This window comes from Oncorhynchus tshawytscha, unplaced genomic scaffold (assembly GCF_018296145.1).
Source record: "Oncorhynchus tshawytscha isolate Ot180627B unplaced genomic scaffold, Otsh_v2.0 Un_scaffold_4246_pilon_pilon, whole genome shotgun sequence".
In the NCBI taxonomy this organism is placed as follows: Eukaryota; Metazoa; Chordata; class Actinopteri; order Salmoniformes; family Salmonidae; genus Oncorhynchus; species Oncorhynchus tshawytscha.
The window spans coordinates 357,348-425,275 of NW_024609831.1; the positions used below are offsets into that span (position 1 = coordinate 357,348).

The 67,928-nt window shown below is 46.8% G+C and overlaps 9 protein-coding genes across 12 annotated transcripts in view; 4 read left to right on the forward strand and 5 right to left on the reverse strand.

Annotated features, from left to right (window-relative positions):
* The window catches only part of zswim2 (zinc finger, SWIM-type containing 2), a 5,879-nt gene extending 1,559 nt beyond the window's left edge, over positions 1-4,320 (forward strand). Inside the window, exons 5-9 of the mRNA XM_042319450.1 lie at positions 1-110; positions 234-318; positions 418-509; positions 938-1,106; positions 3,033-4,320. The exon at positions 1-110 is cut by the window's left edge and continues 148 nt beyond it. Of these exons, the coding sequence (XP_042175384.1) occupies positions 1-110; positions 234-318; positions 418-509; positions 938-1,106; positions 3,033-3,791 (1,215 nt within the window). The 3' untranslated portion in view covers positions 3,792-4,320. The remainder of the gene's footprint in view (positions 111-233; positions 319-417; positions 510-937; positions 1,107-3,032) is intronic.
* On the reverse strand, positions 4,300-8,046 carry LOC112239716. 3 transcript variants are annotated; one of them, XM_024408143.2, is made up of 5 exons: positions 7,917-8,046; positions 6,054-6,762; positions 5,680-5,866; positions 5,377-5,587; positions 4,300-5,259 (listed from the first exon to the last, which is right to left on the reverse strand). In XM_024408143.2, exons 2-5 carry the CDS (start codon positions 6,394-6,396, stop codon positions 4,546-4,548), a joined length of 1,455 nt encoding a protein of 484 aa, XP_024263911.2. In that variant the 5' UTR covers positions 6,397-6,762; positions 7,917-8,046; the 3' UTR covers positions 4,300-4,545. The 3 variants fall into 3 exon arrangements, with proteins under 3 accessions (XP_024263911.2, XP_024263913.2, XP_024263914.2); XM_024408145.2 differs by having other exon boundaries at positions 7,832-8,033; XM_024408146.2 differs by having other exon boundaries at positions 7,991-8,031.
* A 1,075-nt stretch (positions 8,047-9,121) lies between these two features.
* On the forward strand, positions 9,122-19,234 carry dytn (dystrotelin). The gene is made up of 14 exons (XM_042319453.1): positions 9,122-9,893; positions 10,147-10,221; positions 10,318-10,519; positions 10,604-10,689; positions 10,753-10,844; positions 11,824-11,895; positions 15,661-15,824; positions 17,266-17,377; positions 17,470-17,606; positions 17,714-17,870; positions 18,021-18,073; positions 18,161-18,302; positions 18,413-18,875; positions 18,969-19,234. Exons 1-14 carry the CDS (start codon positions 9,875-9,877, stop codon positions 19,121-19,123), a joined length of 1,929 nt encoding a protein of 642 aa, XP_042175387.1. The 5' UTR covers positions 9,122-9,874; the 3' UTR covers positions 19,124-19,234.
* zdbf2 (zinc finger, DBF-type containing 2) lies at positions 19,232-25,265 on the reverse strand. Of its 2 annotated transcripts, none has more exons than XM_024408140.2 (7): positions 24,603-25,265; positions 23,866-23,965; positions 23,704-23,754; positions 23,290-23,341; positions 22,927-23,154; positions 21,567-22,814; positions 19,232-21,451 (listed from the first exon to the last, which is right to left on the reverse strand). In XM_024408140.2, exons 3-7 carry the CDS (start codon positions 23,738-23,740, stop codon positions 20,101-20,103), a joined length of 2,916 nt encoding a protein of 971 aa, XP_024263908.2. In that variant the 5' UTR covers positions 23,741-23,754; positions 23,866-23,965; positions 24,603-25,265; the 3' UTR covers positions 19,232-20,100. The 2 variants fall into 2 exon arrangements, with proteins under 2 accessions (XP_024263908.2, XP_024263907.2); XM_024408139.2 differs by having other exon boundaries at positions 23,866-23,968.
* Positions 25,266-25,550: 285 nt separating this feature from the next.
* Positions 25,551-28,181, reverse strand: eef1b2 (eukaryotic translation elongation factor 1 beta 2). The gene is made up of 6 exons (XM_024408141.2): positions 28,029-28,181; positions 27,300-27,422; positions 26,973-27,090; positions 26,628-26,694; positions 26,222-26,347; positions 25,551-25,853 (listed from the first exon to the last, which is right to left on the reverse strand). Exons 1-6 carry the CDS (start codon positions 28,106-28,108, stop codon positions 25,699-25,701), a joined length of 669 nt encoding a protein of 222 aa, XP_024263909.2. The 5' UTR covers positions 28,109-28,181; the 3' UTR covers positions 25,551-25,698.
* Positions 28,182-28,640: 459 nt separating this feature from the next.
* On the forward strand, positions 28,641-38,639 carry ndufs1 (NADH:ubiquinone oxidoreductase core subunit S1). The gene is made up of 17 exons (XM_042319452.1): positions 28,641-28,832; positions 29,386-29,462; positions 29,586-29,677; positions 29,787-30,053; positions 30,143-30,273; positions 31,697-31,882; positions 32,000-32,134; positions 32,242-32,356; positions 33,984-34,129; positions 35,238-35,366; positions 35,872-36,001; positions 36,301-36,461; positions 36,706-36,860; positions 37,016-37,191; positions 37,848-37,982; positions 38,174-38,246; positions 38,377-38,639. Exons 2-17 carry the CDS (start codon positions 29,390-29,392, stop codon positions 38,466-38,468), a joined length of 2,196 nt encoding a protein of 731 aa, XP_042175386.1. The 5' UTR covers positions 28,641-28,832; positions 29,386-29,389; the 3' UTR covers positions 38,469-38,639.
* Positions 38,640-44,336: 5,697 nt separating this feature from the next.
* arl6ip6 (ADP-ribosylation factor-like 6 interacting protein 6) lies at positions 44,337-46,075 on the reverse strand. The gene is made up of 4 exons (XM_042319459.1): positions 45,620-46,075; positions 45,409-45,462; positions 45,136-45,268; positions 44,337-44,582 (listed from the first exon to the last, which is right to left on the reverse strand). The coding sequence occupies exons 1-4, from the start codon at positions 45,774-45,776 to the stop codon at positions 44,489-44,491; spliced, it is 438 nt and encodes a 145-aa protein (XP_042175393.1). The 5' UTR covers positions 45,777-46,075; the 3' UTR covers positions 44,337-44,488.
* A 1,400-nt stretch (positions 46,076-47,475) lies between these two features.
* Positions 47,476-52,666, reverse strand: LOC112241632 (ropporin-1-like). The gene is made up of 6 exons (XM_024409690.2): positions 52,503-52,666; positions 49,208-49,361; positions 48,786-48,903; positions 48,475-48,636; positions 48,153-48,334; positions 47,476-47,906 (listed from the first exon to the last, which is right to left on the reverse strand). Exons 2-6 carry the CDS (start codon positions 49,321-49,323, stop codon positions 47,840-47,842), a joined length of 645 nt encoding a protein of 214 aa, XP_024265458.2. The 5' UTR covers positions 49,324-49,361; positions 52,503-52,666; the 3' UTR covers positions 47,476-47,839.
* A 10,907-nt stretch (positions 52,667-63,573) lies between these two features.
* The window catches only part of kalrnb (kalirin RhoGEF kinase b), a gene marked incomplete at its 5' end in the record, with an annotated part of 61,778 nt that continues 57,423 nt past the window's right edge, over positions 63,574-67,928 (forward strand). Inside the window, 6 exons of the mRNA XM_042319397.1 lie at positions 63,574-63,652; positions 63,894-64,008; positions 65,771-65,963; positions 66,512-66,735; positions 66,860-67,187; positions 67,607-67,729. Of these exons, the coding sequence (XP_042175331.1) occupies positions 63,574-63,652; positions 63,894-64,008; positions 65,771-65,963; positions 66,512-66,735; positions 66,860-67,187; positions 67,607-67,729 (1,062 nt within the window). The remainder of the gene's footprint in view (positions 63,653-63,893; positions 64,009-65,770; positions 65,964-66,511; positions 66,736-66,859; positions 67,188-67,606; positions 67,730-67,928) is intronic.

The window sequence follows — 67,928 nt, forward strand, 5'->3', positions numbered from 1 at the left end:
AGGAATGTGGCTAAGCTCCACACAGCTGCTGAGAGAGAGAGGCCCGACAGACACCTCGGGGTGCTCTGCAACAACTGCAGGGTCTGCCCCATCACTGGCAAGTGCTTCAAGTAAGTCTTGTTGCCATAACGCCCAGTTCCAATAGACCTTGAGCTCGAATTTACGTACTTTTCCACCATCCACTTACCTATACTGTTGTGGATCAACTATTCATGTCTATGACTTCCCTTTAGGTGCACAGTCTGCCGGTACTATCACCTTTGCGAGGACTGTATAAGAAGGTGCTGTCACCCTCAGCATGCGTTTGCCATACGTACAGTAAGCAGTCTTCAGTTAGACTCTGTGAGCATTTCTGCATATATTTGCATCAGGAAGTAGACATGATAAACTTATGACATCAGCTATTATGTCCAGCAGAAAAGGACTGCGAAGTGGCTTTCCTTGGGTCAGTGTGTGTTCAACACACTGGGTGAACCACATGAGATGACCACTCAGTCAGTGGGTGACAGGTGAGCACTGGAATCTCTGTGAGAACCCTGTATAAATAGATTATTATGCTCAGTGTCTGAACACCCTGAATGACATTTAGACAGTGCAAAATGTTGTCACACATACAGGCTGTTACACTTTACAACCTGCTGCAATAAGCATTGTGATTCATATTTAAGTGCAGTTAATTACATTTTTCTTTTTAATATATGTTTTCTTGACACATACACCAGATAGAAACAGTGAAAAGTGTTGTTTTACAGGGTCAGCCATAGTAGTACAGCACCCCTTGGAGTAAATTAGGGTTAAGAGCCTTGCTCAAGGGCAGAGATTTTTTCACTGGTATTCGAACCAGCGACCTTTCAGTTACAAGCCCAACATTCTAACCACTAAGCTTCCTGTCGTTAAAATATAGCCCATGAGTCTCTGGTTTCCTTTCCCCCTTCAGCATGATTCCTGTTGAGAGTGACCCACTGCCAGAGCACCTGGTCAGGAGCCTCCTTTTGGTCAGGGTGAGGAGAGGCTGCCCCCTGCTGGACCCTGGGCAGCAGTGTAGGATCTGCCTGAAGAGCTTCCAGCAAGGGCAGCAGGCCAGACACTTGCCCTGCCATCACAAGGTAAAGACTTAACTCAAATTATCCTGTCACCGCCAAGTAAAGAGTTAGGTAAACGGACCCTGACATGTTCTGCCACCACAAGGTTAAGAGTTAGATAAACTGCCCTGACCTGGGCCTCCCAAGTGGCGCGGTGGTCTAAGGCACTGCATCACCCTTCTTTGGACACTGTGTTAACTAACCTCCAGACGAGCTTCAATGCCGTACAACTCTCCTTCCTTGGCCTCCAACTGCTCTTAAATGCAAGTAAAAACTAAATGCATGCTTTTCAACCGATGCTGCCCACACCTGCCCAACTGTCCAGCATCACCACTCTGGAAGGTTCTGACTTGTGGACAATCTGATATGTGTACAACTACAAAAACCTAGGTGTCTGATTAGACTGTAAACTCTCCTTCCAGACTCACATTAAGCATCTCCAATCCAAAATTAAATCTAGAATCGGCTTCCTATTTCGCAACAAAGCATCCTTCACTCATGCTGCCAAACATTCCCTCGTAAAACTGACTATCCTACCGATCCTTGACTTTGGTGATGTCATTTACAAAATAACCTCCAACACTCTACACAGCAAATTGGATGCAGTCTATCACAGCGCCATCCGTTTTGTCACCAAAGCCCCATATACTACCCACCACTGCGACCAGTATGCTCTCGTTGGCTGGCCCTCGCTTCATATTCGTTGACAAAACCCACTGGCTCCAGGTCATCTATAAGTCTTTGCTAGGTAAAGCCCCGCCTTATCTCAGCTCACTGGTCACCATAGCAGCACCCACTCATAGCACGCGCTCCGGCAAGTATATCTCACTGGTCACCCCCAAAGCCAATTCCTCCTTTGGCCGCCTTTCCTTCTAGTTCTCTGCTGCCAATGACTGGAACGAACTGCAAAATTCACTGAAGCTAGAGACTCATATCTCCCTCACTGACTTTAAGCACCAGCTGTCAGAGCAGCTCACAGATCACTGCACCTGTACATAGCACATCTGTAAATAGCACATCCAACTACCTCATCCCCATACTGTTATTATATATATATTTTTTTATTGCCTTACCTCCCTTATCCTACCCCATCTGCACACTGTATATATACCTTATCTATTGTATTATTGACTGCATGTTTGTTTATTCCATGTGTAACTCTGTGTTGTTGTTTGTGTCGCACGGCTTTGCTTTATCTTGGCCAGGTCACAGTTGTAAATTACAACTTGTTCTCCACTAGTCTAGCTGGTTAAATAAAGGTGAAATAATAAAACATTTAAAAATAGCTGTGCCACTAGAGATTCTGGGTTCGAGTCCAGGCTCTGTCGCAGCCGGCCGCGACCGTGAGACCCATGGGGCGGCGCACAATTGGCCCAAGGTCATCCGGGTTAGGGGAGGTTTTGGCCGGCAAGGTTGTCCTTGTCCCATCTCGCACTAGCGACTCCTGTGGTGGGCCGGGCGCAGTGCACGCTGACACAGTCGCCAGGTGTACGGTGTTTCCTCTTACACATTGGTGCGGCTGGCTTCCGGGTTAAGTGGGCATTATGTCAAGAAGCAGTGCGGCTTGGTTGGGTTGTGTTTCGGAGGACGCACGACTCTCGACCTTCGCCTCTCCCGAGTTCGTACGGGAGTTACAGCGATGAGGCAAGACTGTAACTACCAATTGGATACCACGAAATTGGGGAGAAAAAAAATGGGGTAAAAGAAAAATAATTAACATTTTTAAAAACTGCCTCTCCTGCTCTGCCACCACAAGGTAAACAGAGTAGGTATAAAGTGGGTGATGCCCCGTCTTTAACCCTAAGGCCCCCAAAACCAAAATAGTTAAATTCCTGTTGACACTTTTAAATTCTGGACTAGTTTGAGTACGTTCTGAATGGATGTACTGTGTCCTGATATGGACGGCGAGAGCAGTAACTGAATTTGATCCATCTTTGTCCCCTACTACAGTTCCACACAGACTGTGTCGACCCGTTGCTTCGGAGGTCCAACTCCTGTCCTCTGGACGGATACGTCATCTACAACCCCCTAACATGGAGCAGCAGTGGGGGGAAGGGAACACCCAAGCTGGCCTCCTCCCTTGACCATCCAAAGCTCACAGAGCAGCACAGACTGGAGCTGTTTGTCCCAGGAGTAGCTCTGCTGGACAGAGCAGCCAGAGTGGTTCCCTCCCTGAGTATGTTCAGCTCCGAGGGCTCAGCTGATGCCCTAGTACCTCTCCCTCAGGACACTATGGTTGTCGGCTTACAAGGTCTACGCATCAATACAGTGAACATTGAGAGCATGGAGGGTGGAAAAAGCAGGACAGAGAAAGATGGAACTCCAGTCAAATCAGTCATTCTCAACAAGAGCCTTTCCTCCCAGCATCTAAGGACAGACGTGTCTAGAGTGAGGTTGGGACGCACCAAGTCAAGCTCCTCGACCAAGAGTTTGGCCCAAAACAATGCTACCTCAACTAACAGGCTGGGTGGGGTCTATGGAGGAACGGGAAGGGCCCAGCCGAGTCTGTTTGTGGGTGTAAACAGGTCAGACAGGGATATGACTGCTGCTGCTCAGACCAGAGCTGTCATCACCCTGTGGAGAGCCAGGCCCCAGTGGAAGCTGAGACCCAGGGTACCCAGACCCAGTACAGGAGACAGCCAGCAAGCCACAGGCCTGAGGATGACAGGGGTACTGATCAATGCTCCACACCAGGGAGAAAAGGAGTGAGAGTTGGATTTTAGAACATATTTTGTTGTGAACAGACTACTGCTTTTAACTATATAGGTATTGAGCGTATGGTACAGTCGTACTACTTAAGAGTAGTTTTTTATACAGTGCATTCAGAAAGCATTCAGACCCCTTGATTTTTTTCAACATTTTGTTATGTTACAGCCTTATTCTAAAATTGCTGAAATAGTTTTTTTCTCAGTTGTACTAGTTAGTTAGTTATTTCTACATAAAGGAAATGGATGACAGCTTTGTTTTATATTTGCTTCTTGGTTAGATATCTACACTGCACAGCCACGTGTTCACTTCACCCAAGTCTGTTTGGCTTTCATTTCCCTGTGTTTTTACAAGTGCTATTTTCATTGACAGTTTTTCAATCTCCATTTTATTCGCTTAACAGAGCTCGTTTTAAACAAATGTCAAAATGAAATACAAAATGAGCTTTTACCTGGACATATAAAAGTATCACAGACATACTGACACATAATAAAAAGAAATGTTTTAAAAGTTATTTTTTATTATCAATCTATTTACATTTTCAGCTTGCCGTTTTTCATCTAAGACATATTGAAGCAGTGGCCCAGGTGATATCAAAATGACTAAAGGAACCACGCCCCTATGTCTTTATTTTAATCCCCTGTCCCCCAGGAGGCCTTTTGCCTTCTGGTAGGCCATCATTGTAAATAAGAATTTGTTCTTAACTGACTTGCCTAGTTAGATAAAGTTTACATCAAAATAAAACCATCAGTCCAGACTAAACGCGCTGTTGCGCAGTAATATTCCTCTTCTCATCCTGTGTGGTGACATCCTGACTCTGAGTTGTAACAGTTGACACATGACCATTGAGAACAGTAACTGTCACTGGTGGCAGTTGGACCAGCGCGTCCTCAATGTCCTTCAGAGACTCTCTCCCCTCCCACCTTCCTCGCAGAACATTTCTGATGACATGGTCCTCTACAGTGAACACCCGGCTGACCAGATCATCAGATTGTATGGAGAGCTTCCCTCTAGTTATCCTTCCCATCAGGGATAGTATGTACGACATAGGGCAATGCTTACAAGTCACCATCTTTTCAGTGGTGTCCACCCTCTCCAGGTGGTGCGCTTCTGGGCAAGTGTACTCTTGGGACAACCAGTATCCAATGATTTTCCCCTCAAACTTCTCAGGCTGTACCATGTTGTGTGGGAGATCGCATTTCCTACCACTGGCCACGTTGACCAGAGTAGATTCTGGTGTTGTGTTCAGCACGGTTTTACCCCCATACTTGGCAACAGAAACATTGGTGACCCGGTACCATTTCCCCTCTTCGACCGTGTTTTCACGACCCCACACGGTCAGGTTTGTGAGTGTTGTTGAATCATCTACAATATGACCGACTAGGTATTCCACCATGGGCATGCTTTTGTTAAATCTCGTTTTACAATGGCCCTCTTTCAGTTTCTGAATCACCTCCACTGTAACGTTCACCTACAATGCAAGAAAAACACCAAAAGGAGAAATACATTACAGGGCACTGAACTAGACCAGGTTAGAGTTTAAACATACAGTACTTCATTGATAGTGAATTATTATTATTATAGCTACCTTCTGTTTTACAGCATTGTCTGTGTTTTCTTTGTCCTCTTGAAGGTCAGCTAGAGCCACATCCTTGACCCTCCCGTCAAGGTCGCTGTTGAATTTGAAGGGTAAATCTTCGAGGATGGAAAAAGTGGATGTGTATGTAAACATTATCTGCATCTTGTTGTTTCTCCTTATGGATGGCTGGAGCACCACTTTCACCAACTTTACTGGAGTTCTGCAAAAACATGCATTATAAAAGATGAATAACAGATATTCCTAATCACATAGCACTCAAAGCCTTTGCAGAGCCCTTCATACCCAACTTACCTGCGACTCTCTGCTGTGGCAAAGCGGTCTCGCAGCTGCAGCTGAAAAACGATCAGATTCCTGCTCTCATCTTCTTGCTGTAAAACGGCATTGAAATATCCTGTCTTCTTCCCTCTCTTCACTGCTGAGACATTGTGGATGTAACCGCAGGCCTTGATTACTTCCTGCAAATTCCCCATTATGGAGCCTATTGGAGGGACAAAATGCAGCATTTGAAAGGAAATACATCTAGGCTATAGACATGCATAACCTAGATATTCAGAGTCAGGGAGACTCCGTTTGAGATTAGGAATTTTAATAGGCGCCATGTTGGCACAATAAGCTTCACAACAGTCAGCAACATTCTAGACTAGATTAGATGGGCAGGGCTGTACCTGCTCTGATGCTTGGTGGGACTGGGGGTGGGTCTGGGGCACTAGAGTCTTTGAAGGTGGTCCAGTCCAGCTCTTTGAGTCTGGGGAAGTTTGCGATGATCTCTTGCTTATGCAGGAGGGCCACAAAACCATGGCAGTACTGCTCTCCTCTCTCTCTCAGCATGTCCAGTAGCTTGATGACTGTAGTCTCTGGAGGCTGACTGGATTGCAGGTGGGAGAGGATGTTGTATCCACGCTGCTCCACTAGTTTCTTTGAATGGGCGTACTGGAGAATATTGTCGGGTTCCGCTGACAGAATCTCTGTTAGGAGCGGCTTATTCTCCAGCAGAAACTCCTTCGCCATTCCTCTCTGGGGTGGTTGGCTGTTGTTGGCCTAAGTTGCTTTCCTCCTGGAGACTCAAGTTAAGGCTGTGTTCAGCAGGACACAACGGCGTGCAACTTTTGATTGCACGCCGCAGCAGAAACTGTGCTGTTCTCAACGGCCGGGCAACACACCGCCACAACCACCAAACAGAAGCAAAGACCCCTCAAAGAACAGTTGGGGAGAAGCGTGTCGTTCAGGCACGTAGTAAAACGTTTAATGAACTGAACACAGCCCTGCTTCATTGGCTGGCAGAATCTACTTCCTATTAGCCAGAGAGGTATGGCTTGTTGTCATGGGAGGGTCTATGGGTGCTGGCCAGGTGGTCAGGTGAAATCAAACTAGCACCTGGAGAACGAGATGGAACAACAGGTTAATTACTGTGTCAAGTCAAAATATACAGTGAGTGACAGCTGTGTTTAAGAGTGGTATCAGGCAAAAGACTATGATGCATGGTTAGTACACTACTACTGGGTTATAAGCTAGGATATTAGCCTACATGATATTGATATGATTATATTGATCTCTTGTCTTGCCTCTTTAAGGTATCAAAAGGTCAAAGTAATATCGCTCACTGGAAAGCCACCTTGACATACAAGGCGTTGTAATTAACAAAGGTAGCTGAAGTAGTCGGGTATGCCTTCCCCAATCTATAATTAATACACGGTTATTTGAGCCACAACAGACAGCCGGTGCACAAGAGCAAAGTCAAGAGTATTGACCCACACAGAACTAGCAGAAGGATGGTCTCTTTAACAAGCTGATAATACCGGTTCGTTCCAACGTTTCTTTCAACAAAGTAAGTCATGATATTTTGTGTATTATTAGTTATGTCACTTTTAACCCAAACTATAAGATGGTTTTGCTGAAATGTTTGTAAACAATCTATCTATAGCTTCAAAATATGTTTCAAACTATGATATTGATGTCATATAATTACCATATTGATGTCAACTAAATATAATATTGATGTCATATGACTTTCATACTGATGTCAGTCCGTGCATCCAAAACTACATGTTCATTTTAGAGTTTCAGCTACAGAATATTCATCCGGACACATTCCTCAACTTTATAGTAAAAGTGACAACTTTATAGTTGGAGGGGTGTCGCCCGTTTGGCAGAAAAACGAATTGTGCCGCGCTGCGCACAGCACCGCACAATTCAAAATATACGACCTGGAACCGCGCAGGAGCGAAGGCGCTAAAATGCTTCATCTTGCAGGAGAGACACTTTAACCATTTTACCTGGACCAGAGGAGTCATTTTTCTAAAGCATTATCCTGGACCACATACCCATTATTTTAAAACCAAACAGTTTCACAATATCTAATAAGTAATGCTAGCTAGCTAAAAGTCCTGGTAAATAACGGTAAGGAAATTGATCGTGCTATCAGGAATCCTTGGGACGTTCCTACCTCAAGTTGAAAATGGTTCAGGTAGGGTTATTATAGTTGGTTAGGGTAGGAGTTAAGGTTTAACCGTAAGGAAATAGTTATGTACCGCTTCTTGTCTTCTGCTTTTTCCCGCGCTCTCACTGAACAAAGAAAAAGAAGGTTACTCTTTAGTGTTATTACCGGCTTCAACATTTCCCGGACTGTGGGCGGGTGCAGATCGTGTTCTTCTTCTTTGGTATCATGTCGTTCGCACATTTTATTTGGTGCATGCCGCCACCTACTGTGCGCTAGTGTGTGTTATATCACGTTACATTTGTGATACAAAAATAAAAAGGGGGAACATTTTTCTAAAAATCACCACCAACCATCCCTTCGCCTATATACCAATATTTCATACAATTAAAATCTCAAAACATCTTATAACTCTTCTGCAGTAAAATCTCGTACACCCAGGTACTTCTCGGCAGCAACCACCTACACTCATTAAAAACCCACTACCCTATTCCACTACTTTGACCCTACCTGCTCCTGCACCATGCCTACTGCCTGGGAGGACTGGACACCATCACTCAACACGCCCTGTAACTCTTCTGAAGTCAAATCTCATAAACCCAAATACTTCTCTGCAGCTGCCACCACAACACCTATTTTCTGTGATTTACATTGCATTTCTGCAATACAGTTGATAACTATGCTATGAAAGCTAAGAAGCCAACCTTACTGAAGCATGAATCACTCGTTGGCCTATCCCTGGATGCTGGCACAAATCTACTACTCACTGGGATCCTCTCAGGATCCCTCACCCTTGACCCATCTCCCTCTACTTTCTTCACTGCCTCAGCATATGACTCCTTCTGCACTACTCTGACTCTAGCCACCTCAACCTACCTCTTTCGCACCGGACACTTCCGATCCCCAGGAACATGGGCACCCCTACAATTGACACACAACTTTATCCACCAAAACTTCACAGTCCTCTGTCCCATGCCCTGCTTAGCACACTACCCATGTCCTCATGCCCTCCTGCACACTACCCATGTCTTGGAATCTCCCTACTACACTCTGCTGTGACATGACCGCAAGCGTGGCACCTGAAACACTGCAGTGGATTTGGCACAAAAGCTCTAACAGGATGAATGATGTATCCTAACATGACTTTGACGGGGAAAGACACTGACTCAACTCAGAAGGACTGACAGTGATTCCTCTGTTTCACCACGCTCCCCACCAGGCCTGCGTCACACCAAACGGTTCGCATCACAAACACTAGGAATCTTCAACTTCAATTGCTCCACCTCCACACTTAATGCTAAGCCAAAAATTCCTACTTTCAATGGTGCCCCGTTCCTAAGAGCAAACAAGAAACAGGCCTTGGCCCAAATAGCGTTCCTGCTTCAGTGGGGTAAATGTGTGTGTGATCATCAGTAGCAAATGAGTACTATCCCCTGTCCAAAATAATGATTTATGACCTATGACTTAATGTGTACTTCACTGATTCAACTGCACCCAACTCCTTTCTCACTCACCCTGAAACCACAAATGGATCCGCCAAAAGACAAAGGTCCACTTTCTCACTCCTACTTAACCAGGTTCTTCTTTACCATGACCAACGATGCCAAGCTCAGGTTCCAAGCTTTTCACCACACCTTCCATCTCACTTAACTCGCCCTCATTCACTTCCATTTCCCCTCCAGAACTCATTCAAATCCAACCTCTGCTTTCCTCATTCTCTTCAACATCTTCTTCCTCTCTTTCCACCTCAATTCCTCCTCAGAAATCCAAGTGTCTTTGTCCCTGTCCTAATATTCCTGTTCTTGTTCCATGATTCCTCCTACGACCTCCTGCATACATGTCTCTCGCGCCTTCTTTCCTCTCCGATCAATTCATTCGGTTGGCAAACAACAAATCTAGTCCCAGATATTCTAATCTGACACCTTATTTGTCCAATCATGTGTCAGTCTGTATTTTAAATGTTCTTTTAGAGATAAGGCTTAGACCTTGTAATGTTATGTGAGTGTAAATGACCTTCATCACTCTTTACTCAGGCACAAGTGTGATACCCTCATGGATATGGATAGCATTGGTGAGTACATTCTATGTTAGAGCTCAGAGGGTCACGTTCAGTAAAGGGCTCTATTCTATTCTGTTTAATCTCTTGTTGTGCATTGTGCCCTAGCCCTAGTCATGTATTACGATATCTACATATATGTTCTAGTTCTGTGGTCCATGCTCTATGTTCTAATGTTCTAGTGTTCTATTTCTATATTATGTGTTCTTCCTCATTATTCTGTGTGTTACCTGTGTTCCAAACCTCATTTTGTGTGTCTTCTTTCCAGAGGGGTTGAATGAAGTGCGTCCTGCTGTGTACCGCACTGCAATGAAGCTCCGCTCCTTACAGAAACTCTGCCATAGTGAGTGTGTGTGTGTGTGTGTTTAAATGAAATGCTTTTTAGGTGTGTGTAATCTGTTACAGTGTATGTTTGTAATGCTCTGAATGTGTGTTACAGTGCATGTTGTGACACTGCGGGAGCTCATCCCAGCCCTGTGCTCTCTGGGCGGAGCCCGGGACACTGGGGCGGGGCTTAGTGAACAGGAAGTGAGACAGTGCATAAACAGGATGTTCCAAAGCGTGTCACAGGAAGTACCTGGGCAGGTGTCGGCAGAGGCGCCAGAACAGACTTGCAGACTGCTGTACAGACTGTTTGACCGGTGAGGACACACAACTGTTCAAACACACACTACTGTTCAAACACACACTTCGTCTGTAAACTAAAGGGTGTATGTCTTTCCCAGGGGACAGACTGGCGCTGTCTGTCGCAGGTCAGTTGAATCCGCTCTCATCTCTCTCTCAGCAGACACACTCTCAGCCAAACATAAAGGTAAGTAACACACACACACACACATGATATACACTCTGTGTTCATTCCCTGTGTGTGTTGCAGCTCTGGTTCATCTGGCAGAGAGGTGCAGTGGGAGAGAGAGCGGCACGGTGAGCAGGAGTGGTCTCAGAGTCGTACTGCAAGACCTCAGCCAGGTTAGACACACACACACACACACACACACACACACACACACACAGACACACACACACACACACACACACACACACAGACACACGACAGACACACACACACACACACACACACACACACACACACACACACACACACACACACACACACACACACACACACACACACACACACACACACACACACACACACACACACACACACACACACACACACACACACACACAGACACACACACACAGACACACACACACACACAGACACACACACACACACACACACACACACACAGACACACACACACACACACACACACACACACAGACACACACACACACACACACACACACACACACACACACACACACACACACACACACACACACACACACACACACACACACACACACACACACAGACACACACACACACACACACACACACACACACACACACACACACACACACACACACACACACACACACACACACACACACACACACACACACACACACACACACACACACACACACACACACACACACACACACACACACACACACACACACACACACACAGACACACACACACACACACACCTGAGTACTACCTCACCTGATTATCAAATCAAATTGTACTCGTTACATGCGGCGAATACCACAAACCTTACAGTGAAATGCTTTACTTACGAGCTCCTTACCAACAATGCAGTTTCCAAAAAATACAGATAAGAATGAGTAATTAAAGAGCAGCAGTAAAATAACAATAGCGAGACTATATACAGGGGGGTACCGATACAGAGTCAATGTGCCGGGGCACCCGTTAGTTGAGGTAGTATGTACATGTAGGTAGAGTTATTAAAGTGACTATGCATAGATGACAACAGAGAGTAGCAGTGGTGTAAAGAAGAGGGGGGTACTGACAATATTCTGGGTAGCCATTTGACCAGATGTCTAGCCTATGTGTGTGTGTGTCTGTAGGTGCCGGCTGTAGTGCAGGAGAACCATGTGTTTGGCTCAGCTGAGACAGCTGTTCGTTCCTGCTTCAGTGGGGTAAGTGTGTGTGTGATCGTCAGTAGCAAATGAGTACTATCCCCTGTCCAAAAGAATGATTTATGACTTAATGTGTACTGATAAGAAACTTAGGGCGGGGTTAGGGGGGTTGGTCATGGGGTTTGGAGGAGTTGGTTATGGGGTTGGGGGGGTTGGTCATACGGTTAGGGGGGAGTTGGTTATGGCCATGGGTTTAAGTCCGTCAAGATCCCTAGATCTGTAACTAAATGACTTAATAAATGACAGAAGACATTCTTTAGAGGTCACTACAGGTGTTAGTAGAACAATGTCAGGGTCAAGAGAACAGGGTTAGGAGAACAGGGTTAGGAGAACAGGGTCAGGAGAACAGGGTCAGGGTCAGGAGAACAGGGTCAGGAGAACAGGGTCAGGAGAACAGAGTCAGGGTCAGGAGAACAGGGACAGGAGAATAGGGTCAGGAGAACAGGGTCAGGAGAACAGGGTCAGGGTTAGGAGAACAGGGTCAGGAGAACAGGGTCAGGAGAACAGGGTCAGGGTTAGGAGAACAGGGTCAGGAGAACAGGGTCAGGAGAACAGGAGAACAGGGTCAGGAGAACAGGAACAGGAGAACAGGGTCAGGAGAACAGGGTCAGGAGAACAGAGTCAGGGTCAGGAGAACAGGGACAGGAGAATAGGGTCAGGAGAACAGGGTCAGGAGAACAGGGTCAGGGTTAGGAGAACAGGGTCAGGAGAACAGGGTCAGGAGAACAGGAGAACAGGGTCAGGAGAACAGGAACAGGAGAACAGAGACAGGAGAACAGGGTCAGGAGAACAGGGTTAGGATTAGGAGAACAGGGTTAGGATTAGGAGAACAGAGTTAGGGCTAGGAGAACATGGTCAGGAGAACAGGGACAGGAGAACAGGGTTAGGGTTAGGAGAACAGGGACAGGAGAACAGTGTCCAGAGAATAGGGTTAAGAGAACAGGGTTAGGGCTAGGATAACATGGTCAGGAGAACAGGGTTAGGGCTAGGATAACATGGTCAGGAGAACAGGGTTAGGGCTAGGATAACATGGTCAGGAGAACAGGGTTAGGGCTAGGATAACATGGTCAGGAGAACAGGGTTAGGGCTAGGATAATATGGTCAGGAGAACATGGTCAGGAGAACAGGGTTCAGAGAACAGGGTGAGGGTTAGGAGAACATGGTCAGGAGAACAGGGTTAGGGTTAGGATAACATGGTCAGGAGAACAGGGTTAGGGTTAGGATAAAATGGTCAGGAGAACATGGTCAGGAGAACAGGGTTCAGAGAACAGGGTTAGGGTTAGGAGAACAGGGACAGGAGAACAGTGTCCAGAGAACAGGGTTAAGAGAACAGGGTTAGGGTTAGGAGAACATGGTCAGGAGAACAGGGTTAAGAGAACAGGGTTAGGGTTAGGAGAACAGGGACAGGAAAACATGGTTAGGGTCAGGAGAACAGGGACAGAAGAACATGGTTAGGGTCAGGAGAACAGGGTCAGGAGAACAGGGTTAGGAAAACAGGGTCAGGAGAACAGGGTAAGGGTCAGGAGAACAGGATAAGGGTCAGGAGAACAGGGTTAGGGTCAGGAGAACAGGGTTAGGGTCAGGAGAACAGGGTCAGGAGAACAGGGTTAGGTCAGGAGAACAAGGTTAGGAAACAGGGTCAGGAGAACAGGGTTAGGAAAACAGGGTCGGGAGAATAGGGTTAGGGTCAGGAGAACAGGGTCAGGAGAACAGGGGTAGGAAAACAGGGTCAGGAGAACAGGGTAAGGGTCAGGAGAACAGGATAAGGGTCAGGAGAACAAGGTTAGGGTCAGGAGAACATGGTTAGGAAACAGGGTCAGGAGAACAGGTTTAGGGTCAGGAGAACAGGGTTAGGAAACAGGGTCAGGAGAACAGGTTTAGGGTCAGGAGAACAGGGTTAGGGTCAGGAGAATAGGGTTAGGGTCAGGAGAATAGGGTTAGGGTCAGGAGAACAGGGTTAGGAGAACAGGGTTAGGAGAACAGGGTTAGGGTTAGGAGAACAGGGTTAGGAGAACAGGGTTAGGAGAACAGGGTTAGGAGAACAGGGTTAGGGTTAGGAGAACAGGGTTAGGGTTAGGAGAACAGGGTTAGGAGAACAGGGTTAGGGTTAGGAGAACAGGGTTAGGAGAACAGGGTTAGGGTTAGGGAGAACAGGGTTAGGAGAACAGGGGTTAGGGGTTAGGAGAACAGGGTTAGGAGAAACAGGGTTAGGAGAACAGGGTTAGGAGAACAGGGTTAGGGTTAGGAGAACAGGGTTAGGAGAACAGGGTCAGGAGAACAGGGTTAGGGTTAGGAGAACAGGGTTAGAGAACAGGGTTAGGAGAACAGGGTTAGGGTTAGGAGAACAGGGAGGAGAACAGGGTTAGGAGTTAGGAGAACAGGGTTAGGAGAACAGGGTTAGGAGAACAGGGTTAGGAGAACAGGGTTAGGAGAACAGGGTTAGGAGAACAGGGTTAGGAGAACAGGGTTAGGAGAACAGGGTTAGGAGAACAGGGTCAGGAGAACAGGGTTAGGGTTAGGAGAACAGGGTTAGGAGAACAGGGTCAGGAGAATAGGGTCAGGGTTAGGAGAACAGGGTTAGGAGAACAGGGTCAGGAGAATAGGGTCAGGGTTAGGAGAACAGGGTTAGGAGAACAGGGTTAGGAGAATAGGGTTAGGGTCAGGAGAACAGGGTTAGGAGAACAGGGTTAGGAGAACAGGGTTAGGGTTAGGAGAACAGGGTTAGGAGAACAGGGTTAGGAGAACAGGGTTAGGGTTAGGAGAACAGGGTCAGGAGAACAGGGTTAGGGTTAGGAGAACAGGGTTAGGAGAACAGGGTTAGGAGAATAGGGTTAGGGTTAGGAGAACAGGGTTAGGAGAACAGGGTTAGGAGAACAGGGTTAGGGTTAGGAGAACAGGAGAACAGGGTTAGGGTTAGGAGAACAGGGTTAGGAGAACAGGGTTAGGAGAACAGGGTTAGGGTTAGGGGAGAACAGGGTTAGGAGAACAGGGTTAGGAACAGGGTTAGGAGAACAGGGTTAGAACAGGGTTAGGAGAACAGGGTTAGGAGAACAGGGTTAGGGTTAGGAGAACAGGGTCAGGAGAACAGGGTTAGGGTTAGGAGAACAGGGTTAGGAGAACAGGGTTAGGAGAACAGGGTCAGGAGAATAGGAGAACAGGGTTAGGAGAACAGGGTTAGGAGAACAGGGTTAGGAGAACAGGGTCAGGAGAACAGGGTTAGGGTTAGGAGAACAGGGTTAGGAGAACAGGGTTAGGAGAACAGGGTTAGGGTTAGGAGAACAGGGTTAGGGTTAGGAGAACAGGGTCAGGAGAACAGGGTTAGGGTTAGGAGAACAGGGTTAGGAGAACAGGGTTAGGAGAACAGGGTCAGGGTTAGGAGAACAGGGTCAGGAGAACAGGGTTAGGAGAACAGGGTCAGGAGAATAGGGTCAGGGTTAGGAGAACAGGGTTAGGAGAACAGGGTTAGGAGAACAGGGTCAGGAGAATAGGGTCAGGGTTAGGAGAACAGGGTTAGGAGAAAAGGGTTAGGAGAATAGGTTTAGGGTTAGGAGAACAGGGTTAGGAGAACAGGGTTAGGAGAACAGGGTTAGGAGAATAGGGTTAGGGTTAGGAGAACAGGGTTAGGAGAACACATTCTTCTTTTCTTTTTCCATTATTTTTGATAGTACTCATTTACTGTAATTACTGTAATCACATGTAGATGATGGGCGTTTATGTAAATAATCAGCAGTTAGATAGATACTGAAGGTGTTTGTGTGTGTGTAGGTGCTGAGTGCGTGTGTTTGTGAGGAGCATGTCCTCTCATGGCTGCAGTGTGAGCCCTGCCTGTTGCTGTGGCTCCCCACCCTGTACCGCCTGTCAGTCAGCGAGAACGTCACACACTCCGTATGCTGCCACACCTGCAAGGCCTACCCCATCACTGGACTTAGGTGGGTGTCTGTGCCCCATATTTTGCTGCATGATGTGTGTGTGTGTCTGTGTAATGTGTGCGTGTCTGAGACTCTCTCTCTGTGTTGTAGGTATCTCTGTATGAAGTGTGTGTGTCTGGGACTCTCTCTCTGTGTTGTAGGTATCGCTGTATGAAGTGTGTGTGTGTGTCTGAGACTCTCTCTCTGTGTTGTAGGTATCGCTGTATGAAGTGTGTGTGTGTCTGAGACTCTCTCTCTGTGTTGTAGGTATTGCTGTATGAAGTGTGTGTGTGTCTGTGTGTCTGAGACTCTCTCTGTGTTGTAGGTATTGCTGTATGAAGTGTGTGTGTGTGTGTGTCTGAGACTCTCTCTCTGTGTTGGAGGTATCGCTGTATGAAGTGTGTGTGTGTCTGAGACTCTCTCTGTGTTGTAGGTATCGCTGTATGAAGTGTGTGTGTCTGAGACTCTCTCTCTGTGTTGTAGGTATCGCTGTATGAAGTGTGTGTGTGTCTGAGACTCTCTCTCTGTGTTGTAGGTATCGCTGTATGAAGTGTGTGTGTGTGTCTGAGACTCTCTCTCTGTGTTGTAGGTATCTCTGTATGAAGTGTGTGTGTCTGAGACTCTCTCTCTGTGTTGTAGGTATCGCTGTATGAAGTGTGTGTGTCTGAGACTCTCTCTCTGTGTTGTAGGTATCGCTGTATGAAGTGTGTGTGTGTCTGTGTGTCTGAGACTCTCTCTCTGTGTTGTAGGTATCGCTGTATGAAGTGTGTGTGTGTGTCTGTGTGTCTGAGAACTCTCTCTCTGTGTTGTAGGTATCACTGTATGAAGTGTGTGTGTGTCTGAGACTCTCTCTGTGTTGTAGGTATCACTGTGTGTGAAGTGTGTGTGTGTGTGTCTGAGACTCTCTCTCTGTGTTGTAGGTATCACTGTATGAAGTGTGTGTGTGTCTGAGACTCTCTCTCTGTGTTGTAGGTATCGCTGTATGAAGTGTGTGTGTGTGTGTCTGAGACTCTCTCTCTGTGTTGTAGGTATCGCTGTATGAAGTGTGTGTGTCTGTGTGTCTGAGACTCTCTCTCTGTGTTGTAGGTATCGCTGTATGAAGTGTGTGTGTGTCTGAGACTCTCTCTCTGTGTTGTAGGTATCACTATATGAAGTGTGTGTGTCTGTGTGTCTGAGACTCTCTCTCTGTGTTGTAGGTATCACTATATGAAGTGTGTGTGTCTGTGTGTCTGAGACTCTCTCTCTGTGTTGTAGGTATCGCTGTATGAAGTGTGTGTGTGTCTGAGACTCTCTCTCTGTGTTGTAGGTATCACTGTATGAAGTGTGTGTGTGTCTGAGACTCTCTCTCTGTGTTGTAGGTATCACTGTATGAAGTGTGTGTGTGTCTGAGACTCTCTCTCTGTGTTGTAGGTATCACTGTATGAAGTGTGTGTGTGTCTGAGACTCTCTCTCTGTGTTGTAGGTATCGCTGTATGAAGTGTGTGAACCTTCATCTGTGCCAAACCTGCTTCCTGACAGAGAGACACACAAAAAAACACAAGAGCTCCCACCCAGTGCTGGAGCACTGCACTCAGGTATAGGTACACACACACACACACACACACACAAACACACACACACACACACACACACACACTTGTGATTGACGGTTGTGTTTCGTCTCCAGCCATCCTGGAAAGAATCCCTAGCCTCATTAGCATACAGCGCCCGCCACGCCTTATTACCACGGCGATACACAGACATGGAGGCAGAGAGGAGAAGGTGCCTAATCAGGGCGGGGTCACGAGGGGAGCCGCAGACCAGGTAGACCAATCAGAGATGGACCTGTGTGTATACCAAAAGAGAATAACTTTTGTTTTAGTTTAAAAAAAGAGTAATACATGTTTCCATTGTATTTTCTGTGTTTACAGCTTCACCACCCCTGACCCTTCACCTCAGTCAGCCGCTGAGGACAGAGCCCCTCCCACTAATCCTCCCCAACTGCTGGCCACACCCCCAGCTGTTCGGCCCAGGAAGGCATCTAAAGCCCTGCAAACTGAGGAAGAGCAGGAGGAAGCACAGCCACAGGTGACCTTTCACCTCTACCCTTCTCACCTCACCTCTCAGCCCAGTGGATTTTTAGTACGGTTCAGATTTATGCTAAATGAATCTTCAGAAGATTATTGATGTGCTCCACTAGATCCTCTATTGATTAATGTCTGTTGTTTCTGTCCCCAGAGGAGAGACTCTGTCCTCATTAAGGACATCAAGGACCTGCAGAGGGACAAACGGTGAGCCTCAATCACTGTAGCACTCTAACCTCCTAACCTAGCGCCTAACCTATAGTCTGGGTGATGCTCATTACACGTGTGTGTCAGGCTGCTGGAGAGGGAGCTGCAGGTGTGGAGGGTAACGGTTCAGTCGGAGCAGGGCTCGCTGGAGTACCGCTGCTCTGAGATGGAGGCCAACATGGAGACTCTGAGACAACACAACCTCAGACTGCAGGACATGATGTCACAGGTAGACACACACACAGACTGCAGGACATGATCTCACAGGTAGACACACACACACACTTCAGACTACAGGCCTGACTCACTGTGCTAAAATGTCCCTCTTCCTTTCAACAGGCTCTTAGCATGTCAGGGACACATGCTGACATCATGCCTCATGCTAATGTCATCCCACATGCTAAATACAGGCCAGAGAGAGACATAGCCTGTCCTGTAGAGTCCCAGAGCTCTGCATCTTCCTCTGGATCCAGAGAAAGAGAAGAGGAGGAGGAGGAAAGGGAAGAGGAGGACAAATGTTGCACAGCAAAGATGCAGAGAAATGAGATGAAGACAGAAGAACAGAGAGGTGATGATGAAGAGGAGGAGCAGACTGAGACTGACTCAGTCACACAGACTCATACTCCCACAATTACCTCTAACCCACAGCCATGTTATGGGCAGGTCACTGGGCCAATGAAAGACCAGAGTGTCTCTGAAGAGGAGTATTCTGGGATGTGTAGTTTAGCGGAGGAGGAGCGACTGTGTGAGCTGGTGCAACGACTAATAAGTGAGCTGTCGCTACACACTTACACACATACAGGTGAGTTTATGGATGAGCTCTCTCTAGTTCTACACACTACTACACTTGTGTGTAGTTGTGTGTGTGTATTAAGGTATGAGTATGTTTCTCCAGACTACAGACGGGAGTTGGAGTTGTTGGAGGCTGCAGAGGAAGTGAGGGACTCGGTGTGTCATCTCGTCTATGCAGTGAACACACACTCCGTCCCAAACGAACACACTTCATGCCCCATCCTCCTACACAACCATGTATCCAGAAGGCTCCTCTAGACTTTGTCGCCTGATGATGTGAGTTATTGTGTACTTTCCTGATATTTGTATGTAGCACAGTTGTACTGAAATGATTCTGCTCTTTCATTAGAGAAACATGACAAAATGTTTTAATTCATGTACATTATTTATTAAATAAACAAGCTTTTGACAAAGTCCTTATAAACGTAAAAAAATATCCTGATTGTAAAAAATAAAACTGAGAGCACAACAACCACCATGTCAAAACAGACAGCTTGACAAACATCCTGCTAACTATTCTGCTGCTGGTTTCTGTGCAAAACATGACCGTATGAGAGAAGGATGGGAAGCAGAGGAGAGAGGAAGAGGCAATCTCTCCTCCACTTCTCTACATTCTCTCTCTCACCCCGTCTCTTCAGAGAGCCAGGGTACATCTCAATAGATGCTCCTCGTCTCCTCTCCTTCATCTGCACTGAGAGCAGGACAGGAGAAAGCAATGTGGAAACAGTCAACGTTTCAGGTAGAATTGTAATGAAGTGGAGCAGACAAAGCTCTTATCATGTGAAGTAGTAACATTTGTATCTGCTACATTATGAACATTCACCCTGCTAAACACACCCATTTTATTTCATGTCAGTGTATCTGGAGGAAAGGAGACAAGGAAAGGAAGCCCCTGTAGACTGTTGAGATGCATCCCGTCATCTCCTCACCCTGCTAAACACACCCATTTTATTTCATGTCAGTGTATCTGGAGGAAAGGAGACAAGGAAAGGAAGCCCCTGTAGACTGTTGAGATGCATCCCGTCATCTCCTCACCCTGCTAAACACACCCATTTTATTTCATGTCAGTGTATCTGGAGGAAAGGAGACAAGGAAAGGAAGCCCCTGTAGACTGTTGAGATGCATCCCGTCATCTCCTCACCCTGCTAAACACACCCATTTTATTTCATGTCAGTGTATCTGGAGGAAAGGAGACAAGGCAAGGAAGCCCCTGTAGACTGTTGAGATGCATCCCGTCATCTCCTCACGCTCCTCCTCAGTGTTCGGGTGGGCAGTGGAGCAGGGGTGTGTCGGGGGGACGACCGGCGGCTTGGTGTTCTGATGGCCTGTTTCAGAGGGGTCGAAGTGACCCCCCTGGCTGGGCTTTTGGGCCTTGGGAGTTTCTTACACTCTGCGACCCGTCTCGAGGACCCTTTCCTGGACCGGACTGTGGGAGAGAGGTCCTGGGGTGGTGGGGGTTTAGGTGGAGGGCTGATTTGAGGTGGTCGCCCCCTTTTGGAGCTGCGTCTTGCTGGTTGCCGTTCTCCCCTACCCCCTCTTGTCCAAGGCCTGTACGGAGGAGAGTGGTCTTTCTCAGGAGTTAGAGGTCGGTCCGTCTTTAACTTCCGTTCTCCTCCTCTCCGCCTCCGCTGCCGGGTCACTTCTGGGTTAGAGTTTGTGTCGGGAGAGAGCGTGCTCAGTAGAAATCGGCTGCTAGTGGACAGAGAGGAGCGGCTGAAGGGCGTAGTCACAGATGACCCTGCCTCCGATGAACCCTGACCTTCAGCTCCAAATGACCCCCCTGCCTCTAAGAGTGACCCCGACGCCACACTGTCCCCACTACGACCCCTCCTCCTCCCCCCCGACCCATCTCTCCCTCCCTCTCCCCCCTGTCTCTCTGTATTGATGTCTGGGCTCAGGCTCCTGAACAGTTGTCTGACCACGTGGGACTGGGGGGGTCTGGGGAGGCCAGAGGAGGAGGGGGTAAGATTCAAGCCCTTGGGGGGGGTCTTCAGAATGCGGTGTGTGGCAGGGTCATAGTACCTCAGAGGAACCCTTTTGTATTTGACCTTGGCCCCCACGTCGCCTTCACACCCGTCACATGACCTTTTCCTGCCGCGGTTGCCCCTGGCGATAGGTCTGAGGCGGGGCTTGGGGTCAAAGGGAGGAGTTTCGGGGGAGGAGAGGACATAGATCAGGGTGGTTTTGGGCTGCAGGGGGGTCATGATGCGGGAGTAGGAGACAGGCAGGCGGAGAGAGCACAGCCTTGTCTTCATCTCTGGGGTCTTCTCCTGGTCAACGCCGGGGTCCTGACAGGGCAGCGTTAGGATGTCCGGGGATGTGCCCGTCTGGTCCAGTGTTCTCTGTCGGATGGTGGGGATGATGGCTGCTGTAGTCTGTGTCCCGTGACTCACTTTGACCACCTGACACCTGGACGCCAGGCGATAACTCCTACTAACTTTCCTCCGACTAAACACCTCCCTCCCCCTCCTGTGGCATTCTGGGTCGTCATCTTCATTGTCATGGTCACCAAGGGGAACCCACCCCCCATCTTCCAGTCCCTCCTTCTGGCCACGCTCCATATCTCTGCTGCTCCGCTTCCCATGCCTGTGAATGACATCAGAAATATCAACATGAGGAGAGAGAATAGTAGCCGTTTGGTGGATTTCAATGATGTGGAAATACTCCTGATGAGGCAGGTCAAAATCTGGTCTGTGCGTACCTGGAGAGGGATTCGTTTTTGAAGTAGCAGATGAACCTTCCTTGTCGGAACTCTCGGACCATGTTCTCCACCTTCTGCTCGTCCTCCAGCAGCACCTGGGTCCACGTCTTCCCTAGGAAGGACACAGGGATGTGGGGGAGTGCAGGGAGAATCTCCTCCACTGTTCGTTCCATTTCTCCCTCTGTCTCCCCCATCCCTGCCTCCCCCGCTGTCCTAGTCTCAGGGTTGAGGGCAGAATCCAGCTGGCTGGTGTACATCTGGTCCTCCATGTTCACCTGTACCTCCATGAGACAGGCCAGGGCCCTGCCCTCCCGCTCCCCTCCACCCTGCCTTAAGCCCACGACCACAGGGATGTCCTTCCTCCGCTCCTGCCCCCTCCCAATAGCCACCTGCACAGGGGTATCCCAGTCCTCATCTGATCCCGAACCCACTCCCAGTGAGCCAGGGAGGCTAAGGTGGAAGCTGTCCGTATCCCCCCTTGCCTCTCCTCTCTCCCCCCCTGTCCATATGTTGTGGTCCCCCTGGTGGTGTTGTGTGGGACTGCGGCCATAGCAGTGTCTCTGGATCACCTCCTCTATCGTGTCCCCCTCAGGGTCGGAGTGGTCACTGGAGAACGCCTGCTCCTTCTGGGTCTCCCTCCGCCTCCATGGGGGCACCCCCGCCCACGCGGCCCAGCCAGTGTTTACCGTCCGGGGCTTGGGGTCTGGGGTCCGGTCCCTCGGCCTGTAGGGAGGCTGGTTCTCTGGTGTTTCCTGGGTTATCTGGTCCGTTGGGGTAGCACACAACTGTGGAGAAGCGGGGGAGCAGGGAGGATGGAAGGAGGAAGAGGAGTTGCTCCCTCTCTCTCTCCGCCGGTTGGTCTTCCTGTGTGCTTTCCGGTGGAGCGGAGGAGGGGTTTGCTTCTGGCTACAAGGTCTCGTGGGGTGTGTTGGTAAGTGGTCCGGGGAAGGTGTGTGTGAGTGAGTCCCTTCCTCAGAACTTGGTCTTATATCCTGGTCTGGAGCAGTTGGGGTTAACCTCTCTGACCCCACATTTCCCCCTCTACCTTCTTCTGGTTGGCTGGTCCTTGTTTCCGAGGCAACATCCGCATCCTGTACGTAAACGAGCTGACAGGAAGAGTCGTCAGAGCTGGGCATGTGCTCTCGGGTTCCGAACGACGCCCCGTCATCGTTGCTGGCGCAGAGATCCAATAGCTCCTCCCTGGGAACCAGCGGGCTGCTCAGAGATGGCAGGTCAGCGTGGGTGGGGCTTAAGACACACAGAAAGGTAAATCAGAGGAAGGAGACTAGGGCTGACAGAAATAATACTGACAGGGATAGATAGTTGAGGGTGATGTTAACGGATTGTGTGTGTGTGTTACCGAGGGTCGTTGTAGCGGTGCGGGTGATGCTGGATGACGTCAGATAAGAATCTCTCCATCAGGCTTCCAGAGGGGACGTAGGTGCGAGTACTATGAACCACCTCCCTGTGTCTGGGGCTTAGGATGTGCTGCTCCACGTTGTTGTAGAGTATCTGGCAGCAGCTGCAGTAGCCCTGTCTGGGGGGAGGAACTCTGGACGGCCCGGGCTGCTCCTCCTCCCTCCCCCCCCTTGAGAAGACGCAGAACACGACATGTAACACAACACAACTGATGTGGACACAACCAGAACACGACATGTAACACAACTGATGTGGACACAACCAGAACACGACAAATAAACCCTGTGGGTGTTTGTTGACTCACCTGCTAACAGTGTCCATCTCCTTCTTTGGATCTGTCTGACCCTGCTCTGCATCTGTCAAACAGACAGAACATAACTTCGTGTATCAGAGATAAGGACGTTCACTCCAAAGCTAGCTTGAAATATCGCAAATGGTGCTATCGAATTGGATCATTTTCTATACGTTGTAAAGCAGGCGGGCGGTCACGTGTGTTAGTGAGTTAGAGGACCCTGGCTCAAACCCAGTCAGAGGCAAGTTCATAGAGGCAGCGCTATATGCTACGCTAGCACACTGACGCCGTTTACGCTCAGACAATGCAAACTTATATGCACGCTCACAAGCATTTCGCTACACCCACAATAACATCTGCTAAACATGTATATTTTACAAATAAAATGTAATTAGAGTTGGCTAGTAGTACTTTCTGTCCTCTTACCTTGAGCAGAGGGGGCAGACTGCTCGTCAGCAGGCATTTGGTGTTCTACATCTGAAAAGACACACAAAGAGGATACGAAAATATAAAAGTGTATCCTGTACATAAAGGTTGTGTGGCTTGTTATGAAATAAATCATATCCAAAACACCAGAAACCAACTCACTCGCTGGGGGAAGAGTCAGGGAAGCTTCAGTCTCAGGCTGGCCAATCACATTATGTCAGATCAGTCTCCCATCTCCAAGGGCAACCTGATTCTGGACCAACTACTGAAGTAGTGACATATGACAATTAAAAGATGCGGCATTTCAGAGGTTATTTGCTTTTCCAGCATTGCCATAAGGATACAACAAAAGTTATCTGGCTAGTTTACAATTCCAATGTTATTGCTTAGTCCTACTGAGATCTGTATCTTGCATGTACGCTATTTATTCCACGGCGCGCGGGGTTCCATTGGAAATCTGCAGATCGCGCGAGTGAATCGGCTAGACAGCAATCTCCGCCGTGATTGGTTGGAACGAGGACACGCTGGGCACAGGAAGCCAACTTGGCCTTCTGCTCTGTCCTCGATTAGCTTTCTCAAAAGAAATCACAATTTCGCTTCTACAGCAAGGAGCTAGCTGGATGACTGCAATCTGCAGCACTGCTGATATGCATAATTAATGAACACCACATAGCTTTGGGTATCTAGCAAGTAACGTAGTTTTAAAACAGTTGGGAAATAGCTGATTTCGTTATGCTAACTAGTAGTAGCAGCCTCACTGACGTTAGCTAGCCATGCTTGCACGGTGAGATTCCGGGACTAAAAACACGCTAGAGCAATATAATACAGGAGAGACCCGTTGTAAATTTTAACGAGTTTAGTTTCCATATCCACACAAACATTCCTTCCCGCCGTTCCACCTGTTTTGTTATTCCATTCGGCATCCGTATTTTGCTCTTCTCTTCCCGGAGAAGTGACGTTACCCGGCTTAGCGGACACGAACTCCTACCGGTACCAGATTACGGAAGAGGAAGCAAGACATCCATCTCGCAAATATTTGCTGGTTCATATAACGTTAATCAATGAACTAAGCCGACCAGACAGATGTCGCATTCCTCTAGAGACACCCCTTCATTTGCTAAGTATTTTGCAACACCCCGGAATTGTGGCCATTTTTCTTCAATGTAAACGGCTTGAGCTAGAGATCTTTATTCAGCCATTGAACTATGCTGTGTCAATATCAAAGGGAAGTGACTCTGCTGAGTCTCGCCTACCTCGGGTCCCCAGGTTAACTTTGCGTGAAACGACAATTGTCTTCCAAGGGACAATTGAATTTAAGGGTAAATCTTATTTTTGAAATTAATCCGAGCTATGCCCTTCATCTGAAACATTTCAGAATGACAGCTTTAAAGCTGCCATGTAACTTTTTTGGAGACCGGACCAAATGCATAGAACTCGGTCGTCCAGGCATCCCTATGGGAAGAAATGACAAACGTGTTTGAATAGCCGAATATAAGGTCTGAGGTCTCAGATCTTATACTTTTGTCAGAGATGGCAGTCAACTTAACCTTTATGAAGACTGTGCTCATTACATGTTTACTGATGATACCTAGAACACAAGACATATGCCTGTGTTTACTTGGGTGTTTCACCCAAAACTACTCTCCTCAATGGAAGATTTCCAACCACCATTTCTATGCGTCCTCTAAGCTACATTACCTTAAACAGCTGAAAATGCAATGCGTTTTACTACATTTCAGCAGTTTAGAACAAACAATGAATCTCTACACAACCCATTTTAGAAACCAGGAAATGGCAGTGATTTCAGCACATTTAGGACCCTCAGAGAATGCAATTCACCAGCCGAGTTTAGCCCAAACACCCAAGTCTTTACTCAAAAGCTACATAAACCAGGCAGAACCACTTATCAGAATATGTAACAAACATTTTCCATCTGAAGTGCTTTTTATTACAGCTCCAAAGTGCTCAGTGTCTTTGTTGGTAAGTGTTGAGTTTTTAGATCTTGTTGAAGGCAGCCACATCCATAGACTGGACGTAGTCCTCAAAGGCTGTAATCTGTTCCTCCAGCTGGTCTGTTCCCACCTTGTCGTCCTCTACCACACACCCGATCTGCAGCTTCTTGATGCCATAGCCCACTGGTACCAGCTTGGCTGAAGGGGGAGAAGGGAACAGATGTCAACACAAGTTTTGGTGGAGACATTCAAACAAGAGCAGAGCCCATGACAGATTGAGCAAGAGCTACAGAAAAGTGTTTGAGACCAAGCATCCCTGCCTTCCGTGGATGGAGTGCAGACAGACCGGGATAGTAGGAAACACATTGTGCAGGGGGCAGCACTGAACCAGCTGCATTGTAACTTAACCTGCATCAGTCAATAGTAGCACTGGTAACTGTTGCACTGTCCTCAGGTTGTTCCCAGTGAATGGCTGGAATGAAACCATAGCAGGTCCATTCCAGCCTTTACCATGCGCTGTCATCCTTTCACCAGCCACCACTGTAGTGCACTCTTCCTCTACTTACACTGTCCCCAAAGCAGGCCGTCCATTGAGATGCTGCGAACACACTCCTCCAGCTTGGCCATGTCCGTCTCATCATCCCACGGTTTCACATCAAGCAGGATCGATGACTTGGCGATGAGTGTGGGCTCTGTGGTGGTGATATGTGCACACAGAAAGAATAGACATACTGACCGTGAGTGTCAACCCCTCAAAACAACCAAACAATGACCTTGTATTGTCTGGCAGTACTCAGATTATGAAAAGGTGTCCATCACGAATCAGCCGAAAGATGGTGTTAGAATCATCATAGAATAGCCAGCTTTGTGCATGTGGGCAATGTTCCGTCCCTCACAGCGTTGCAGGACATGCACGTGTAATGTAGACTAGAAAAGTTACAAGGCGTGCAATGTTAGCTGTGCATGACGTACTCTTTGACTTCTTGGCGGCGTAAGCTGCGATTCTCTCCTCCTTCAGCCTTTCTGCCTCTGCGTCCTCCTGCAGGAGTGAGAGAGCAAAGGTTAGTGGGGTCAGCTATGCTTGAGATGGATTTCCAACAGCCAACCATGTTAAATTCTACAAATACATTGCCCGTCTGCCCCCCCCCTTCATTTTTTTTGTACGTCAGCTCGTTGAAGACTCCATATAAGACAGTCATTGCCGTGGAACATTTGGGGCCAACATGGATAGCTCTGCGTCTGACATCTCAGATAATAAACAGCTCACCCGCTGAGGATTAATAAAGTTGAATTGAATTCAAAACAGGAAGCAGTCACCTCGTCGTCAGAGCCAAACAGGTCCATGTCATCATCGTCATCCTTTGAGTCTGCAGCTGTGTTGTCCGCCACCCCGGAAGGACCATACTGGCCCAGGGGCTTCTTTATTCCTGGCAAACTGCAGTGAGGTCAGAAAGGGAAAGTTAAACAGATGTCCCAATCCGTGTAGACACCAATCTTATTTTCATCTATGATCCAGGCTCATCAGTACTAAAAGTTTGTGCATCAGGCAATCAGGCGAAAGATGGTGTGAAATCATCATGCAAATCCTAGATCAGTAGCAACAGGTAACTAGTAATTAACTGGCAATTATAGTGCACAAATCACCTGTCCTTCTGGTTCTGGAATGACTTGATGTGGTTGTACCAGCGAAGAGCATGGCACTGGACTGTTGAGGGGGCTGAGGGGATTGCATCGAACACAGCCACGTCGGCCTGGGAGGGCACCCACCTGCACAGGGATCAAAGTTAGAAGACAGCATAGAATGAGGACAATTGGATCCTAGATCTGTGCCTACAGCACATTGCAGATATAAAAGTAATGTAGCGCAGACTCCCGTGATTTCATTTCATACTTGATAACCATCACGCAAGTCGCAGAATACTACCTGAGCATTCTGGACCTTCCAATTAAACCAAATACGCCCCCCCCCCCGTTCAGTACCCGAGCCTCACAAAATTTCACTCAAGGTGTAGTTGAGTTACTTAGCCATTTTAGTTAAAATATTCGACTTCCCCTCCAATCTAGCACCTTCATGTGCAACCGTCCACGTCCTTCAAACTAAGTTAGCAGTTAACCTCACGGAAGAGCATGTAACACCATTACCTACTATGGGTGTCCACAAAAGCTAGCCTCTGGTTTGGCGTCTGCTTTAGGACGACACGAGTATAATAACTGAATTCAAAATCATATCCGTAAAATAATTTGCACGAAGTTTAGATCGCTAAGGTTAGCGAGAAGGTCGCTAACATAGCGAACTTGCCAACTGCGACGCCATTGTTGGCTGGCTAGCTTGGTCGATACATACAACAAAAATGGGTACAAATGCCTACCAACCCCTCGATGTAGCTCTTGTCGGCTAAAAAGTCGTTGAGGACCTTGAGGCCGCCAGGGGTTTTCAAGTCGCCAAAGCCCATTGTTCAAGATGCTTCTGAGACGAGACAATACGTGCAGTGCAGGAAGAGCGAAGGAACGAGGAAGGAACACGAGGAGGATTTTATACCAGTGACGGCGACCTGTGCGACTCCACCTCCTTGTTCTCTCCTTTGAATGTTATTTTCTTCCATTCTAAAAATAATGTTACTTTCACCAAACTGCAGCTATAAAATTAGAGATTCTATTATTATTTTGATCGTTTCACGTTTATACAGAAGTCTCACAAAATGCAGCATATAATCAGCATTCATCACTCTCGTAACAATACTGTTATAATACGATGCAAATAAAAAATCTGGCTTGCTAATGTATTTCAATATATATATATATATATATATATATATATATATTAAACATCAAAGTGGTTATTTAAACAGTAAAAGCACACAAATCACGAACATTTAGGAAAGCATTTCAACCGGAAGTACTAACGTTTTATGAGGTGAAAGGGCATATTATAACTCGACAACGTTAAATATCTTTATGGTTATAATAGTTTTGAACATATGAATATGTTTTAGTATTATGTAAATACATGTAACTTAATTTTAAATTAAGAAGTATGGGCAAAATGAGCTATTTCTTCCTTTAATATATCGTGGTGAATCGTTCATTTTCGTTGTTGTGACGGAGATTCGCAGTAGGATTGCTAGCTAGTACATACATAAATCGCTGTTCTGGTCAAGAAGGCCAAATAGCGACAAGGTAAGAATAAAATACCAATACTTCATTCCTATGTGACCATGCCGATTGTATAGTTTACAATCTTTGGATTTAGTAACAGCCAGCCGCTGAAAAATCAGTGCGATGTCCGCCGGTGTCCTTGACTTGTAGTTAGCTAACATTGAACGCTTTAACTTGCTAACCTAGAAAGCATTCAACACCAACTCGAGTGGGGAGAAAACGTCAACAGCTGTACCAGGGCTAACATCAGAGATAGGGGAGACCGTTAGATGTAACTTAACTGACGTGGACATGGATTCACTCTTATGTTGACTGTGTGTGTGACAACTTCTAGCAAGGCTGTCCGATTTTGTTGTAACATCTTGAGTTTACAACTCGTTACGCATTTGCCACTTGCCATAGATCACCGGTAGTGGTGCACATATATGATCATAATTAATCAAACTAATGTAATTTGTTATGACATATGTAACCCATACAGTGAATTACTCTTAGATAAGATAGCTAGAAGTATTAGCTATAGCCACAGTAGCCAGTTAGAGATGTTTGACTTCTGCGCTCTCTCTCTTTCTAGCGTCATGTTGCGTTTGCCATCCGTTAGCCGCGCGCTAGCAGGGGCAGCCAAGGGCAGCCTGGCCCCCTCCAACAATGGTAAAGATCGTGTGTGCACCCTCAAGCTACTTGGATACATTCATGTGTTTTGAAGAGAACACTCACAATTTCTCTCTAGGGTTTCTGGTTGCTTTGAAGTGTAATCTCTATCTGTCTATGCAGTGCTTACCTCAGCGAGAGCTGCCAGTAACATGGTGGAGGTGTTTGTTGATGGGAAACCAGTGGAGGTGCTGCCTGGGACCACCGTGCTGCAGGTAACCTTTGAACTTTGACCTCACCCTGTAGGGTTAAATTCTATGCCTGGTGACTAATTGGGGTTGTGTGTTTTACCGTGACTGACTCATTGTATCTGTGTGTGTTTAGGCCTGTGAGAAGATGGGGGTGCAGATTCCTCGGTTCTGCTACCACGAGCGCCTGTCCGTGGCTGGGAACTGCAGAATGTGTCTGGTGGAGATTGAGAAAGCCCCAAAGCTGGCGGCCGCGTGTGCCATGCCAGTGATGAAAGGCTGGAACATCCTGACCAACTCAGAGAAGACCCGCAAGGCCAGAGAGGGAGTGATGGAGTTCCTGCTGGCTAACCACCCTCTGGACTGCCCCATCTGTGACCAGGGAGGAGAGTGTGACCTTCAGGTAAAAACACACTCTGGATGTGTAAATGTACACACACACACACACACACACACTGACTGTTGTGTTTTTGGGTTTGGTTTGTGTCCCAGGACCAGTCCATGCAGTTTGGTTCAGACCGCAGTCGTTTCTCTGAGGACAAGCGGGCTGTGGAGGATAAGAACATTGGACCACTCATCAAAACAATCATGACCCGCTGCATCCAGTGCACACGTTGCATCCGGTGAGTACTATGCTCAGTATGTCCCTCTCAGCCACTGTACTAGTCTTTCTCCTCCGTACTCCTCACTCTCTCTCTCTCTCCCTTCGCTTGGTTAAAAAATCTCTATATATACACTACCATTCAAAAGTTCAGGGTCACTTAGAAATGTCCTTGTTTTTGATAGAAAAGCTTTAAAAAAATTACCATTAAAATAACATAATATTGATAGTGTAGACATTGTTAATGTTGTAAATGACTGTTGTAGCTGGAAACGGCTGATTTCTTTTTTTTAATGGAATATCTACATAGGCGTACAGAGGCCCATTATCAGCAACCATCACTCCTGTGTTCCAATGGCACGTTGTGTTAGCTAATCCAAGTTTATCATTTTAAAAGGCTAATTGATCATTAGAAAACGCTTTTGCAATTATGTTAGCACAGCTGAAAACTGTTGTGCTGATTAAAGAAGCAATACAACTGGCCTTCTTTAGACTAGTTGAGTATCTGGAGCATCAGCATTTGTGGGTTCGATTACAGGCCAATTTCTAGCATGGAATAGCCTTAATTTCTCAGAACAAGAATAGACTGCCGAGTTTCAGAAGTTCCTTGTTTCTGGCCATTTTGAGCCTGTAATCGAACCCACAAATGCTGATGCTCCAGATACTCAACTAGTCTAAAGATGGCCAGTTTTATTGCTTCTTTAATCAGAACAAGTTTTCAGCTGTGCTAACATAATTGCAAAAACGTTTTCTAATGATCAATTAGCCTTTTAAAATGATAAACTTGGATTAGCTAACAGAATGTGCCATTGGAACACAGGAGTGATGGTTGCTGATAATGGGCATCTGTACGCCTATGTAGATATTTCATTTAAAAAATCTGCCGTTTCCAGCTACAATAGTCATTTACAAGATTAACAACGTCTGATCAATTTGATGTTATTTTAATGGACCATTTTTATTTAATTTTTCCAAAACATGGACATTTCTAAGTGACCCCAAACTTTAGAACAGTAGTGTATATTTAACTTTTATTTAACTAGGGAAGTCAATTAAGAAAAAAATCTTATTTACAATGACGGCCTATCCCGGCCATACCAGGACGACGCTGGGCCAAGTGTGCGCCGCCCTATGGGACTCCCAATCACAGCCAGGTGTGATACAGCCTGGATTTGAACCAGGGACTGTAGTGACATCTCTTGCACTGAGATGCAGTGTCTTAGACCGCTGTGCCACTCGGGAGCCCCAATATGTCCTTGTCATCCACTGTATTCCTCTCTCTCTCTGCTCTGAGTGTCCTTCTCAGCCACCGTACTCCTATCTCCACTCTGTATACATTCTAATGCTAGGCCTTGGTGCCCAAATGCCAGTTTTGCCTGTGAGATTGCAAGCCATGGGGTGGTATTGACCAGTTGATTTGATTGTTTTTTTTCTCCCTATGCCAGTTTTGCCAGTGAGATTGCAGGTGTAGAGGACCTGGGTACCACAGGCAGAGGGAACAACATGCAGGTGGGAACGTACGTGGAGAAGATGTTCATGTCCGAGATGTCAGGAAACGTCATCGACATCTGTCCCGTAGGAGCCCTCACTTCCAAACCATACGCCTTCACCTCACGACCCTGGGAGACCAGGTAAGTGTGTGTTTGTAAAAAAGGACGATGGAACTACACTCTAGATCTAGTATATAGACATGATAGAGGTGTAGGCAGTACCATTGTTGGATGTGTAACCTTGCTGTGTGTTTGCAGGAAGACTGAGTCTATAGATGTGTTGGATGCAGTAGGCAGTAACATCATTGTGAGTACGCGTGGTGGAGAGGTGATGAGGGTTCTGCCCCGCCTGAACGAAGACATCAACGAGGAGTGGATCTCAGACAAGACCAGGTGAGACATAGAACTTGCCCACACCTGGCCCTAACCACGCCCCTTACCTGTCTATCACCCTGCAAACAGCTGGGACTTCAATCAGTATATATAATGTGTGTGTGTAGGTTTGCGTATGACGGTCTGAAGCGCCAGAGGCTGACCCAGCCTATGGTGAAGGACGCGTCAGGACAGCTGGTCCCCACATCCTGGGAAGACGTACTCACACGCGTGGCCGGAGCAGTAAGTCTCTGTGTAGTGTCTGTCACTGATGTCACTCAACAGACATGTTGGACACTGTAGACAATGACATTGTTTTCTGTCTGAAGATCTGAAGTGGTGTCTAATCTTTATGTCTGTATAAAGAGTTAGTATATACAGTGCATTCCAAAAGTATTCAGACCCCTTGACTTTTCCCACATTTTTTTGCGTTACAGCCTTATTCTAAAGGTGATTAAATTGTTTTTTCCCCCCCAATCTACACACAATACCCCATAATGACAAAGCAAAAAAACGGTTTTTAGAAAAGTTTGCAAATGTATTAAAAGCAAACATATCACATTTACATAGGTATTCAGACCCTTTACTCAGTACTTTGTTGAAACACCTTTGGAAGCGATTACAGCCTTGAGTCTTCTTGGGTATGACGCTACAAGCTTGGCACACCTGTATTTGGGGAGTTTTTCCCCTTCTCTGCAGATCCTCTCAAGCTCTGTCAGGTTGGATGGGGAGCGTCACTGCACAGCTATTTTCAGGTCTCTTCAGAAATGTTTGATCTGGTTCAAGTCCAGGCTCTGGCTGGGCCACTCAATGACATTGAGACTTGTCCCGAAGCCACTCCTGTGTTGTCTTGGCTGTGTGCTTAGGGTTGTTGTCCTGTTGGGAGGTGAACCTTCGCCCAGTCTGAGGTCCTGAGCACTCTGGAGCAGGTTTTCATCAACGATCTCTCAGTACTTTGCTCCGTTCATCTCCATCCAGGACAAAGAGTTCAATCTTGGTTTCATCAGACCTGAGAGTGTTGTTTCTCATGGTCTGAGAGTCTTTAGGTGCCTTTTGACAAACTCCAAGCTGGCTGTCATGTGCCTTTTTACTGAGGAGTGGCTTCTGTCTGGCCACTCTACCATAAAGGCCTGATTGGTGGAGTGCTGCAGAGATGGTTGTCCTTCTGGAAGGTTCTCCCATCACCATAGAGGAACTCTGGAGCTCTGTCAGAGTGACCATCGGGTTCTTTGCCATCTCCCTGACTAAGGCCCTTCTCCCCCGATTGCTCAGTTTGGCCGGGCGGCCAGATCTAGGAGGAGTCTTGGTGGTTCTAAACTTCTTCCATTTAATAATGACGAAGGCCACTGTGTTCTTGGGGACCTTCAATGCTGCAGAATTTTTTTGGTACCCTTCCCCAGATCTGTGCCTCGACACAATCCTGTCTCGGAGCTCTTTGGACAATTCCTTCAACCTCATGGCTTGATTTTTGCTCTGACATGCACTGTCAACAGTGGGACCTTATATAGACAGGTGTGTGCCTTTCCAAATCATGTTCAATCAATTGAATTGACCACAGGTGGACTCCAAGTTGTAGAAACATCTTAAGGATGATCAATGGAAACAGGATGCACCTGAGCTCAATTTTGAGGAGTCTCATAGCAAAGGTTCTGAATACTTATGTAAATAAGGTATTTCTGTTTTGGAAAATAAATTTGATAACATTTCTATAAACCTGTTTTCGCTTTGTCATTGTGGGGTATTGTGATGTCAAAATGGGCATTGTGTGTAGCTTGAGGAAATACATTAATTTAATACATTTAAAAATGAGGCTGTAACGTAACAAAATGTATGTATGTTTAGGTATCATGTATGTATCGTGTGTGTATAGTTGCAGGGAGCCCAGGGCAGTGACGTGGCAGCCATAGCTGGAGGAATGGTGGATGCAGAGGCTCTGGTGTCTCTGAAGGACCTGCTCAACAGACTGAACAGTGACAACCTCTGTACCGAGGAGGTCTTCCCTGATGCTGGGGCTGGGTGAGTCAGGGTGGAGGTCTTCCCTGATGCTGGGGCTGGGTGAGTCGGGGTGGAGGTCTTCCCTGATGCTGGGGCTGGGTGAGTCGGGGTGGAGGTCTTCCCTGATGCTGGGGCTGGGTGAGTCTGGAGGTCTTCCCTGATGCTGGGGCTGGGTGAGTCGGGGTGGAGGTCTTCCCTGATGCTGGGGCTGGGTGAGTCGGGGTGGGGGTCTTCCCTGATGCTGGGGCTGGGTGAGTCGGGGTGGGGTCTTCCCTGATGCTGGGGCTGGGTGAGTCGGGGTGGGGTCTTCCCTGATGCTGGGGCTGGGTGAGTCGGGGTGGGGTCTTCCCTGATGCTGGGGCTGGGTGAGTCGGGGTGGGGGTCTTCCCTGATGCTGGGGCTGGGTGAGTCGGGGTGGGGGTCTTCCCTGATGCTGGGGCTGGGTGAGTCGGGGTGGGGTCTTCCCTGATGCTGGGGCTGGGTGAGTCGGGGTGGGGGTCTTCCCTGATGCTGGGGCTGGGTGAGTCGGGGTGGGGGTCTTCCCTGATGCTGGGGCTGGGTGAGTCGGGGTGGGGGTCTTCCCTGATGCTGGGGCTGGGTGAGTCGGGGTGGGGGTCTTCCCTGATGCTGGGGCTGGGTGAGTCGGGGTGGGGGTCTTCCCTGATGCTGGGGCTGGGTGAGTCGGGGTGGGGTCTCCCTGATGCTGGGGCTGGGTGAGTCGGGGGGGGGGGGACTTCCCTGATGCTGGGGCTGGGTGAGTCGGGGTGGGGGTCTTCCCTGATGCTGGGGCTGGGTGAGTCGGGGTGGGGGTCTTCCCTGATGCTGGGGCTGGGTGAGTCGGGGTGGGGGTCTTCCCTGATGCTGGGGCTGGGTGAGTCGGGGTGGGGGTCTTCCCTGATGCTGGGGCTGGGTGAGTCGGGGTGGGGGTCTTCCCTGATGCTGGGGCTGGGTGAGTCGGGGTGGGGGTAAGGGTGAGAATAAGAATAAGAATAAGGGTGTGGGAGTAAGGGGTGAGTAGTGGGGAAGGAGTTGTATTATGGTTGGTTATGGTATATTAATAATAGTTTGTATTATGGTAAGTAATAGGTTGGCTCATGATTAGTAAAAGGTTGTATTGTGGTTTGTGTAGCTCTGACCTGCGTTCCAACTACCTGCTGAACTCTGGGATCAGTGGCATTGAGGAAGCTGACCTGCTGTTACTTATAGGAACCAACCCTCGTTACGAGGCCCCACTCTTCAATGCACGCGTCCGCAAGAGGTACACACACACACACCTAAAACTCACTCACTCACACACACACACACACACCTAAACTCACTCACACACACACACACACACACACACACACACACCTAAACTCACTCACACACACACACCTAACACTCACTCACTCACACACACACACCTAAACTCACTCACACACACACACACACGCACAAACACATCTAAACTCACACACTCACACACACACCAACCCTCGCTACGAGACCCCACTCTTCAATGCACGTGTCCACACAAGAGGTCACACACACACACACACACATCTAAACTCACACACACACACACACACACACACACACACACACACACACACATCTAAACTCACTCACACACCAATCCTTGCTGTGAGGTCCCGCTTTCTTCAAAAGTGCTACCTGCACAAATACACACACACATTAATTGATGTCTGCAGCTCACACACACACACACACACCAACTTGCAGTAGGAAGCCTCCCTCATCATCTCCCCCTCCCCTCTCAGCTGGTTGCATAATGAGTTGAAGGTGTCTGTGGTGGGGAGCAGTGTGGATCTGAGTTACACTTACGACCACCTGGGAGAGTCCACTCAGGTGCTGCAGGACATCGCTAACGGAACACACCCCTTCTGCCAGGTAACCACGGCCACCACAGACCGGGAAGGGATGGGGAGGGGGGGGGGGCAGTCGGTGGGAGCGGGGGTTGTATTGTTGTTGATAGAAATGTTGTAACAAACATTGTTACAGATAGGAATGACTTGAATAGACCTGACATGATTGGTCAATCTGCATGACAGAGAAGCACGTCTGTTCTAGAATCTAGTCAATGTATTTCCACCTGCCTTCCATAATGGTGTGTACTACTGGACGTGGTCCAGCTCTGTGGTTATGCACTGCCCTAACCTTTCCCCGGGCCCTCTCTCTCTCCCCGCCAGGTGCTCGCGCAGGCCAAGCAGCCGGTAGTGGTGGTGGGCAGTGCCTCTCTTCAGAGGGACGATGGAGGAGCCATCTTGAGCTCTGTGCAAACCATCGCCCAGAATGCCCGGGCCAGCAGCGGAGTGGGGGAGGGCTGGAAGGTCCTCAACGTGCTGCACAGGTTAGCATGCTAAAGCTATCACTGGGCTAACTTCTAGTCGCATTTAGCATCCAGCTATTATTAGCATTTAGTAAATATTTAATATTAGCATTTAGCATCTAGCTTTTACTAGCATTTAGCATACAGCTAACAACTTAGTCTATCCCTACTAGCATCCAATCATCAAATAAAGGTGAAATAAATAAAAAATTAAATCTTGTGTGTGTGTCTACTAGCGTCCAATCATATTTTTGTCTATCTGCAGGGTAGCCAGTCAGGTGGCAGCCCTGGACCTGGGCTACAAGGCGGGGGTGGAGTCTATCCGTAAAGCCCCGCCCAAGGTTCTGTTCCTGCTAGGAGCTGACAGAGAATGCATTACCAGACAAGACCTGCCTAAAGACTGCATGATCATTTACCAGGGTACACACCTATCTATCTGTACACACGCACACACACACACACACACAGGACAGCATGTTCATTTATCAGGGTAGAACACCCAGTGCACTTCCCATGATACACACAATTGTCATGCTATATACAGCATATGTATGGTAAATGTGTATCGTTGCCAGGTCACCATGGAGATGTGGGTGCCACCATGGCTGATGTCATCCTGCCCGGTGCGGCGTACACTGAGAAGAATGGAACATATGTCAACACAGAGGGGAGGAGTCAACAGACACGCGTGGCCGTCACTGCGCCCGGCATGGCCAGGGAGGACTGGAAGATCATCAGAGCCATCTCCGAGGTACACGCACACACACACACACACATATACCGTATACATTTCTTGAAGACGCTGTGTGTGTGTATATGTAACTGTGTGTGTGGTTGTATATGTAACTGTGTGTGTGGTTGTATATGTAACTGTGTGTGTGGTTGTATATGTAACTGTGTGTGTGGTTGTATATGTAACTGTGTGTGTGGTTGTATATGTAACTGTGTGTGTGGTTGTATATGTAACTGTGGGTGTATATGTAACTGTGGGTGTATATGTAACTGTGGGTGTATATGTAACTGTGGGTGTGGGTGTATATGTAACTGGGTGTATATGTAACTGTGGGTGTGGGTGTATATGTAACTGTGGGTGTATATGTAACTGTGGGTGTATATGTAACTGTGGGGGTGTGGGTGTATATGTAACTGTGGGTGTGTATGTAACTGTGGGTGTATATGTAACTGTGGGTGTATATGTGGGTGTGGGTGTGTATGTAACTGTGGGTGTGTATGTAACTGTGGGTGTGGGTGTATATGTAACTGTGGGTGTGGTTATATATGTAACTGTGGGTGTGGGTGTATATGTAACTGTGGGTGTATATGTAACTGTGGGTGTGGGTGTATATGTGGGTGTGGGTGTATATGTAACTGTGGGTGTGGATGTATATGAAACTGTGTGTGTTGCAGCTGGCGGGGCTGACTCTGCCCTATGACTCTGTGGATGAGGTGAGGGGTCGGCTGGCCGAGGTTTCTCCTAACCTGGTCCGCTACGACGACGTTGAGGAAGCCAACTACTTTAAACAGGCCAACCAGCTCTCACAGGTAACCCTTTTACCCCTAACCTCAAACTCTCACAGGTCAGAACATAACCTTGAACATTCCACCCCTTAACTGACTTTTCTTTACGATCAGCTGTTATGAAATCATAAATGGAGACTGTGGTCTTTGATACTGAAATTGAGAGCATACTCAACTGTCCTTTATTTCTCTGTCTCTCTGTCTGTCTCTCTCAGGCTGTGAATCAGACTCTTCTAGCAGATCCTCTGGTCTCTCCTCAGCTGACCGCTAAAGACTTCTATATGACAGGTATGTATAATGTATCATAGCACAGCTGTGAATGTGTTGTCAGACTGATGAGAGGGTGGAATGCACATGGATAACTGGTGGGATCCTCTCGTCACGTGTGTGTGTGTAACATTCTCTATCTCTCCCATAGATCCCATTAGCAGAGCATCTCAGACCATGGCCAAGTGTGTGAAGGCCGTCACAGAGGGAGCTGACGCCGTCGATGAACCATCCATCTGCTGAACTCATACGCACACACTCAGACAGCCAAAACGCACACACACAGTGATGTTGCTCTCCTTTATTTAAGTTGTTTTTTGCTGATTGCTGTAAAGATGTTCGAGGGAAGAGGCTTTGTTAAAGAAAGCTGAAAATGAAACTGTACTCTGATTATGAATAAAATCCTATCCTGTAGCACTCTGTCCTTGTGTTATTACCCTCATGAGGTCATCTCCAACACCACTGTTTGTCCTTTGTTCCACACACATTATAACAGTTTTCTGTCTTGTTTCTACTTTGTGGAGTTGAAGCATTGTAGCCAACACAGAGTGACGTCAGCAGAGATGTTCTGTTCTAGACCTGTCAGACATCAAGGACAGGGCAAATGTTCTTCTGTAGTGCCAGATGTGTGGGGAACGGTATCGTAGGTGCCTGCTGTTATGTCCTCTCAGGGGTGGTAATAGATGGGGCTGGCGAGAGGAGTCTGTTCACGTGGTGAAGATTGTGATTTGTGTGCTGGGGCTCGCTGTGCTGTTCAGTGTGTTCTGCCTGGGCTATGACCTCGTCACAAGGACCGAGAGCGTGGTCACCTTGCTGACCTCCAAAGATGCCATGGTGGAGGTGTACTACAGTAGTGCTGGACCCAACAGAGTGGAGAGAGTAGGAGACAGAGATAAGCTGTGAAGGAGACCGAGAAGCTGTGGAGGAGAGAGAAGGAGACAGAGAAGCTGTGGAAAAGGAGACAGAGAAGCTGTGGAGAAGGAGACAGAGAAGCTGTGGAGAAGGAGACAGAGAAGCTGTGGAGGAGAGAGAAGGAGACAGAGATAAGCTGTGGTGGAGAGAGTAGGAGACAGAGAAGCTGTGGAGGAGAGAGAAGGAGACAGAGATAAGCTGTGGAGGAGAGAGTAGGAGACAGAGATAAGCTGTGGAGGAAAGAGTAGGAGACAGAGAAGCTGTGGAGGAGAGAGAAGGAGAAAGAGATAAGCTGTGGAGGAAAGAGTAGGAGATAGAGATAAGCTGTGGAGGAAAGAGTAGGAGACAGAGATAAGCTGTGGAGGAAAGAGTAGGAGACAGAGATAAGCTGTGGAGGAAAGAGTAGGAGATGGAGATAAGCTGTGGAGGAGAGAGTAGGAGACAGAGATAAGCTGTGGAGGAAAGAGTAGGAGACAGAGATAAGCTGTGGAGGAGAGAGAAGGAGACAGAGATAAGCTGTGGAGGAGAGAGGAGACAGAGATAAACTGTGGAGGAGAGAGAAGGAGACAGAGATAAACTGTGGAGGAGAGAGAAGGAGACAGAGATAAGCTGTGGAGGAAATAGGATACAGAGAGATATGTTGTGGAGGAGAGAGAATGAGACAGATAAGCTGTGGAGGAGAGAGAAGGAGACAGAGAGAAGTTGTGGAGGAGAGAGAAGGAGACAGAGAGAGAAGTTGTGGAGGAGAGAGTGGGAGATGGAGAAGCTGTGGAGGAGATAGTAGGAGACAAAGAGATAATTTGTGTAGGACTGCGTGGGAGACATAGAGAAGCTGTGGAGGAGATAGTAGGAGACAGAGAAGCTGTGGAGGAGAGCATGGGGTGTCTGGATGGGGACTGACTGAGATTCAGAGATGTGCTAGAAGAGCTCTGGACCCAAAAGAGTGGGAGAGAGAGTGGAGCATCTTTGGTCATGGACTGACTGAGCTCAAACTGCCTACACTACCAATGTAGATTAAAACTATATTCTGGGATGTATGGACTGTTGCATTTGCACTATGGACTATTTCTGGACGGTACTATATCCATTACACTTGTCGTGTCTTTGGCTATGCCGGATTAAGTGATATGACATGCTATTCTATAAAATAATTTATCTGTAATTAATATCACCTGATTGAGCTAATCATGTAAATGTAATTAACTAGAGAGTCGGGGCACCACAAAATAATATTTATAGAGCTGTTATCTTCTGAATAAACTCTTAAAGACCTAGTAATATTTTACATCAATAGCAGTCAATATTAATCGGCATCTTTATTCAGTCTCATCTGAAAGCTGTAAATTCTTGGTTATCTGCACGAACCCTGGCTCACAAGTTGAATCAGCAATACAACATTGGGTTTAATGATTTATTTACTAAATACCTAACTAATCACACAGAATTACACAAACACATAATTAAATCATAACTTGATTACAAATGACGTCATAAAGGATAATGTCCCTAGCGGTCGGAACAGATATGACAGCTTGTTACACAAAAAAAAGGGCCTGGGTTTGAGTGAAAGAGCGGGAAGACTGAGGAACAAAGGGCGAAGCTGTGCTATTGTAAATACAGTATCTTATAGATTCTAAATTACTGCCCGAAAAGGAAAATGCAATAAATATTTACTCTGAGCTGCGCTTCGGTAGGTTGGTGGTAGATGGAAGGCCGTGTTGCCCAACTGAGTCCTTTGTCCTTTGAAGAATGTCTCTGCTGGTAAATTGAATACGTTGTAGTAACGTCGTTGTGTGGTAGATGGGATACTCTGTCTGTTCCTTCCTAACCCTCGTTTGCAGCGGCTGTTGCTAACTCAACGGCTAGGTTGAGGTATCACTTCTGTAGTGATTAAGAGTAGTGAATAAGAGTTCAAAGTTCATACCATTCACAACCAAAGCTCACGCTGATGTTGGCTTCGTTCTGTAGTTATTATCTGAACCATTCTAACATTGGACCGTCGTCCTCACATCCTCGGAACAGGAGGTTATATTGTCGTCAAGGCTTTATATAGGAAGGGAGAAGAGGGCGTGTTTGAAAAGTTTTATAGACCATGTCCCTTCACAGGGGCGGGCCACTGATTGAGCAGGGCCCTAACCTTATGAAAACCCAAATCTCACATTTTAGAAGCTAAAATCACATTTCATCCCATCACAAATAATTTCATATTCAAACAATTAAATTGAACAACAATTCCATGTGAATCCGATAACTCTGATGTGTAGACTTTCCACTGTAGAGTTTATGTCATCTTATCATTGATGAGAATGTCTCAGATGACAACCGAACTGACATCATATTCATTAAGTACCACCGAATATGTTCCATTGGTCGGATTACCAGAATATAGTTCATTTCCCCACCTTCTGATGTTCCCAGAATCTCTATGTTAACCAAGGGTTTTGCAAATGTAACATCAGTAGGGTAGAGAGAGAGGAAAAAGTGGGGAAGAGGTATTTATGACTGTCATAAACCTACCCCCAGGCCAACGTCATGACACACTGTATTACTGTCTGCCTGTATTGTATTGTACTGTCGGTTGTGTTTATTATTAGTGTATGTTAATCCTGCCAGCAACAACAGCCCCTCTGTGATGAATAAAGTTAACTGAATTGAATCACAGCACCTTTGTTCATTTCCTAATTTATGTGTGTATCCAGGAGTTGTTCCCTATGTGTGTATCCAGGAGTTGTTCCCTATGTGTGTCCAGGAGTTGTTCCCTATGTGTGTGTCCAGGAGTTGTTCCCTATGTGTGTGTCCAGGAGTTGTTCCCTATGTGTGTCCAGGAGTTGTTTCCTATGTGTGTATCCAGGAGTTGTTCCCTATGTGTGTCCAGGAGTTGTTCCCTATGTGTGTGTCCAGGAGTTGTTCCCTACGTGTGTGTCCAGGAGTTGTTCCCTACGTGTGTATCCAGGAGTTGTTCCCTACGTGTGTATCCAGGAGTTGTTCCCTATGTGTGTCCAGGAGTTGTTCCCTATGTGTGTCCGGGAGTTGTTTCCTATGTGTCTATCCAGGAGTTGTTCCCTATGTGTGTGTCCAGGAGTTGTTCCCTATGTGTCGTGAAAAGGGCACCACAAAACCTTTTCCCCCTCAGGAGACTGAAAAGATTTGGCATGGGTCCTCAGATCCTCAAAAGGATTGGTTGCATCAATGCCTGGTATGGCAGTTGCTCAGCCTCCGACAACAAGGCACTAAAGAGAGTAGTGCGAGTGGCCCAGTACATCACTGGGGCCAAGCTTCCTGCCATCCAGGACCTCTATACCAGACGGTGTCAGTGAAAGGCCCTAAAAATTGTTAAAGACTCCAGCCACCCAAGTCATAGACTGTTCTCTCTGCTACTGCACTGCAAGCGGTACCGGAGCACCAAGTCTAGGTCCAAGAAGCTTCTAATCAGCTTCTACCCACCAAGCCATAAGACTCCTGAACATCTAATCAAATGGCTACCCAGACTATTTGCATTGACCCCCCTCTCCCTCTTTTATACCGTTGCTACTCTCTGTTGTTATCATCTATGCATAGTCACTTTAATAACTCTACCTACATGTACATATTACCTCAAATATCTGGTACTTCCCTGTATATAGTCTTGCTATTGTTATTTTACTGCTGCTCTTCAATTACTTGTTTATTTTATTTCTTATTCTTATCTATATTTCTTTTTACTGAATTGTTGGTTAGGGGCATTGTTGGTAAGTAAGCATTTCACTGTAATGTTATATTATACCTGTTATATTCGGCACATGTGCCTTATACAATTTGATTTTGATGTGTGTGTCCAGGAGTTGTTCCCTATGTGTGTCTCCAGGAGTTGTTTCCTATGTGTCTGTCCAGGAGTTGTTCCCTATGTGTGTGTCCAGGAGTTGTTCCCTATGTGTGTGTCCAGGAGTTGTTCCCTATGTGTGTCCAGGAGTTGTTCCCTATGTGTGTGTCCAGGAGTTGTTCCCTATGTGTGTGTCCAGGAGTTGTTCCCTATGTGTGTCCAGGAGTTGTTCCCTATGTGTGTGTCCAGGAGTTGTTCCCTATGTGTGTGTCCAGGAGTTGTTGGTGTATTGTGAGGAGGATAAAGGTGAGATCGAGGAAGGAATGGACATCCTGCTGAGGGCCTGTGTGTGTGTGTAAGAGACATCATTTCAGATAGGAGAAAATATACAGAAGGCAGGTGAGAGCTTCTTTACTGTTCAGTAGTACAGACATCAGTGGGAAGGAGAGACAGTGAAAGCAGAATTCAGTGGTTCAGTGAGAATAACAGTCAAATGCACAGATACACTGCATGGAACATACCTCTACAGGTTATATATTAGACTTACAATAAACTATAGATTTAGAATGTGTGAGCCTCATTTCATATTTTAAATGTTCTCTTTATAGCACTAATTTGGCACAAAAACCTCTTTAGGCTAGATATATCACAATATACAGTACATTAAAAAAGGTATCCTGACTTTGTAGAAACCTGGGACTCAACACTTCATCAGCCTGGGACTTGGCCAAGAAGAGGACAGCATGGAGAACCAAATGACAAGGAGCTAGTGAGTGAGATGCTGACTTCAGTACTGGACACATTGTCTCATAGTATCACATCATGTTCTACTGCTTCTATTGATATGTACACATACACATGGGAAAGATTGTGGGTAAAGTCAGGTAGAACAAGGGGTTCTGGGTAAGGTGAGAGGGTTGTGGGTAAGGTCAGGTAGAACAGGGGGTTGTGGGTCAGAGCAGGGGGTTGTGGGTCAGAGCAGGTAGAACAGGGGGTTGTGAGTAAGGTCAGGTAGAACAGGGGGTAAGGTCAGGTAGAACAGGGGTTGTGGGGTCAGGTAGAACAGGGGTTGTGGGTAAGGTCAGGTAGAACAGGGGTTGTGGGTAAGGTCAGGTAGAACAGGGGTTGTGGGTACGGTCAGGTAGAACAGGGTTGTGGGTAAGGTCAGGTAGAACAGGGGTTTGTGGGTAAGGTCAGGTAGAACAGGGGTTTGTGGGTAAGGTCAGGTAGAACAGGGGTTTGTGGGTAAGGTCAGGTAGAACAGTGGGTTGTGGATAAGATCAGGTAGAACAGGGGGTTGTGGATAAGATCAGAGTAGAACAGGGGTTGTGGATAAGGGGTTGTGGATAAGATCAGGTAGAACAGGGGTTGTGGTAAGGTCAGGTAGAACAGGGGTTGTGGGTAAGGTCAGGTAGAACAGGGGTTTGTGGGTAAGGTCAGGTAGAACAGGGGTTTGTGGGTAAGGTCAGGTAGAACAGGGGTTTGTGGGTAAGGTCAGGTAGAACAGGGGGTTGTGGGTAAGGTCAGGTAGAACAGGGGGTTGTGGGTAAGGTCAGGTAAGGCTCCAGATGATGGTGATGGCCGCTACAATGCCATTTAGGACCGCCACACTGTAGCTCATGTGGAAGGAGTGACCTGTCACCTGCCTGAGACACACACACACAATTAGAAATCAAAGGTGGCAACACATATCGACAGCTTGGGACTGTAAGGTTCTATCTGGAAAAAGATGATTCTGAGATAATTGGCTTTAAAGTTCTGACCCCTCATTGGTTTAAAAGATGACAGCAATTTTGAACTGAGGTATTTAGACTTCTGTATAGGTAGAGAACATTGAACAGAACAAGGCTGTTTCAATAACTACATGTTGACTAAAATACAGATAGAACCTTATAGTCCCAAGCTCTCATTGGCATCATTCTCTTTACACACGTGTGTGTCCTGCTATCTGGGCTTGGGAGACAACAGGGAGCGATGGAACAAGAGGAGTTAGGAAAAGGACGAGAGAATTAGGCTAAGGCCAGTGGAAGAGTTAGGGAATGTAGGTTAGTCAGTAGAGGCTTCTGAGGGGAGGACGGCTCATAATAATGGCTGGAATGGAGTCAGTGGAATGGTATCAACTACATGGTAACCACATGTTTGATATGCCTGATATCATTCCAGCCATTATTATGAGCCGTGTGTGTGTGTGCGCGTTACCTGAGGTGGCCAGGGGACAGGGGCGTTGGGAGGAACGTGCTGGGCTCAAAAGAGTCAAAGTAGGTGATGGTCCATGTGAAGCTACAGCAGCAGAACCCTGCTAGCACCGACATGACCAGAACACTCCAGAACCCTACAGAGAGGGGGAGGAGAGAGAGACAGAGGGAGAGAGAAAGGGGGGTAAAGGGGAGAGAGAGAGAGGAACATGTTTTATTAATTTTCTATTCTGGAGGCTTTGTGTGTATGAACTTTTGTGAACAGACATGTACTTGCCTAGGAGTCTAACCTCTGAGCCATCCTCTCCAATCACTCTCTCATTCTGCATCTCTGAAACACAAACACACAACAAACAGTATACAGAAGTGACAAGATGACATATTGACATAACAATTAACAGAAAGCAATATCATTCAGCTACTGTCCAAGAGGGTCTTCATCCGCGCATGCGCGACTAGAATTCTGTAACTCTTGACAGACGATGTACCTTTCAAGATGAGGTAAACAAAGGCGCAGAATACTGCAACGACCGACATCACCATTGCACAGCAGAGCATGGAGAAAATCCTTGCGGTCCACAGTCTTCGGTTGTCCCAAAAACTCTGGTCCGGTTTGACCGGACGCTGCCGGTGTTGTATGTCCATCTTGGTAAAAGTCAAGTAATTACAACTCAAAAACGTTGAACTAGTTGTCAAAACACACGCTAGATATCAACGTAGCGAAGTTAGTTTCCTCTCCCAAACTGCCTTCCTTCAATTAGTGACACGCACGTTGTTAAAATAGAATTAGGATGTATTTTAATAGTATCACTGCCCTATGTAAATAATGTCATGTAAAGTTAGTTCAACAAGTCCCTTTTTCGTAACTTTCTAAACTTCTGACAATGCTTTCAAAACATAGCTCCTTCCGCTTCCGTATCCGCAAACTAAACCCGCCCTAAAAACGGAAATCCAACCGAATAGCATAACTTTTCCTGACGCAACCAACGAACATCTTGTCTGTTGGTTTGAACACGTCTATCATCTTCTTTTCTCACCAGTGTTCAGTAGGGCACACCTTATCTATACTTGACCTGGAGTGATGTTCAGCAGAGCACAGTGTAGCTAAACAATTTGCAACATCATTATCAAACAATGTATCACACATTGAAAGAAAGTGTACCAAAACATGCTTCAGCCCAGCTTGAACAAAATGGACTCAGGTGCTCGACTGAGAGACATTCCTTCACCAAGACACTTCAACGGGTGATTATCCACTAAAATAAAGAGAAAGGATTATTCTGTATATATCCCATACATTAGGCCAAATATATCTGTAGCACAACTGTCCAGACCAGATTTTTTTTTAAATTACGTGCACCTACCTGGTCAGACATGAAAATGTTTGAGAACACCTGTTGCCTATTTTATCAACAGTAAACCAGTTATCTTAACTCTGTCTATATGTTTTTCTTTTTTTTTTAATGACGTGCAACTCTGTCTGTTTCCTTGAATCCTCCCATCTCTGCAATAATACAAATCTTATGCAATGTATTAATCTGACAAATACAACAGTGACCAATCTCTCAGGATTTGGCTTGGACTAGAGATAGTTAGAGAACGCAACATTGTATGTGTCCCATTATAGTGTTGCCTATGCCAAAACGGGCTTTTGGAAACTAGAGTCCTCTATTAATCTCTATGTTTGACTTTTACTATGTGTTTCTGGCCTCTTGTGGCAGCCTCAATCAGTGATGACTTTTCATGATTGACTTTTCACTTCATGTAATACACAAACACTGTCCTCTGATATTGATGGAGGACATACACAAACACTGTCCTCTGATATTGATGGAGGACATACACAAACACTGTCCTCTGATATTGATGGAGGATATACACAAACACTGTCCTCTGATATTGATGGAGGACATACACAAACACTGTCCTCTGATATTAATGGAGGACATACACAAACACTGTCCTCTGATATTAATGGAGGACATACACAAACACTGTCCTCTGATATTAATGGAGGACATACACAAACACTGTCCTCTGATATTGATGGAGGATATACACAAACACTGTCCTCTGATATTGATGGAGGATATACACAAACACTGTCCTCTGATATTGATGGAGGACATACACAAACACTGTCCTCTGATATTAATGGAGGACATACACAAACACTGTCCTCTGATATTGATGGAGGACATACACAAACACTGTCCTCTGATATTAATGGAGGATATACACAAACACTGTCCTCTGATATTGATGGAGGACATACACAAACACTGTCCTCTGATATTGATGGAGGACTGTCCTCTGATATTGATACACAAACACTGTCCTCTGATATTGATGGAGGACATACACAAACACTGTCCTCTGATATTGATGGAGGATATACACAAACACTGTCCTCTGATATTGATGGAGGATATACACAAACACTGTCCTCTGATATTGATGGAGGATATACACAAACACTGTCCTCTGATATTGATGGAGGATATACACAAACACTGTCCTCTGATATTGATGGAGGATATACACAAACACTGTCCTCTGATATTGATGGAGGATATACACAAACACTGTCCTCTGATATTGATGGAGGACATACACAAACACTGTCCTCTGATATTGATGCAATAACAGAGTTTTTCTTTGGAACCATCTTTATTCGAACAAAGTTCTAAAGGGGAAAGAGGGTGAGTCTATCCCAAACGCACTTTACGACTGTTGACGAAGTCCGACACCTTCACCATCCCATCACGTGCCTTCCTGAGAGACAGACAGTCAGAGATACACACATTTTGTGCAAAGTCAATTTTGTTTCTCACACCTGTGTCTCCTGGTACTTGACAGCTTTTGTTTTCATTGTGTACTTGTGTAGTTGTTGTGTAGTTGTGTCTCTGTGTAGTTGTTGTGTCTCTGTTAAGTTGTTGTGTAGTTTTTTTGTTGCTGTGTTGTTGTGTAGTTGTATAGCTGTGTTGTTTTTCGTGTAGTTGTGTAACTGTTACAACTCACGCCTGAGCCTCCAAGAAGGTAATGGTTCGGTCTATCTGGGCCTGGGACACCTCTTTGTCCACCGCTGCCAGGTAGAGGTAAAGGAAACGGAAGGTCTCGAAGGGGACGCAGGCGTCTGGGGGCTTACACGAGCTGTCTGAGTTCAGGATGTACAGCGCGTGGGTCATGGCGTTTTTGATCGTCTGCCAGAGAGAAGTCAGAGGTCACCAAGATAACAGGCGCAAAGGTCATTTGATAATGTCTGTATGTTATTAAGTGTGTGTGTGTGTGCAACGTGCATGCATGAGTGTGTGCTTGCATGCGTGCACCACATCATATGTACCCCTCCCAGATAGCTGCAGCCCAGGGCGAAGAATTTTATCCAGTCAAGTTGGTCTCCGAAGCAGCCCACTGTCATGATGTGTCTGAGAAGGTCGTCAGCCAATCCTAACGACCGCCACAGCTTGCTCACCTCCTTCTTACTGACTGTGCCATTCTTATGTAGCTGGAAAGGGGAAGGGGGGGAGAGAAGGGGGTAGGGAGATGGGGACAGAGAGAGAGGGTTCACGTTTATGTGTGTGTGTGTGTGTGCACACGGGTGAGTCATGCATGTGTGTGTCTAGCTGTTGTGTGTTTGTGTGTGTGGCCCCGTACCTTTTTGTGCATTGTGGTGAGTACCTCAGGTGTGAGGTCCATGGTGTTGGGGTTTACCACTTTGTCTGGTGTCCTGTTCACAGGTAACGTCTTCCCCTGGACCAGAGCACTGAAGTACCTGTAGCAGACATGCATACCAGCACAATACTGGGTTTAATACAGCAGAGCAGGAATCCTGGTCTTGGAGGACTGTAGTGAATGTATGCAGGCATATATTCCACACAGTCCAGCTACAACTGACCTTAGATCAGTGGACTTCGTCCCCTATGGGTCCTGGTCAAAAGTAGTGCACTATGTAATGAATAGGGTTCCATTTGGGAAGCAGATGAGGTCAAGGGCCAACTTTCATCCTTCTCCCCTCAGAAGCTACAATACTAAACTGACCTTGGATCAGTGGCTAGGCATAACTTCAAGCTACTCACAGTGTGGCCCATTCCAGCAGGTCTTCAGGTTGTGTCCGGATGGCGTCCTTGGTGAACTGCTTCAGAATTCCGGGGAGCTCTGGAGGGATGACCACTGTTTTACCTCTGTGAGACATTCTAAACCCAGAATGGGAACCAGTGGCAACAAAAACACCTGTATGGTGAAAAGAAAATGGTATTTTAACCTCATTCTTGCAATATCTGCCTGACTCTAAAATAAAAATGTTATAGGCCCAATGCAGTCATTTTTAAGTCAATATCAAATAAATTATTGTTAAGAATGAAGTACCGTACTGTAAAATATTTATATTAAAATCAGCCGAAGGGTTTTTATTTATTTTTAATATTTTCTACATGTAGAATAATAGTGAAAACATAAAAACTATGAAATAACACATATGGAATTGTATAGTAACCAAAAAACTGTTAAACAAATCAAAATATATTTTATATTTGATAATCTTCAAATAGCCACCCTTTGCCTTGACAGCTTTGCACATTCTTGGCATTCTCTCAACCAGTTTCACCTGGAATTATTTTCCAACAGTGTTGAAGGAGTTCACACATATGCTGAGCACTTGTTGGCTGCTTTTCCTTCACTCAGCGGTCCGACTCATCCCAAACCATCTCAATTAGTTTGAGGTCGAGGGTTTGTGGAGGCCAGGTCATCTGATGCAGCACTCCATCACTCTCCTTCTTGGTAAAATAGCCCTTACACAGCCAGGAGGTGTGTTGGGTCATTGTCCTGTTGATAAACAAATTATAGTCCCACTAAGCCCAAACCAGATGGGATGGCGTATCGCTGCAGAATGCTGTGGTAGCCATGCTGGTTAAGTGTGTCACCACCAAAGCACCCTCACACTATAACACCTCCTCCTCCATGCTTTACGGTGGGAAATACACATGCAGAGATCATCCGTTCACCCACACAGCGTCTCACAAAGACACGGCGGTTGGAACCAAAAATCTTCAATTTGGACACCAGACCAAAGGACAAATTTCCACCAGTCTAATGTGCATTGCTCGTGTTTCTTGGCCCAAGCAAGTCTCTTATTATTGGTGTCCTTTACTAGTGGTTTCTTTGCAGCAGTCTCCTGTGAACAGTTGAGGTTGAGATGTGTCTGTTACTTGAACACTGTGAAGCATTTATTAGGACAGCAATTTCTGAGGCTGGTAACTCTAATAAACTCTGCAGCAGAGGTAACTCTGGGTCTTCCATTCCTGTGGCGGTTCTCATGAGAGCCAGTTTCATCATAGCGCTTGATGGTTTTTGCGACTGCACTTGAAGAAACTTTCAAAGTTCTTGAAATTTGCTGTATTGTCTGACCTACATGTCTTAAACAATGATGGACTATAGTTTCTCTTTGCTTATTTGAACTGTTCTTGCCATAATATGGACTTGGTCTTTTACCAAAAAGGGCAATCTTCTGTATACCACCCATACCATGTCACAACACAGCTGGTTGGCTCAAATGCATTAAGAAGGAAAGAAATTCCACAAATTAACTTTAAGAAGGCACACCTGTTAATTGAAATGCATTCCAGGTGACGACCTCATGAAGCTGGTTGAGAGAATGCCAAGAGTGTGCAAAGCTGTAATCAGGGAAAAGGCTTTTGAAGAATCTCAAATCTAAAATATATTTTGATTTGTTAAATACTTTTTGGTTACTACATGATTCCATATGTGTTATTTCATAGTTTTGATGTCTTCACTATTATTCTACAACGTTGAAAATGTTAAGAATAAAGAAAAACCCTTGAATGAGGAGGTGTTCTAAAAGTTTTTCTTTTTTCAATTTAAAGTTTTATTAAGTTTTCTTGTTTTTCAATCAACCAACAAAACACATTCCACATTCACAGATGTGACAGGCTTTAAAAAAATAAAAAGTCAAAAAATAATAATACATTTGAAAAAATAAAAAATTAAAATACAATTAAAATGAATGATAAAGTCAAATAAAAGCATTTATTTTTCTTAATCTATTTATTTTCCTTGGTGCATATATATATATATACATACATACATACATACATATACATACATACATATGTACATATGTACATACATACATACATACATACATACATACATACATACATACATACATACATACATATACATACATACATATACATACATACATATACATACATATACATACATACATATACATACATACATACATATACATACATACATACATACATACATATATATACATACATACATACATACATACATACATACATACATACATACATACATACATACATACATACATATACATACATACATATACATACATACATACATATACATACATACATATACATACATACATACATATACATACATACATACATATACATACATACATACATACATACATACATACATACATACATACATACATACATATACATACATACATACATATACATACATACATACATACATACATACATACATATACATACATACATACATATACATACATACATACATATACATACATACATATACATACATACATACATATACATACATACATACATACATACGTACATACATACAAACATATACATACATACATATGTACATATGTACACACACACAAAAACTAAATTAAAATAAAAACACACAACAAAACATATAACACTCGCAGCAGCACTATCAAGGTTCTTATCAGCTATTTCAAGCATTCGCTGAGACGACGGGCCAATAATTCGTTTTTAGGTTTTACAGTACCTTACACAACATGTATCTGCGCATTTCCCTAGTCACCTCGTTCACTCTGTCCAGTTTGAAATATAGTTGAATAGTGGAGACCAGAGTCTATCAAACTTGGGCTGTCTCTTGTGGAGGTCATAAGTGAGCTTTTAGAACGGTGTTCTAAAAGTTTTGACTGGTAGTGTAGCTTTTTACCGAAAAACTATTTTAAAAGCAAGAATTTAGCTAGGAATGTCTGAGTGGGGAGGGTAACGCTGAATAGTGAGGTTTGGAACTCCCGCATGATGACGTCAACATGGAAAACCGAAACTCCCGCCTATGCAAACCACCTGATTAGAAGGTCCTATGTAGACTGTATATTCAATAAGCAACTATCAGGAAATAACACCGATACAAAAAAGCTCACTTTTACAGTGTTAGTTTCATCAGCTGTTGTACATTATTATATAAAATACAGGAAAACTGAATTTGGACTGCACTGGGCCTTTTAAATGGCAGGCCTATAGCCCACTAATAACTGTGGATTCATTTATGAAAACCATGTAAATCAATTAAATAATTAACCTGTAAAAGACGGTGCAGTTCTCTGCGCTTGATCAGACGATGTAAACGCTGTGAAAGCGGAAGGACAGTAGCAGGTGATGCGCCGGTTATTTTGTATCAGTTTGTGATTCCCGCGTAACAGACGGCAATTGTGACGTCACAGTGTGTGAGTCCTGGGTGTGTAAAATTAAAAATAACTAATGTCCGCACGGGGGCGACATTTCCTCATGTTTTATCATTTGCAGCTCTCGACAGACATTTATGGGACATTTTCGCAGTAGAATAGTAGTTGATCTATACGAGACGATAGTTTACCTTGAGTCATGCTACCTATAATCGAATAGTAGGGCTATATAACTTTCCTAAGATAAATTAGTTAAACTAAAAGTGATATCCGATATGCCAACATTCCCTTTAACCTTTTATCTTTTATATTTGACAGTCATGAATCATCATGTACATCCATATTATAAAGCAGTGATAGATTTAATTAAAAAGGCTAAATGTAGAAGGGAAGGGAGAGATAGATGGGGCACGTGTGCGCCTGCTTGCTTGCATTTGTGTGAGTCACGGGAGGTTGGTGGCACCTTAGATGGGGAGGACGGGCTTGTGGTAATGGCTGAAGCTGAGTCAGTGGCGATTTTAGCATGTAAATCATGGTGGGGCAAAATCCCCAAACCAATTTTAGATGCATACCAGCAAAGCCACTACACAACACTAAACAATATATTAATTGCACAATAACGGTGACAAACAGAGCCCACAAACTGTTAGGGTCTACATAAAGCTGTCCCGACACGGAGCTTTGTTTTCAGCGCCATGGAGTGAATCCTTACCACCCCTACACCTGGCTATCAGTGGAGCCTTGTCTGGCAGCGAAATAGTTCATTCAGCCCCATTTACTGCCTTTTATCAAACATAGCTGATATGGCTGACTTGCTTAATCAAATGTGGTTTCTACTGACAACAGAGGTGTAAAAACTATGGCATAAGGGAACGACAAACGGATAAGAGGCAATCCCTAATTTCGATTAAGACATTAATGAACGAGCTAGGATGGACGTAGTCAATATAACTATTTGTTCAACACTTTTGAAATGTACAGCGCCAGAATTCAGAACATAGGCTGTTCTTACAGTATTCTCCCTGTACACCAAGTCAGAACCAAAGGATAAATAAATGGGGCATATAAGCAGCAAATGAAAGCTCTTGCAATATTCAATAATTACATTTCTCTAAAACAGGCTATAGGCTACATGTGCAACACCAAGTCAGAACAGTAGGCAAAGTTATGAGGGGGAAAGGGACCAAATCATTAGGGTGAGACACATGGGCTACTAACAGCTTACGACACAACACACACTTAGTATTACTTTCTTAGCTACAGTATACATATCTCCCTGGCATATTACGTCATTTATGCAGCAGCATACAGGACATTTTTTGACACACCTTGTTGTGCTGTGCTCACTTGAACAGGAACGTGGTGCGGCGGTCCCTCTTGAGGGCAAATTTTGTCAGCAAAGTCTGGAATTCTCTGGATTTATGGTGCTTTCAAGACAACTTGGAACTCTGAAAAAAAAGGTTGAATCATGACGACGTCAGTGACCTTCATGTCGGAGCGGTCACACCCTGATCTGTTTCACATGTCTTGTGCTTGTCTCCACCCCCCTCCAGGTGTCGCACATCGCACACCATTATCCCCTGTGCATTTATTATACCTGTGATTTCTGTTTGTCTGTTGCCAGTTCGCCTTGTCCCATCAAGCCTACCAGCGGTTTTCCCCTACTCCCGTTTTTCTCTCCTGTCCCTGTTTTCTAGTTTTCCCGGTTTTGACCATTCTACCGGCCCTGAGCCTGCCTGCCGTTCTGTACCTTTCGGACTCTGCTCTGAATTACTGACCTCTGCCTGCCCTGAGCCTGCCTGCCGTTCTGTACCTTGTGACACTGCTCTGAATTACTGACCTCTGCCTGCCCTGAGCCTGCCTGCCGTTCTGTACCTTTCGGGCTCTGCTCTGAATTACTGACCTCTGCCTGCCCTGAGCCTGCCTGCCGTTCTGTACCTTGTGACACTGCTCTGAATTACTGACCTCTGCCTGCCTTGAGCCTGCCTGCCGTTCTGTACCTTGTGACACTGCTCTGAATTACTGACCTCTGCCTGCCCTGAGCCTGCCTGCCGTTCTGTACCTTGTGACACTGCTCTGGATTACTGACCTCTGCCTGCCCTGAGCCTGCCTGCCGTTCTGTACCTTGTGACACTGCTCTGAATTACTGACTCTGCCTGCCTGCCCTGAGCCTGCCTGCCACTGCTCTGGATTACTGACTGCCTGCCCTGAGCCTGTACCGTTTGTGACACTGCTCTGAATTACTGACCTCTGCCTGCCTGCCCTGAGCCTGCCTGCCGTTCTGTACCTTGTGACACTGCTCTGAATTACTGACCTCTGCCTGCCCTGAGCCTGCCTGCCGTTCTGTACCTTGTGACACTGCTCTGGATTACTGACTGCCTGCCCTGAGCCTGCCTGCCGTTCTGTACCTTGTGACACTGCTCTGGATTACTGACCTCTGTCTGCCCTTGACTTGTCGTTTGCCTGCCCCATTTTTGTAATAAAGTTTTGTTACTTCGAACTGTCTGCATCTCGGTCTGATCTAGAAAGAGGCCGGAGTTTCCGACTTGGAATTCCGAGTTGGATGACCGTTCAAAGCGTATTTTCCCAGTCGGAGATCGTTTTTTCCAAGTTCTCAGTTGTCTTGAACTCACTGAAGTCTGAGATTTTCCAGTTCCTAGTTTCCAGTTGTTTTCAAGCAGCAGAAGTCCTGCTGATTGACAGCATGGCCAAGGTATTCAACCTTTCCTGGCCCAAGGCACGAGAATGATTATCCTTTAAGCTTGGAAAAGAGACCCTTAAACCCAGACTTGAACCACACACCCTTTCCACTGAATAGCAGGCTAGTGATTGCTTTGCAACACTTACAGTTAGCCACTGATTCCTTCCAAACCACTCATTGTTGAATTGGCTGATGAGCACCGATACATTTTATCTATCATTTCTCTTCATATGACAAGGATGGAAAAGGATTTGCCAGTAGATTGTCGACTTGATTCATTATGATGACTGCTTGTCCAGCTTGCTAGCTAAGATTTTGAAAGTATGTTGACATGATCAGTCAAATCAAATCTACGATATAACGTGATTTGATGTCATTTTATCTGTGGCCGGTAACCTTGAGCCTTCTTGGATGGGCACTTCTAATGTAAATCTATGGCAGCACCCAAGGGGCTTGAATTTTCGAGCTCTCCCCATAGATTTTGCAGTGACGTTGTCCCCATGAGTGATAGAACACTGAGCCAATCACGGCGCTACTACAGAACATTACCAACCCCTACACTCCATATTTTCGTTGGCTGCCCCACCACAACAGAAAGCACTGAGCTAGACTGAAACACCAGCATTTTGAGCTGCTTTACTCGAGAAAGCAAAAAAGAGACCATGTTTGTATGCGGCTCTATAAAGTCAATGATTTAAAAAAAACTTATTTTAGCTAAACAGGTGGGGCTCTTCCCCACCTGCCCTGAAGGACCGGTTGCCACTGAGTGGTATGTTATCAAATACATCAAACACGTGGTTTCCAAGGTTTCCAGGTGTTTGATGCCATTCCATTAGCTCCATTCCAGCCATTATTATAAGCCGTCCCCCCCTCTGCAGCCTCCAATGTGTGTGTGTGTGTGTGTGTGTGTGTGTGTGTGTGTGTGTGTGTGTGTGTGTGGAGATGAGAGGGAGGTTTGGTCTGTTGTTGGGAGGCGATAACAGTAGGTTACACAACCACAGCGGGCGACACATTGATGCTGCGGGTGTCACGGTTAATTGAGTGATGTCACCGGGAACGGTGTTTTTTTCTAGATAGGCGGTTACTGCTTTGATAAATAAGAGGAGGCGGGCTGGTGATGCAATAACCAAAGGGTAGCTTCTCTAGGCTATGCGATCAGCATCAAATATAGGCAGCTTGACCCCATTAAAAAAGCCCCCTCTTCTCTAATCTGGGAAGAACAAAGCAAACCATGATGTTGCCATCGTCCTTGGTGTGTGAAGACTGGTGGATGAATGACGGCATAGATCGAGCGCATTGATTTCATAGTGCCTGCCAGGGAATAAGGGAAAGTCCCTCCTACAGTCAGGGCACAGCGATGATGTTCTTCTTGAATCACTTCAGGCAACGTATGTAGTCTATACTACTGGCCTGCCTCGCCTCCGGTTGCACGCGCCGTGCATGGACAGGCTCGGGACTGTCGGTGCTCATGCAGTCAGCTGAGCCCGAGCCATCTGCACCGGGTGCGTTTCGGTATACCGCTATTGTTAGATTGGTCGGTAGGTCGGTTGTAGTTGGCTAGTAGTGGAGCATGCTGCACGAGCTTTCGCCTCGGTATTCGGTAGGCCTACTAGTCAACTACAGAACAAAAGCGCGCAAGGCGATACGGTGGGATATGATGTGATGTGATGCCGCGCAGGATCAAGGCGACAGTAGCGGAGGAACGGGAATGCGCGCGACTACGGACGAGAATCGCTGCTAGGATACAGTAGAGAACATGGGGACGGGGCCGCGCGATGACTGACTGACTTTCTCCCCGTAACGACCATCTCTGCATACCGAGGGGTTCAAAAAAGGAAAGAAAAAAAGAACCGACCAGCCTCTCGTTGAAGGCGTGGAGGATATATCGGAGAGGATGAATCCCGGGGAACCTGCCCAAACCGGACCCGGTGAAGCCGGTCAGGACGGGTTGGCTAAAGCAGGTGGGCAGGCTGGGTGTTAACGGCATCCCGTGCCGAGATCGATAATGAAAAGGGTGAAAAGGCTAAACCGGAGGGATTGGTCACAGCTGCCTGGCCCCGGGTATGGGTGGATGTAGCCTATCGTTACCGTGCAGGAATGTGCCTGTCCGTTACCGTGAGAAATAGCATTGGCAGAGCTGTATATTCAGCCCATTATAGAATTAGACTATTTCACCGCAGCGTGCATGGTCAGGGAGGACGAAGCATATACGTTGAGTTTTTGGTCAGTTTGTGTGATTGAGGATCCATCATGATCACTTGCTTTGGCGATGTAAACATGTTTCCCATGCCAATAAAACCTATTTCATTGAATTGAGAGAGACAGAGAGAGAGACAGGGAGTACAGTAGCAGCATTGCCTATATATGTTCTATGTAGCTTGCAGCATTTGATCCGCGGTGTTATAAAACGATATCAATACAGACACACCCACATAATCTATGTGAACGTTTATTTGACCGTATTCTGTCTCTGATCTTTATACAATCCACAAACGGCCGAGCACAGGCCCGAGGCTTTTCGCCGTGATGTTAAATCGTCAGCACTTCCATTCATTCTCCCTGTGTGTGTAGTAAGCATGTACAGCTGCTATAGGCCACTGTATCTGAGCAAACATGTTACCGCAGCTGTGTGTGGAGTAAGACACTAGCTACCGTTACACACACACACACACACACACACACACACACACACACACACACACACACACACATGATGATTATGCATGACTATCAGACATGAAATAAGGTGTGTGTTTGTGTGTGCGCTCTCTCTAGTGAGCATGGATGGCAGAGGTCCCAACTGGTCCACAGGGCTGCATCTAGTCTAAACAGGGGTCCTCTCCTAGTTTCCTCTCCTTTATCTACACTGATCTGAAGACACTGGACAACACACTGTGGTGGATGCCTCATCCCCTTGATTGGCCAAAAGGAGAGGACTACAGCCTAGTGAGGAATATAAGGGCTATGTCTCAATACTCTTAAATTGTTTCCTCTTCATGCCTCTTTTTGTCCATGATATCTTCTCCTTCATCAGAACTGACCTGAAAAACACAGGATGGGTGAAAGCAACATTGTTTCACGTCAGATGGAGGAAAAGAGATATTGAGGGGAAAAGGACTTAAGACTATTGAGATGCATCCCAGTAGGCTGTCTCATCCCAAGGGCTGGTAAGACATGGAGAGAAGGGAGGGAGAGGTTGTCACAGCGCGCCTGTGATCTGCTTCCTGGCTGCTACTCGCAACGATCAGTGAAGGGTTCCTCTTAATTTCTCTTCATTCCTCCTCTCCCTCCCCTCCTCTCTCCCCCTCTCCCTCCCCTCCTCTCTCCTCTCCCTCCCCCTCCTCTCTCCTCCTCTCCCTCCCCTCCCTCTCCCTCCCCTCTCCCTCCCCTCCCCTCCCCTCCTCTCTCCCCCTCTCCCTCCCCTCCTCTCCTCCTCCCTCTCCCCCTCCCCTCCTCTCTTCCTCCTCTCTCCTCCTCCCCCCCTCCTCCTCCTCCCCCCTCCTCCCTCCCCTCCCTCTCTCCCCTCCCTCCTCTCCCTCCCCTCCCCTCCCCCTCTCCCCCCTCCCCCCTCCCCTCCCTCTCCCCTCTCCCTCCCCCCTCTCCTCTCCCCTCTCCCTCCCCTCCCCTCCCTCTCCTCCCCCCCTCTCTCCCCTCCTCCTCCCTCCTCCTCCCCTCCCCCCCCTCCTCTCCCCCCTCCCTCCCTCCTCTCTCCCTCTCCCTCCCTCCTCCCTCCCCCTCTCCTCCTCTCCCTCCCCTCCCCTCCCTCCCTCTCCCTCTCCTCCTCTCCCTCCCCTCCTCCCCTCCTCCTCTCCCCCTCCTCTCTCTCCTCCCTCTCCTCCTCTCCCCTCCCTCCTCTCTCCTCCTCTTCCTCCTAAGGTTATCATTGGTCCCTGTGCTGTGGGAATATTCAAACACAGCGGTGTGTTAATGCCCTGTTTATGCTCAGGATTAGGTGTCTCTCCCACTGAGATGGATAAACCTGTACAGACAGACACACACACACACACACACACACACACACACACACACACACACTACATCAATAGACCGGCACAGAGGGGCCTACTCACCTTGGATACCAGGACTGCATCCCAAATGGCACCCTATTCCCTTTTATAGTGCACTGCCTTTGACCAGGGCCTATAGGGCTCTCATAAAAAGTAGTGCACTATATAGGGAATAGGGTGCCATTTGGGATGCAGACCCAAAGGATTTCTTGGTGCACACTCCCCTTGCTCAGTCTTCTGTGCCTTTAGCATGCTAGTGTTATAATCATGCTGGTGATATGTAATTCATGGTGAATGAGTGCCATTATGGCCCATTCCTAGATGACTGACACACACACACACACACACTCTTCTGGGAAGGCGTTCCACTGTGTTAGAACACTGCTACTGGGACTTGCTTCCATTCAGCCACAAGAACATTATTGAGGTCGGGCACTGATGTTGGGCGATAAGGCCTGGCTCGCAGTCGGCGTTCCAATTCATCCCTAAGGTGTTCGATGGAGGCAAGTTTTTCCACACCGATCTCGACAAACCATTTCTGTATGGACCTCGCTTTGTGCCCGGGGGGCTTTGTCATTCTGGAACAGAAACGGGCCGTCCCCAATCTGTTGCAACAAAGTTGGAAGCACAGAATTGTCTAGAATATCAATGTATGCTGTCGCGTTAAGATTTCCCTTCACTGGAACTAAGGGGCCTATCCTGAACTGTGAAAAACAGCCCCAAAGAACATTATTCCTCCTCAACCAAACTTTACAGTTGGCACTATGCAGGTCGGGGCAGGTCGTGTTTTCCTGGCATTGCTTTCTACTTTTAACCCAAAAACATGAGGCATGTTGCTTTTCCTGACTTATCTACGAGAGGGAGGGGCTACAGGTTAGCAAAGAGTTAAGTTTTATTAGAAATGAAGAAAAAGTGTGTAAGACCAGATACACAAACAGACAGGAGAGAGTACTAGAAGCCATGAAGAGAAGTGTCCAGATTCCTTACAGCAGAGCAAAAAACCCCAAAACAAACCAAAGAAATACTTGGCATTGGCATGGTGATCTTTGGCTGGTGTGCGGCTGCTCGGCCATGAAACCCATTCATGAAGTTCCTGACAAACAGTTATTGTGCTGACGTTGCTTCCAGAGGCAGTTTGGAACTCGGTAGTGTTGCAACTGAGGACAGATGATTTTTACACACTTCAGCACTCGGTGGTCCCGTTCTGTGAGCTTGTGTGGCCGACCACTTTGCGGCTGAGCCGTTGTTGATCCTAGACGTTTCCACTACACAATAACAGCACTTACAATTGACCGGGGCAGGTGGTATCCTATCACGGTGCCACGTTGAAAGTCACTGAGCTGTTCAGGAAGGCCATTCTACTGCCAATGTTTGTCTATGGAGATTGCATGGCGGTGTGCTCAATTTTATACACCTTACAGCAACGGGTGTGGCTGAAATAGCCAAATCCACTAATTTGAAGGTGTGTCCACATACTTTTGTATATACAGTGTATATAGAGCATTCAGAGCCTCTCTGTCTGGGGGTACACCATGGTGGTGATGAATGCACTGCAGTGTTGTCTATAAACTGCTTAGGAATAGTGTGTGTGTGTGTCTGTGTGTGTGTGTGCTTTATTCTCAATCTCGTAGTGTAGTTGTAACCTGTGTTGCGGTGGTGCGCTGTCTGTGGCCTGGCCTGCTCTTTTGTGTGACCAGCCTGGTCTGTTTAGCCGTGTGTGTGTCAGATTCTCTTGTGATACACAGAGTAGTAGTAATCCGCCTTCGGCTGCACACCGTCTGGCTGTCTGTCTGCGTGCGGTGTGTGTGTGGTTGTACAAGCAATGCTCTTTTAGTCTTGCAGGGTAAACATCTGGCAGCACGGTTACAGGGCCAGCGTGACTAGGCATTAGCACCTGCCGTTTTCAGAGGGGAATAGAAAACATATAAATACAAAGATAAAGATATGAAACAGTCTTGTTAATCTTCTACTTTACCTGAAGATGTTAAATCCTGCCCTGTCTGCCTGTTATATGGAACGTATTGGTGTGTGTGATGTTTCCAGTCACCGTCTGGCAGCCGCAGGGAGTTATTAGTCTTGGTGTGTGTGTGTGTGTTTGCATGTGTACGTGTGTATGTATGTGTGTGTGCGTATGTACATGTGTGTGTGTATGTATGTGTGTGTGCGTATGTACATGTGTGTGTGTTTGGATGTGTGTGATAAACAGCGCGTCAGTTGGTTTGGTACAATTATTTTATTTCTACTTCCTGCCACTCCCTGGAGTTCTGTGTTACAGGAAGTCTGGAGTGCCACGCTTCCTGTCACATTGGTTTCCTCTTCCTGTCGTTCACTCCTTCAAGTTCATTTCTTTATGCTTCCTCTTTCCATCGTTTTCATGGGTGAATTCACAATCAATAAGGAGAAGTCAAAACATCTGTAACACACATGTACGCACAAAAGCATGCACACACGCACGCACACACACACATAAACCTTTCAACAAACACAACATTCAGCAAGCTATTTCCTCCATTCTGTCACAAAATGTTTCATCACAATGACATTCAATGACATTCTAATGTGGACTAGAATGTTATTGTCTTGGACACACACACACACACACAAACACACATACACACACAAACACACACACACACACACACACACACACAAACACACACACACACACACACACACACACACACACACACACACACACACACACACACACACACACACACACAACACACACACACACACACACACACACACACAACAACTACACACACATACATACACACACCTATATATACACACACAGACACACACACACACACACACACACACACAACACACACACACACAAAACAACTACGCACACATATATACACACACACACACCTATATGCACACACACACAGACCTACATACACACACACAAACAACTACACACACATACATACACACACACATATACACACACACCTATATACACACACACACCTACACACACACACACACACACCACACCTACACACACACACCTACTATACATACACACACAACTACACACACACACATGCATACACACACACATTTACACACACATTTACACACACATGTGAGGGTTTGCTTGCAGAGCAGAATAACAGTATACAGTGAGAGAATAACCTCTTAGTGACGTGGAAAGGTCAGCTAGACCCCTTGAGCTACATACTCTAACCTCCCTCCCTCCCTCCAACGTTGCCCTTCATCCCTTTCTCTCTGTCATCCATTGCTACCCCTACCCTTTCCAAATACTGTACACACACACACAGCCTGAGGAAAGCCAGGTGAGGTTTGTCCCTTCACTCTACTTCCTCTGGTACTGTATGGGAGACTGCAGAGCCACACACACACACACGCATGCACTCACGCACACGTGCGCACGCACACACACAGAAACACACACACGCACGCACGCACACACACATACACACACAGATGCACACAGACACACAGACACACAGACACACACGCACACGCACACAAGTGCTCCAGCTTACACTAACACAGACACATGTCCCCTCTGAAAACATCCCCCCTACCTCTGTCCCTGCCCTATGCCCCAGTGCCCCAGCTGTTCCAGTCAGGATTATACCCACATCAGATTACACTAACAGGCCTAAACACCAGATGGGTTTTGTCTGCTGTCTACATGCTGTCACAGCAACCTATACACACCACATACACACAATCACAACACACACACATTTATTTACAGTCATTTAATGTGATAGTGTCATTACAGCCTGCTGCTCAAACCCTAGTTCTTTCTCTCCCTCTGTTTCCAGGGGAGATTGTTGTTGATGTGGCTGTTCATTTGTGATCGAGGAACTAAGTAGTGTTTACAGGGATATTTGAAATGTAACTATCTGTCTATATCACCTTGTCTGCCCCCCCTCATTCTCTTTTCTCTCTGTCTCCCCCTCTCCTCCCTCTCTCTCTTCTCTCCCTCACCCCCTCCTCCTCTCTCTCTCTCCCTCTCCCCTCCTCCCTCCTCTCCTCCCTCTCCTCCCTCTCTCTCTTCTCTCCCTCTCCTCCCTCTCTCTCTCTCTCCCTCTCCCCTCCTCCCTCTCTTCTCTCCCTCTCCCTCTCCTCCCTCTCTCTCTTCTCTCCCTCACCCCCCCTCCCTCCTCTCTCTCTCTCTCTCTCCCTCTCCTCCCTCTCTCTCTTCTCTCCCTCTCCCCCTCCTCCCTCTCACTCTTCTCTCCCTCTCCCCCTCCTCCCTCTCTCTCTTCTCTAGGGGGTGCGCAGGGGGAGGGGGTGAGAGCAGTGGATGTGCTGACAGTTCTGAGGGAAAAAGTGGCCTTTGTTTCAGGTGAGTTGAGTACGGCCCTGTCCCATTTTGTTCCCTAGTCTCTTTTCCAAGCTCCCTCTATCCCCTTGCTCCATTTAGTTCCCTTGTTACGTTCCCTTGTCCCTTCACCTAACTCCTTACCCTTGTCCGACCAAGCCCCTCCCCTATGCTGACACGGTATATGTCCTAGTTGAGTGTCTTGGTTCAAAACCTCTCTGGTAATGATGTGTTATGTTGCTTTTTGATGATGTCACTGTCCCAGGGGGGAGGGACAAGAGAGGCGGGCCCATCCTCACCTTCCCAGCGCGGACCAATCATGACCGAGTGAAACAGGAGGATCTAAGCAGACTGGTCACCTATCTGTCCACCATACCCAGGTAAGACTCCTTCTATCACTTTATCTCTCTATCTGTCCACCATACCCAGGTAACACTCCTTCTATCACTTTATCTCTCTATCTGTCCACCATACCCAGGTAACACTCCTTCTATCACTTTATCTCTCTATCTGTCCACCATACCCAGGTAACACTCCTTCTATCACTTTATCTCTCTATCTGTCCACCATACCCAGGTAACACTCCTTCTATCACTTTATCTCTCTCTGTCCACCATACCCAGGTAACACTCCTTCTATCACTTTATCTCTCTATCTGTCCACCATACCCAGGTAACACTCCTTCTATCACTTTATCTCTCTATCTGTCCACCATACCCAGGTAACACTCCTTCTATCACTTTATCTCTCTCTGTCCACCATACCCAGGTAACACTCCTTCTATCACTTTATCTCTCTATCTGTCCACCATACCCAGGTAACACTCCTTCTATCACTTTATCTCTCTATCTGTCCACCATACCCAGGTAACACTCCTTCTATCACTTTATCTCTCTCTGTCCACCATACCCAGGTAACACTCCTTCTTTATCACTTTATACCCTCTCTTCTGTCCACCATACCCAGGTAACACTCCTTCTATCACTTTATCTCTCTATCTGTCCACCATACCCAGGTAACACTCCTTCTATCACTTTATCTCTCTATCTGTCCACCATACCCAGGTAACACTCCTTCTATCACTTTATCTCTCTATCTGTCCACCATACCCAGGTAACACTCCTTCTATCACTTTATCTCTCTATCTGTCCACCATACCCAGGTAACACTCCTTCTATCACTTTATCTCTCTATCTGTCCACCATACCCAGGTAACACTCCTTCTATCACTTTATCTCTCTCTGTCCACCATACCCAGGTAACACTCCTTCTATCACTTTATCTCTCTATCTGTCCATCCCTTTACTCCTGCATCATACCCAGGTAACACTATCACTCAGTTATTCTATAGCTACCTCTTCATCTCTATAACTCTATGACATCATCCCTCTATCACACCGTCAGTGTATTATCTCTATAGCATCATCCCTGTATCACACTGTCAGTGTATTATCTCTATACCATCATCCCTGTATCACACCGTCAGTGTATTATCTCTATAGCATCATCCCTGTATCACACCGTCAGTGTATTATCTCTATAGCATCATCCCTGTATCACACCGTCAGTGTATTATCTCTATAGCATCATCCCTGTATCACACCGTCAGTGTATTATCTCTATAGCATCATCCCTGTATCACACCGTCAGTGTATTATCTCTATAGCATCATCCCTGTATCACACTGTCAGTGTATTATCTCTATAGCATCATCCCTGTATCACACCGTCAGTGTATTATCTCTATAGCATCATCCCTGTATCACACCGTCAGTGTATTATCTCTATAGCATCATCCCTGTATCACACTGTCAGTGTATTATCTCTATAGCATCATCCCTGTATCACACCGTCAGTGTATTATCTCTATAGCATCATCCCTGTATCACACTGTCAGTGTATTATCTCTATAGCATCATCCCTGTATCCCACCGTCAGTGTATTATCTCTATAGCATCATCCCTGTATCATACAGTCAGTTTATCTTTCTCTTCCCTCATAATTCACACTGATATATCCCCTCTCTCCCTCTCCCTGACTCTCCACCTCCTTTACTCCCTCTCTCTTTCTACTTGATTCTCCCTCTCTGTTTCTCGCTCTTCCTGACCCCCTCCATCTCCTCTCCCATCCTCTCTCTTCTCAGTGATGACGTGCGTGCCAGGGGCTTCACGGTGGTCGTAGACATGCGTGGTTCTAAGTGGGAGAGCGTCAAGCCGTTGCTACGGACACTCCAGGAGGGGTTCTCCGCCCACATTCACACGGCCCTCATCATCAAACCAGACACCTTCTGGCAGAAACACAAGACCAACCTGGGCAGCGCCAAACTCACATTTGAGGTGTGTGTATGTTTGGAGTGCCTCTGTGTATTGTTCCTAACTATAATTTATCCCCTTCTCTAATCTCTCTCTCTTTCTCTCTCAATCCTCGTGCCCCACCCCCTCTCTCTTTCCCCCTCTCCCTCTCTCTTTCCCTCTCTCCCTCTCTCTTTCCCCCTCTCCCTCTCTCTTTGCCCCTCTCTCTTTCCCCCTCTCCCTCTCTCTGTTCCTCTCTCCCTCTCTCTTTCCCCCTCTCCCTCTCTCTGTTCCTCTCTCCCTCTCTCTTTCCCCCTCTCCCTCTCTCTTTCCCCCTCTCCCTCTCTCTGTTCCTCTCCACCTCCTCTTTGCCCCTATCTCTTCCCCCCTCTCCCTCTCTTTCCCCCTCTCCCTCTCTCTTTCCCCCTCTCCCATCTCTCTCTCTCTTTCCCCCTCTCCCTCTCTTTCCTTTCTCCCTCTCTTTCCCTCTCCCTCTCTCTTTCCCCTCTCCCTCTCTCTTTCCCCTCTCCCTCTCTCTTTCCCCTCTCCCTCTCTCTTTCCTCTCTCCCTCTTTCTTTCCCCTCTCCCTCCAGACCAGTCTAGTGTCGGTGGAGGGCCTGTCCAAGCTGGTGGACCCGTCCCAGCTGACCTCTGACCTGTGCGGTTCTCTGGAGTATGACCATGTGGAGTGGACAGAGCTACGGCTGGGCCTGGAAGAGTTCTCAGGGGCTGCTGGGCAACTGCTGGCCCAGCTAGAGCAGCTGGAGGCTGGGCTGACCCGCGTAGGCGAGGCCCAGGGCGTGGATGAGGCCCGCAAGTAAGACAGATGCAGATGTGTGTGTGTGTGGCTGGTGCAGTAAGCTATGTTTTGTGTGTGTGTGTGTTCAAGCTGTGTGTGTGTGTGTGTGTGTGCGTGTGTGCGTGTGTGTGTGTTTGACCAGGCTGCTAGAGGAGCATGGCCGACTACGTACCACCGTTGCCACGGCTCCCATCGATGCCATCGACCGTGAGGGGCGGAGCTTGCTCCAGCGCATGCGGCTTGGCCCCGCCCACAGCGGTGAAGCCCCTAGCGACGTGCCCAGCAGTAACCAAGGTTACGGAAGCTGGTTGTCGGGCGGGGCTGATTTCCAGAGTGTAGCTCCGAAGGTGGCTGCCCTGCTGGAGAGGCTGCAGACTGCCAGGACACACCTGCAGCAGAGCTGGACCGAACGGAAAGCACACCTAGACCAGACCTTACAGCTGCATCTATACGAACAGGACGCTGCCAAGGTGTGTGTTTATGGGAGGGGAAAGAGTGTGTGTGTGTGCGCATGTTTACGTGTGTGTGTGTGTGTGTATGTGTGGGAGTCAGAGGGAGAGAGAAGAAGAGACAAAGGTATAAGTCTCCCTGTGGTGGTACAGTTTAGAGCCCGCTGCTAGTGACCATCTGTTGTCTGAATGAACAGCAGTGGTGGAGACAGCAGGTCGACTGGCAGACAACCCTCCCTTTTTCTCCCTCCCCCCTCTCTCTCTCTCTCTCCCGTTCTCCATTATTCTGTACATGTCTAAATAGATGAAGTGTGTGTGTGTGTGTGTGTGTGTGTGTGTGTGTGTGTGTGTGTGTGCGTGCGTGTGTGCGTGCGTGTGTGTGTGCGTGCCTGTGCGTGCGTGTGGATGTGTAACCCTCTGTGTGTGTGTGTGTGTTGTAGATGTCCGAGTGGATAGCCCACAGTAAGGATCTGTTCCTGCAGAGTCAGACAGAGGTTGGCCTCAACCACCAGCATGCCCTGGAACTCCAGACCCAGCACCAGCACTTCACCATCAACTCTATGGTACAGACATTCTGTTACCCTTTATCATCAACTCTATGGTACAGACATTCTGTTACTCTTTATCATCAACTCTATGGTACAGACATTCTGTTACTCTTTATCATCAACTCTATGGTACAGACATTCTGTTACCCTTTATCATCAACTCTATGGTACAGACATTCTGTTACCCTTTATCATCAACTCTATGGTACAGACA

Excerpts from the sequence above, each read along its gene's own strand:
- LOC112239716 (XM_024408143.2), bottom strand. The coding sequence starts at position 6,396 with ATGGCGAAGGAGTTTCTGCTGGAGAATAAGCCGCTCCTAACAGAGATT. Across the intron at positions 5,867-6,053 it reads CCCACCAAGCATCAGAGCAG|GCTCCATAATGGGGAATTTG; the intron begins GTACAGCCCTGC and ends TCCCTCCAATAG. Across the intron at positions 5,260-5,376 it reads ACAATGCTGTAAAACAGAAG|GTGAACGTTACAGTGGAGGT; the intron begins GTAGCTATAATA and ends CTTGCATTGTAG.
- dytn (XM_042319453.1), top strand. Across the intron at positions 10,845-11,823 it reads TACTGCAAGACCTCAGCCAG|GTGCCGGCTGTAGTGCAGGA; the intron begins GTTAGACACACA and ends GTGTGTCTGTAG. Across the intron at positions 18,876-18,968 it reads ACACACTTACACACATACAG|ACTACAGACGGGAGTTGGAG; the intron begins GTGAGTTTATGG and ends ATGTTTCTCCAG.
- zdbf2 (XM_024408140.2), bottom strand. The coding sequence starts at position 23,740 with ATGCCTGCTGACGAGCAGTCTGCCCCCTCTGCTCAAG. Across the intron at positions 23,342-23,703 it reads GTCTGCCCCCTCTGCTCAAG|ATGCAGAGCAGGGTCAGACA; the intron begins GTAAGAGGACAG and ends TCTGTTTGACAG. Across the intron at positions 21,452-21,566 it reads AAAAACGAATCCCTCTCCAG|GCATGGGAAGCGGAGCAGCA; the intron begins GTACGCACAGAC and ends TGTCATTCACAG.
- eef1b2 (XM_024408141.2), bottom strand. The coding sequence starts at position 28,108 with ATGGGCTTTGGCGACTTGAAAACCCCTGGCGGCCTCAAGGTCCTCAAC. Across the intron at positions 27,423-28,028 it reads GACAAGAGCTACATCGAGGG|GTGGGTGCCCTCCCAGGCCG; the intron begins GTTGGTAGGCAT and ends ATCCCTGTGCAG. Across the intron at positions 26,348-26,627 it reads CGCCGCCAAGAAGTCAAAGA|AGCCCACACTCATCGCCAAG; the intron begins GTACGTCATGCA and ends TCACCACCACAG.
- ndufs1 (XM_042319452.1), top strand. The coding sequence starts at position 29,390 with ATGTTGCGTTTGCCATCCGTTAGCCGCGCGCTAGCAGGGGCAGCCAAG. Across the intron at positions 30,054-30,142 it reads GAGGAGAGTGTGACCTTCAG|GACCAGTCCATGCAGTTTGG; the intron begins GTAAAAACACAC and ends TTTGTGTCCCAG. Across the intron at positions 34,130-35,237 it reads TTCCCTGATGCTGGGGCTGG|CTCTGACCTGCGTTCCAACT; the intron begins GTGAGTCAGGGT and ends TGGTTTGTGTAG.
- arl6ip6 (XM_042319459.1), bottom strand. The coding sequence starts at position 45,776 with ATGGACATACAACACCGGCAGCGTCCGGTCAAACCGGACCAGAGTTTT. Across the intron at positions 45,463-45,619 it reads TGTTTACCTCATCTTGAAAG|AGATGCAGAATGAGAGAGTG; the intron begins GTACATCGTCTG and ends TTTGTGTTTCAG. Across the intron at positions 44,583-45,135 it reads CTGTCCCCTGGCCACCTCAG|GCAGGTGACAGGTCACTCCT; the intron begins GTAACGCGCACA and ends TGTGTGTCTCAG.
- LOC112241632 (XM_024409690.2), bottom strand. The coding sequence starts at position 49,323 with ATGTCTCACAGAGGTAAAACAGTGGTCATCCCTCCAGAGCTCCCCGGA. Across the intron at positions 48,904-49,207 it reads CTGCTGGAATGGGCCACACT|GTACTTCAGTGCTCTGGTCC; the intron begins GTGAGTAGCTTG and ends TGTCTGCTACAG. Across the intron at positions 48,335-48,474 it reads GCTGCAGCTATCTGGGAGGG|ACGATCAAAAACGCCATGAC; the intron begins GTACATATGATG and ends TCTCTCTGGCAG.